The sequence below is a fragment of the Bidens hawaiensis genome, unplaced genomic scaffold (genome assembly GCF_021521415.1).
Source record: "Bidens hawaiensis isolate Kalapana, Puna unplaced genomic scaffold, B.hawaiensis_p1.1 tig00002414_1, whole genome shotgun sequence".
Lineage (NCBI taxonomy): Eukaryota > Viridiplantae > Streptophyta > Magnoliopsida > Asterales > Asteraceae > Bidens > Bidens hawaiensis.
The window spans coordinates 1,639,794-1,711,882 of NW_027491131.1; the positions used below are offsets into that span (position 1 = coordinate 1,639,794).

General features: G+C 34.3%; 5 protein-coding genes and 2 non-coding genes across 7 annotated transcripts; 3 read left to right on the forward strand and 4 right to left on the reverse strand.

Annotated features, from left to right (window-relative positions):
* Positions 1 to 9,269: 9,269 nt before the first annotated feature.
* LOC143619080 (uncharacterized) lies at positions 9,270 to 10,734 on the forward strand. The gene is made up of 3 exons (XM_077091100.1): positions 9,270 to 9,532; positions 10,164 to 10,279; positions 10,372 to 10,734. Exons 1-3 carry the CDS (start codon positions 9,312 to 9,314, stop codon positions 10,488 to 10,490), a joined length of 456 nt encoding a protein of 151 aa, XP_076947215.1. The 5' UTR covers positions 9,270 to 9,311; the 3' UTR covers positions 10,491 to 10,734.
* Positions 10,735 to 11,508: 774 nt separating this feature from the next.
* LOC143619081 (putative 6-phosphogluconolactonase 1) lies at positions 11,509 to 13,118 on the reverse strand. Its single transcript, XM_077091101.1, has 3 exons — positions 12,812 to 13,118; positions 12,100 to 12,235; positions 11,509 to 11,992 (listed from the first exon to the last, which is right to left on the reverse strand). The coding sequence occupies exons 1-3, from the start codon at positions 12,982 to 12,984 to the stop codon at positions 11,510 to 11,512; spliced, it is 792 nt and encodes a 263-aa protein (XP_076947216.1). The 5' UTR covers positions 12,985 to 13,118; the 3' UTR covers position 11,509.
* Positions 13,119 to 19,853: 6,735 nt separating this feature from the next.
* TRNAW-CCA (transfer RNA tryptophan (anticodon CCA)) lies at positions 19,854 to 19,925 on the reverse strand. Its single transcript has one exon. It is a non-coding gene; the product is annotated as a tRNA-Trp (tRNA).
* Positions 19,926 to 26,864: 6,939 nt separating this feature from the next.
* On the forward strand, positions 26,865 to 27,525 carry LOC143619149 (uncharacterized). Its single transcript, XM_077091152.1, has one exon. The coding sequence runs from the start codon at positions 26,890 to 26,892 to the stop codon at positions 27,523 to 27,525; it is 636 nt and encodes a 211-aa protein (XP_076947267.1). The 5' UTR covers positions 26,865 to 26,889.
* A 3,709-nt stretch (positions 27,526 to 31,234) lies between these two features.
* LOC143619083 (cell division control protein 48 homolog B-like) lies at positions 31,235 to 37,151 on the reverse strand. Its single transcript, XM_077091102.1, has 12 exons — positions 36,970 to 37,151; positions 36,841 to 36,885; positions 35,452 to 35,507; positions 35,118 to 35,267; positions 34,869 to 34,973; positions 34,183 to 34,282; positions 33,826 to 34,110; positions 32,823 to 32,992; positions 32,594 to 32,722; positions 32,195 to 32,282; positions 31,793 to 31,870; positions 31,235 to 31,720 (listed from the first exon to the last, which is right to left on the reverse strand). Exons 1-12 carry the CDS (start codon positions 37,117 to 37,119, stop codon positions 31,235 to 31,237), a joined length of 1,842 nt encoding a protein of 613 aa, XP_076947217.1. The 5' UTR covers positions 37,120 to 37,151.
* Positions 37,152 to 40,083: 2,932 nt separating this feature from the next.
* On the reverse strand, positions 40,084 to 48,588 carry LOC143619084 (uncharacterized). Its single transcript, XM_077091103.1, has 14 exons — positions 48,505 to 48,588; positions 47,596 to 47,881; positions 46,820 to 47,004; positions 45,314 to 45,449; positions 45,002 to 45,238; positions 44,822 to 44,898; positions 44,567 to 44,654; positions 44,316 to 44,421; positions 44,162 to 44,255; positions 41,529 to 41,740; positions 41,309 to 41,408; positions 40,944 to 41,060; positions 40,740 to 40,796; positions 40,084 to 40,220 (listed from the first exon to the last, which is right to left on the reverse strand). Exons 1-14 carry the CDS (start codon positions 48,586 to 48,588, stop codon positions 40,119 to 40,121), a joined length of 1,881 nt encoding a protein of 626 aa, XP_076947218.1. The 3' UTR covers positions 40,084 to 40,118.
* A 125-nt stretch (positions 48,589 to 48,713) lies between these two features.
* Positions 48,714 to 48,785, forward strand: TRNAT-CGU (transfer RNA threonine (anticodon CGU)). Its single transcript has one exon. It is a non-coding gene; the product is annotated as a tRNA-Thr (tRNA).
* The last annotated feature ends 23,304 nt before the right edge of the window (positions 48,786 to 72,089 follow it).

A 72,089-nucleotide genomic window follows, 5' to 3' on the forward strand; every position in this document is an offset into this window, starting at 1 on the left:
TAGACAAATTCGTGATTGTCTTTATTGATGATATCCTCATATATTCTAAGTCCAAAACCAAGCATACAAAGCACCTTCATTCCATCCTTAATCTCTTGAGGAATGAACAACTTTACGCGAAGTTCTCGAAGTGTGAATTCTGGTTGAACGAAATTCCGTTCTTGGGGCACATAGTAAACGAAAAGGGAATTCACGTTGACCCCGCCAAGGTCGAAGCCATTAAGAATTGGAAGACTCCAACCTCTCCTACCGAAGTTCGTTCGTTTCTTGGTCTCGCGGGTTATTATCGTCGCTTCATCCTCAATTTTTCCAAGATCGCTTTGCCCCTAATCGCTTTGACTCACAAAGATAAGCCTTTCGTGTGGGGGCCAAAGCAAGATGAAGCATTCCAAACTCTCAAACGTATGCTTTGCGATGCGCCGATCCTTGCTCTCCCCGAGGGCAACGAGGACTTTGTTGTCTATTGCGATGCTTCTAGTCAAGGCCTCGGTTGTGTCCTTATGCAACGAGGTAAAGTCATCGCCTACGCTTCACGGCAACTCAAAGTTCATGAAAGGAATTACACGACGCATGATCTCGAGCTCGGTGCTGTGGTTTTTGCGTTAAAAATTTGGAGACATTACCTTTATGGCACAAAATGTGTGGTATTCACCGACCAAAAGAGTCTTCAACACATTTTTGACCAAAAGGATTTAAACATGCAGCAACGTCGATGGTCCGAATTACTTAGTGATTACGACTGCGAAATTCGCTACCACCCCGGTAAAGCGAATGTTGTAGTCGATGCCCTTAGCCAAAAAACTCATGTGAAATCTATCTTGCTTCATAGTGTGACCGTCCAAACCGATCTCCAATTCCGAGTCTTTGAAGCTCAACATGTCTCGGTCACCGAGGGTAATATGCACGACGAAATGTCTTGTGGCGCTGAGCTTCAACTTGAAACTAAGCGCGATGGTTTGTTGTATTAGCTTAATCGTTTGTGGGTTCCCAATCGTGACGATCTTCGTACTTTCATCATGGACGAAGCTCATAAGTCGCGATATTCTATTCATCCCGGTGCGGATAAGATGTATTTCGACTTACGGTCCACATTTTGGTGGCCCGGTATGAAGAAAGACATTGCATTGTACGTCGCAAGGTGCCTTACTTGCGCTAAAGTTAAGGCCGAGCATCAACGACCATCTGGTTTACTCGTGCAACCGCACATCCCGATTTGGAAACGGGAAGATGTGACCATGGATTTCGTGTTTAAACTTCCAACCATTCTAAACCGCCACGATGGAATTTGGGTTATTGTTGACCGTTTGACTAAGTCCGCGCACTTCATTTCGATCAATGAAAAATTCTCGGTTGATCAAATCGCTCAAATCTATGTTCAACGTATCGTGTGCCGTCATGGTGTACCCTTGCGTATTATTTCCGACCGTGATAGTCGTTTTACTTCTCACTTTTGGTCATCTCTGCAAACCGCGTTGGGAACTCGTTTGGACCTAAGCACCGCCTATCATCCTCAAATCGATGGGCAATCCGAGCGGACGATTCAAACGCTTGAGGATATGCTTAGGTCTTGTGTTTTGGATTTTTGTGGAAACTGGGATTCTCATCTTCATTTGATTGAGTTCTCCTAAAATAACAGTTTTCATACGAGCATCGGTATGGCTCCATTCGAAGCACTCTATGGTCGTAAGTGTCGATCTCCGATTTGTTGGAACGAGATTGGCGAAACCCAAATCACCGGTTCCGAACTTGTCCAAGAGACCACCGATCGAATTGCGCAAATTCGACAAAATCTGTTAGCCGCTCGTAGTCGTCAAAAGAGCTACGCGGATAATCATCGACGACCTCTCGAGTTTAATGTTGGTGATCGTGTTCTTCTCAAGGTATCTCCTTGGAAGGGTTTTGTTCGTTTCGGTAAGAAAGGCAAACTATCTCCTCGATATGTTGGACCCTTCAAAATTCTAAATCGTGTTGAAAGCGTGGACTACACTCTTGAACTTCCGCAAGAACTCACGAATATTCATCCGACGTTCCATGTGTCGAACCTTAAGAAATGCTTAGCCGAGGAAAATCTACACATACCACTTGACGAAGTGCGCATCGATGAAACTATGCACTTTGTTGAGAAGCCGGTGGAAATTATGGACCGCATGGACAAAGAGACCAAACGTAGCCGTATACCTTTGGTAAAGGTTCGTTGGGAATCTAAACGAGGCGCTGAATTTACTTGGGAGCGGGAAGACCAACTGCGAACTAAGTATCCCCATTTGTTTGATACGGATTCTTTAACCTAATTTCGGGACGAAATTTTCAAAAGTAGGGAATGCTGTGACATTCGTCAATTTTCGTTTCGTGTTCGTATTGTAAACCCGACCAGTTGGGTCGTTTCGATGTATTAAATATATTTTAATAAAGTGATTCCAGACATTTAATGTTCATTATTCGTTGTTTGTTGTTTATAAATTTCCGAACCTTAACGTTAATCAAGCCGCGCGAATAAAACGCGTAAATAATCCAAAACCGAAAACTTTATAATTTAAGTATAAAGTTTGGGTTAAAAATGTAAACTTCAAATACTTATTTAAAACTTAAAAGAACTTTAATTATCTTTTAAATGGTTATTGAAACTTGAGGGACCAGAAATGAAAATAATTCAAATTATATTATTAATATACCCAACCCTAGCCGCCCCCCCCCCCTTCTTTGTTCGTTTTTCCGGCGGGGCCTCCGACCACCGGAATCCGGCGCCAGAGGTGGCCGCCACCCCCTTAAAACATATTTTTTTTTCCAAATTAAATATATAAAAACGATTTGCTGTCAACACTAAACAATAACTAACTATTTAATTGCGTTTAACATCCGTAAATCACCCCGTAATCGTTGCCGGAAAATCCGGGTAATCAAATCAAGGCATTTAACGCTTAGACGCTCCTTCCCTTAGTATAAATAGGTGCCTAGACCTCTAACCAACTCTCTCACACTTCTCATCCCCCCTCTAATACACCGATTTGTCTGTAATTGGGAGCTCTCTTTCTGCTTTTCCGGCAAACTTAATCTCGGCCAAACTAAAACGTATTAAGATATTTGTTATATGCATTTGATTAGTTTTGATCCAATAAAAAAACCCTATACTAATTTAAACACACATGAAACAGAAACTGAGATTGAATTATTAGGGTTTATGTTCTTCATGTGAAGAAGATGAACCTGAAGTATTATTTATGTATAATGATTCTTAACTCTTAAACGAATATCCTTCTAGTTCAACTGGTTAAAACTGTTACGTTGTGTCCAACAGACCCGGGTTCGAAACCCGGGTCAAGCGTGTTTGTTTGTTTGTTTTTTTTAACTGTTACTATTATTATTATTATTATTATTATTATTAATACCATATAACCATAAACTTATAATATATATACAATATTAATCAAGTATTAAACAGATGTTCCACCCAAACCAGTTGGTTATCACTCAAAACTCGTAGCATTGAGACCCGGGTTCGAAACCCACCCGGGTCAGACACTTTATTTTTGTAAACCAGTTTTATTAATTTGATAATTTTTATCATTTAAAAACCATAAATAAATCATAAAAGTATTTTTAAATAAAATAAAAATTATGTAAATTTAATATAAAATATAACTCACCATTTCACGCTTAAAAACCAAGTTTCTCGTTTTCATAAGCCGCTATTAAAAATCGTTTAATAAACGTAAAGTAAACTTTAAATTCCTAAAAAAAAAATCGTTTTGTCAAGACAATACTCATATTTTCGACTTGTAATCAATGGTTCAAGCTTTTCGGAAGTATAAACTCCATATTCTCGCCGTTAAGCTATTTATATTTTATTAACAAACAATTACCGTTAAACATAAATAATAATATAATAATCAAATGGCCGTAGAATTGGTAATAAATTATATTAAAATAATAACTATCTTCTAAAACTATTATGCAATTAATCAACTTTAAAATCCCGTTAGAATAGCCGTTAAAATTCGTGTTTATTCTTATTTATAGTTCTTACGGATTGACCGCTTCGGTTTCCTTTGACGCCTTCAAGTTATTCTTATTCCTTTTTCACTTCAATTACTAAGGTGAGTTTTTCACCACCCCTTTTTAATGTTTTAATGTTTTGGGGTAGCATATGTATCCTTATAAAATTTCAAGTATTATTTCTTCTATTACCAAAACTACAATTCGTATATGGACTTGTGTGTTACTTGTATTACTTGCACGATTGGGAAGCCTCATTAAGTATGATCATACGCCCCCCTTTGCACTCCGGTCCATTTGTATCGAGTGGAAAAGGGCCTCATTATCCAAGTACGTTGGTTGTTACCAATTGGAAAGGACCTTACTTGCGTGATTATCCAAGCACGTTGGTTGTACCAACTGGAAAGGACTTACTTGCTTGTTTATCACATGTCTATGAATTGTATGGTTTTTATGTACGTATTTAAACTGTGGAAACTCACCAGCTATATTTATAGCTGACCATATTTTATACATATGTTACAGGTACCGTGATTAGAGGTTGAAGTATTGAAGACACTTAGATTACTTAGGGTATTTCAATAAAAGAACTATTGTTATGGTTATGTTTTGGTTTGAACTTGTATTGTTACTTTCGAACTTGTGTTACTTGGCTTATTAAATGAATTAATGTTATTATGGTCACTTAATAGTGCCACGTGTGTTTAAGCAATCTGTACGTCACACTCGGGCATTTCCGCTTAAGCCGGGTGTTACATAATGTATTGTACAATTAGCTGTGTACAACTAAGGAAGGGCATTACCATTAACGGCGAGAGAAACCGACTCCAGGTGAGTTCTAGCCCCTTTATCTGTGTATGTTTTCGGGGCTGTGTGCATACTCCTATGTGGTAGATAATACACTTACTTGAATGGTAAAGTGTATGATGCCTGTATGATTGTGTATTGAATGTATTGTTACATAATGATTGTACGAACGAGTATGTATATATATTTATAACTAGAAGATAGGTAAAGTATGCACATGTGATAAAGGTATGGTTATTTGAGACAGAAGGGACCAGACCCTCATAATATCTGAGATGATAGGGACCAGACCCTCGTAATATCTGAGATGATAGGGACCAGACCCTCATAATATCTGTGATGTTAGGGACCAGACACTTATAATATCTGTGACGTTTAAGATAGAATAGCTTATGGTATACCATAGGGTTTTATGAAAGAAAGTATTTAAGAACGTATGCATGCATGTAAAGTATGTATGAAAGAAGTAATAGTAAATAAGGTATGAATACGTATCTCCGGACACGTATGAGTATGGTATGAATGTTATGTATGTTAATTGATTAACTAGAACTCACTCAGCGTAGCTGACTTTTAGTATGCACGCAGGCAAATAGGTTGAGGCAGCTGGCTTGAGGAGGGACACATGATATGAACGGAAGAGACTGGCATCTACGAAGAAGTGTCATGAATGTTTTAATTAATGTTTATGGAAAGACAATTTTGTATGTTAAGACAAAAATGAATGTTTTATAATGTGATGTTTGAAGTTTTAAATTATTCCGCGAAAGTTTTAATTAACTCTGATTTTAGAACTGTGTTTATGAGTAAATCCAACACCAAAGTAGGGTTACTAGGAACGGGGCCTTATAGGTTGAATTCGACGAATTCAAGAACAATACCACGATTTGAAGAACAATCATGCAATTTAGTGCAACAATTCTTGAGCAAACATGGAAATGCGGGATATTCGACCTCCTGATGTTGATTTCGACCCACATGGTTGCTACGATATTTTAATCCCTAAAGCTAACTATTATGCATTAATCAAAGAAACGATTTTAGTTTTTTTGGTATAGTTCGGGTTTAGGGAATTACACTGAACATTTTACGAATGAATTCCATCATGGATTGAAGTAGCAAAAAAAAAAAAGAAAAGAAAAACTGAATTAAATTAAACATAAAATTGACAAAATTTCAAACTTTGGACTAAAGTAGCAAAAGTATCAAACCACAGGGACGAAAATGACCATTGACTAAAAATAAACAGGAGAAAGACAAAAATACCCCTTAAACTAACGGCATAGTTGGATGCCGTTAGACGGGGGGATGTAATTGGCCAATGTTTAAAACTATAAGGACTAAATTGACAAAATTTCAAATTTTGGACTGAAGTGGCGAAAGTAGAAAACCACAGGAACGAAAATGACCATCAACTCTTTTCAAAAAGTTAATAAGTTATAAGTTAGTGAAAATAAGCAATCCCAAACACCCTCTTAGTATACATATCTTAGTTATTCACCATCACAAATACTTATATGTTGAAAGTAATCACTTTCCCATTGCTAGTTTAATAGTATTATAAAGTTTTGATAATGTCATCTAAATTTTTTTAAGTATTAAAATTGTTTTTAAGTTAAAATTGGTATTTTTTAAGTATTATAATTGTTTTTAAGTTACCCATATGTATTAATTTCGTTAATTATAAATTTATATATCCAGTATATAATGTATATATGTGTGAACCCTCGGGTGGGCAAAAGTAAAATTGCACTAATTTTGACGTTATTTTACTAATCTCGTGAAAATAACGTTAAAAGTGGCGGAAGGTTAATCAGGCATCATGTGGTGGCGTTGATAGCCGAAAGACAAGGGCACATGCACCGATCAGCCGGTGTCCCGATGATTGAGTGCTATGTGCCTTATGTCCAAGGCTTGATGCAAAACTACTATCGAGCCGGGGGTCTCACCGGAAGCAGTCTCTCTATCCCTATGGGATAGAGGTAAGGCTGTCTACATCTTACCCTCCTCAGACCCTACCATAGCATTGCTATTGGTGGGATATACTGAGTACGATGATGATGATGATGATGACGACTAATTTGTACTGAATTGACAGCCAAATCTTCTGAGCATTTGGAAAAGCACAGTGGTGAATTTAACATTCTAGACAAACCTTCTATTGAAAACTTTACATTTGAAAAGCAGAACGAAAGTGTTCTTTTTACAAGTACAAATATGGATTCAGCTGTACCTGATTTAGAAGATTCAACAAGTGTTGCACCTGATAGTTTTGAGAATGATCAATGCGAAATCATCGATGGTGTTAAAGATGATCAAAGTACTTCCACTATTGATTCATGCACCCGTGAAGTGCGCCATGATGAACGAGAAGTAGATGGTTTGACTTCAGTTTTGCAGGGTCAAAGCATAAGTCAACACGACAAGACTAAAACGGTGCACAATGAGGAAGTTAAAGTGGTGCCTAATGATGAGATAGATAATATATTTGAACTTGTGGGTTGTTATATGCTTCCAACACCAATTTCAATGGCAATGCTGAGAACAAAAGGGGATGAGGTGTTTATATGTATTTTATGTGGCTATTTGATGGAAAATGAAAGGATATTGTTTATTTACAAGACATCAATTGAAGGAGAAACTAGAGGATGCCCTTCTTTTATTGGTCACACAACAATCATCTCACCAACTTCAATGAACGCATCTGGTAAACAAGTAAGTTAAAAACATTCTATTTCTATAAAAGGTGCAATTTAGACCCGTTTTGCATAAAAACGGGTCATTCAAGTCAAGTTGGTAGAACGGAAGATTCACCCAAAGTGTTTGTAAAGGCTTAGACCATCTAAATAGCTTTATAGAATATCTAGATTTTTATATAAATAGTATTGCTTATTTATGAAATTATAAAGGAACGGACTTAAAAAGTATTGGCGAGTTGACTCAATCCGACACAACTCGTTTGACCTGTATTAAACTATTAATCTCTTTTGACTCATTACTTGACCTGGTTATTTCGCCACGTCTAATTAATGGTCTAGATGCTTATGTTACTTATTTTTAAAATTAATTACACAGATGGTCCATGTGGTATGCATGGATAACAGTTTTGGTCCATAAGTTTGAAAACTTACATATTTAGTCCAATTGTTTTCCGGTTCGTAAAAAAGATGGTTCCCAAATTTGATGGACGTTGACCTTTTTCGTTAACTAGGTGCGAAATGACCAGATGTTACAAATCTACAAACTAATGGACTAAATATGTAAATATTCAAATGTGGGGACCGCAACTGTAATGCATGCATACCACAGGTACCATCCGTGTAACTAATTCTTATTTTTATTTTTCACCAGATTATTTTGGATAGTTCTAGTTTACAGTTAATTCCAGATGGAAAATCCCTCGTTTTACTGAACAACATTAAAGTTCCTTACTGCAGGTTTGCTACACGAACATAGATATTAGTCATAAATTTTTAGTTTACTGTATGTGTGACAAATGATAATTAACAAACTATTACTATTTCATGTTATTAGGGAGGGCAGTGTGAACTGTAAATGTTTAGTTAACAGCTCGTGAACCATTCGACGGGAAGCTCTTTTTTTAATAAACGAACAAACATGAACAAAATTTATTATTCATTTAGTTAGAAAAACAAACATGAACAAATTTCTTCGTTTATTTATGTACGTGAACGTTTGCTTATTTATGTTTGTTAAAGTTTGTTTGTTTACATTTGTTAATATTCTTTTAGTTTTTTTTCCTAGTACAACTTAGTCTAGTTTTAATAACCTTTTAGGCACAACACATTGTTACTCACGTTACTTTTAACCGGTTTTAGCTCATGCATGCTCGTTCGTTCATCTATGTTCAGTTATGTTCGTTCGTTTACGTTTGTGAACCATTCGGTTATACTGTTAACAAATGAACATAAACCAGCACGTACATGCTCATTTTTTAACGAACACGAACAAGAAAATTCCGATCGTTTGATTGTTTGTGTTACGATCGTTTGTTTGTTTAAAGTTAAAGCCATTGGGCCTAATCATTTTCACAGTATTTAGACTAGGCCCGGGTTTTTCGGCCCGCTACATACCACAAACATACAATTATCTTGAATTTGACTTGCATCTTTGTTTACAATTTCAGTTCTCCAATAGACCAGTGCCATTTGTCAACATCTGATTGCATGCCTAATTGTATAGTTAAGATGAAAAGAATACCAAAATTTCCATCTCTCATTGTTGGTCACAGTGCATTTGGGGATTTTAGCTTGTGGTAAACATCTTTTTTGAACTTGTTATTTCATACTATCGTTAACTTATACTGAGGGGCATTTTTGTCATTTCTGAACCTTTTGAAATTATACAGGGATTTAACAAGAAGAACACTTGTATCCAAATTTTCAGCTCCAACTTCATTTCCCTCCTTTATTCCAATCAGTTTATTTCGGCATCCTAGTCAACCTTTATCCACCTCAGATGCTTGTAGGAAGAAACAAGTGGAAGACATCATGGAAGAAACACAAAGGTGGTGCTTAGAACCCGACAACCATGATTCTGTTCCAGTAAACGAAGGACGCCTGTCACTTGTTCTTCTTGTCTCATCTGCCTCAAGTCATGATCCTTTTGATGAATATTCACATCAAGATTTGGGAGTCGGCCCAGCTGGATCGTGGCGCCTTGCATTGTTGGCGAAAAATAAACTGGTTGCTGAAAAACCTTTGGATCCAAGGTAGATGTTTATCAATGATTTCTTATTAGCTAGAAATTAATCCTATAATTCCATATACGCCCTTACAAAGTTGAAAATTTATTATATTAATATATGCCCTTACAAAGTGATTAAAGTATCAAATATACCCAATACATTAGAAACAATGTAATAAATGACCATTTTACCCGTTTTTCTAAAATTTTAAAGTTTATACATGCCTATGTTTAACTATATATTTTTTTATTTACCCATTTTTTATCCATAAGTAATAGTTCTCAAATTATAAGATTGCTTATTGTTCTATTATCATGCTATTATACATTGTTTGGTTATCTGATTAGAGTTTGATTATCTAAATAGAACACACATATTCGATTGTTCGATTATCTATCGTTGAGAGAACAAACGACGATAGACGACAGTAAGGTTTGCTTACTTATTGTTGATGTCGATCAAAATCCAAATAACAATTAGAGTTTAAAAAAATATAATGGAAAGGGGTAGAATGGTCAATAAGTTTTGATCGGCCATATTTGAAAATTTTCAATTTTGTTAGGGTATATGTGAAATTAATCCCGTTAAGTAAATCCTTCTTGAATACAGATGTTTGTTTTTGTGTGTTAACCAAGATGTATCCTGTTCTATGCAGTGCCACAGTCGTTGGTGCATTATCGGGTTATGGAATCATAGGTACGTGTGACGGCTCTTTGTACATATGGGAATTATCTACTGGTACCAAGCTCGGTTATCTCAGCCATTGCAGAGGTATGCTTATAAGTGCCAGTATTTTGGAAACTAATGAAATATATATTTAATAAAAATGAATATTTTTTTTGGTGTTATGTTGGTGAAACCAGGAGCCAGGGTGTCATGTCTGGCGGCTGACGACTCAGACTCCGGTGCGTTTGCAGTGGCTGTTGATGGCAACCAGCTGCAGGTATATGCTTCTAAAACATTGGCAAAAAGAAAAACATAAGCAGGCAAGTTATTTTGTTACCTAACAACTATAATGTGTACAGTTTCTGTTTGAAGTGCTAATATTTTGTCTGTACGACCGTGCCTTCGCTCTCACGGTAAAGTGCTAATGATCACACACAAGATAAAAAGATCTACATTGCTTACCTGATGTATCTTAAAGTGGTTATTATGGATGGGTTGTGTTAACGGGTCTGGGTTGAAACGAGTAATTTTATTATTGGGTACACATCGGGTTGGGTTGACTTGCCAACATTTTTCGTGTCCATTATTCTGAATTTCATAAATAATTAGTGTAATACAACTATATAATAGAGTAAGCTGTGGTTTTCGTCCCTGTGGTTTCATTTCACTTGCAATTAAACCTGAATTCACTAATCTCGTTAAGTCTGGTCGTTAAACCCATCAGCGTGTTCTTCACGTGAGGGGCAGTTTTGTGCTTTTCTCCCCAAATAAACCCTAGTCCTAATTCGCAAGCCCCCTCACGTGGGGCTGGGGTGTATTTTGGGAAAAAAGACAAAACAGCCCCTCACGTGAAAGACACGCTGATGTGTTTAATGACCAGACTTAACAGGATTAGTAAATTTGAGTTTAATTGCAAGTGAAATGAAACCGCAGTTTACTTTATATAATATTATGATTACATCTAGGTAGTTAAAGTGCAGCTCGCAAGCGCAAAAAAATAAACTCACTCGCAAAACGAAAAGCACAATAATAAAAAAGCATATAATTTTATTTGTTTGGCTAGTTAGATATAGTATATGACATGGACCAGCAAAGTGACCGGTCGATCTATTTGACCACTTTTTACAATTTATTTTTCTTAAAATTTTATTTGTTTGACCGGTTGGATATAATATATGACCAACCGTTTATGAATAAATGGTTGAAGTTATCATGTCTAGATATTAGCAAGCACTAAAGAGTATATTATGCGCGTATAAATTGTAACTATATTATGTATAAAAGATTTGAGTACACTATTATAGAAGTATTTTATAACTTATATAAAATTGATAACTAAGAAACCCTTATGAGCTTTAAAGCAGCTTCAACATCTAAAAACCACACCAATTTCCCTACACAAGGTTGAATCATCCTAGCTGGCAAAACCGGGCATTCGGGGCCCACGTCATCGATTGTCATGTGCACAACCTCTGCATTCATGTCACCAGGTGCTACTACCACCACGTTGGCGGCAGAGTTGATTACCGGCAGGGTGAATGTGATTCTTTCAGGTGGCGGTTTTGTGGAGTTAGTGATACATGCCACCCATTCGTTTTTTTCTTCAAGGACCGGGTGGTTAGGGAACAGAGATGCCACGTGGCCGTCTGGGCCCACCTCGAGTAGGATCAGGTCAAACTTTGGGCAGTCGTTGATGTCAGAAACGTTGACCACTCGTGTTTTGACTAGCTGGCGAATGACAAACTCGTACTCGTGGGCAGCTTCTTCTGCGGTGAGAGAATCGTTGATGGAATGCACATGGCTCGGGACAATAGGTAGCTGCAAGTGCGAGTTACACTGTGTGACATGATATATAATTTAATCAAAATTTATATAATATCCTTCAAACCATGCACTTCGAACCCAAACTTGTACAAATATATTACCTTTGACAAAAGATGATCCTTGGCAAGCTTATAGTTGCTATCGACATGATTCTTGGCTACGACACGTTCATCTGCCCAAAATACATACCATTTTGACCAATCTATCGTCTTGTTATAGGGAGCTTCGGTGAGTTTCCTGTTTTCATTCAATACAACATGGTAATACTCGCAAGTGTTTGAAGTATGAGTGTTTATACTATATACTCCGATTCAGTCTGCTTTATGGCAACTTTAGCTGAACCGCTAACTAAGGCTTTGGTAAACAAGCAAAATCGGCAGAGTTATTTTGGCTATTTATTCGTTTGACAATTTAACGATTTAAATTGATTTTTTATGCTTTTCTAATCATAGCTTATATTAAAGATTTTAAAAATGATTAAAAAGGGCTCATGATCAACTGAAATGAAATATATAAATAAAATAGGTCAAACGTCTAGTTCAGTGTACGGTCCAAGATTCAAAACGAACCAAATTCATAACTAAGGATGACTTGGGTCAACGTTTTTAGAGGTCTAAAACGAACTCTTAACATAAAACTAGTATCAGATTTTAACTTGCATGTTTTTGTGTGTGCTCAAATTAAGTTTATGGCTATATTCTTATATATTATATTCATACTTTCTAAAATGAAACTAGCTATTGTTATATATGCATGAATCTCAAACTGACCAACTTGCTTCGGTTTAACAAATCTCTAACCTGGAAGGCATACCTCATCAAGCTAATAATCGATCCACCTGACAGAGCAACGGCAAAAACTCCATGATCTTTGATCGATTCCTCGTATATTTCTTCTATATAATCAGCCAAATCCGTGCTAAGTTCTTCCAAACTTTCATGAATTCTCACCTCCATTCTCTCTTTGGTTAATACTTCAGGAGCCATATTTCAAGAAAACAAAAATCTGTGTAAAGATGCTTACAAAGTTAACAAAAATGGCTAATGAAGATGATGATAGATGTAAAAATAGACAAAAAAATGCTCCAGGTTTTGGATGTTTATGATACCATTGTCCAAAACAATTTGTTGTATTTATCAGTTTGTTGGCTTATATCTTCTAATAAAAGGGAGAAGATGTCAAAGTCTTCCCTATTTAATATTTGGTTTGAATATTTGTTTTATATAAACTTATAACTATAAATATATTAACAATAACTATGAATGTGTGTAAATAAAATAATTAAATAGTTGTTAATAATAAATGAGCTAAGCTTAAGTTTGAAAAGCTATTCTTGAGTCGTACTTAAGCTTTAAATAAATTGAATGAACTAAGCTCAAACTTGACTGGTTTAACTTAAAGGTTTAATAATTTCTAATGTTGTGAGTGAACGTTTGAAACTTTTAAAAGAAATTATAAATTTATAAGTTTCATACGTCTACAGCCTGTTCGTCCTTAGGACATGTCCTCAACACATATATTATTAAGTTGTTTGCTATTATAAATTTATACATGATATTATATTATTATTATTATTATTATTGTTGTTGTTGTTGTAACTATTACATAAAATAATAATAATTTTTATTATTTTTATATAATTAACAAGCTCCTTTAATCTCTACATTCTATTTGAGATCGCTAGCTCAGCGTGTGAAGCTCATGCTCGAATTTACATATTTACATCCATGCTTAAAAGTTAAGGTAAACTTGAATAACACACATCGAATACGCCATTAGTTTTAAAAAAACAAGTGACGGAAGCTAAAAGTTTTAAATAAAATAAAACCCACTTTAAAATAAGGAAATCCAAGATTTAGGGTTGGTCTTGTAGGTAAGGTTTGAGATTAAGACATTGTTTGTTATTAGTAAGTATTCATAGTTTTATATCAAAAACGTGTTACATGACTTGGTAATAAATATACTAGATATATCATCATCATAAAACATATAATAGTAAAAATCAAATCCTACAACATGACAAATCTAGACTTCTCTATTTTAGGAATTTGTCGCTATCACAAAAAGGAGATAGACGTTAACCAATTGTGTAGACTTTAATGGTTTTGATACTTTTGGGACGAACATCAATCACTCAAACCATTGATTTGTCCATTATTATTATTATTATTATTATTATTATTATTATTATTATAAATACAAGTTTTTTACCTGCGTGTTGTGGCGCGCAGGTGTGCTAGTGAGTTAAACTAATGGTGGGTGTACGCCTTGTCTTGTAGTTCGTGACATATGATTCGAATCTATAACATAACTATATAAATATAATCGTTTGGTATCATTAACGATAGTCTATTTACAAAAGTTTTGACACCAAACACATATAGTGAATATCAGAAGAAAGTTTTATTTGTTTATAACTTTTGAAAAGTCTTAAGAGATCTTTGAAGAGTTGCATGTTAAAGTACAAACTTTGTGATAATGTATTTAGCAACATGTTTAATATATGGAACAAAAATCACAGCCCTTGCTTAGATATTAAACCTCTCTAAAGTATAAAAAGCTCTATGCATACCAAATAAAACAAAATAAGAAAAAAGTTAGAAACATGTGATATTCACCACGTAAAGCAAAATAAGAAAAAAATTAAAAACATGTGGTTCATATTCAAAGTTGATAAATAGTTGATTTAGTGAGCATGTGAAAAAATGATTTTTAATATAGGTTTATTGGATTTTAATAATCTTTATTTACTGGTATTGGCCGATAATAATCCCTATTCATTTTATCACCACTGGCGGTCTCAAATTTAAAAAAGTTGGCCTCCAATGGTCCTCCGTTAAAAATGACTTAACGACGTTATACTTTTTTCTGAATTTCAAACTAATGTTTTAGGACTTTTGATCGAAAAAAGGATACGAGTCGATTGATGTGAAAATTCGTTCGAAACGGTGCTCCAAAACGATGAAATAATGCTTCAATTCGGGTTTTTGAACTTACAATTAACAAAAATCAATTCGTCTGGATCACCGTTTCGAGCTAAGTTTTACATCAATCGACCCGTATCCTCATTCCGATCAAAAGCCCTAAAACGTTAGTTTGAAATTCGGAAAAAAGTATAACGCTGTTAAGTCATGTTTAACTGGGGGTCAACTTTTTTAAATTTGGGACCGCCAGTGGTGATAAAATGAAAATGGATTATTATCGACCAATACCAGTCAATAGGGATTATTAAAATCAAATAAACCTTTAATATATATATATATATAATTGTTCTTAGCTAAAGTTTAAAATGAAAAGCAGACAAATTGTAAGATTCTAATGCTAGGTTTATAAGATATGCTCTAAAAAAAATTTATTGATCTTTTAATTGAGAAGGGATCAATTTTGTAACTTTTGCAATTCAAACCAGACCTCATCAAGTTTGAAAATTTTTGTGATTTTAGGAGCGATCATAGGGGCTTTCCAAAAGATACAATATTTGAGTGAGGTTGATGAGATCAAAGTTGGAATGTGATGATATAAGCTTTAGTGATTCGAAAACAAGGTCAGCTGATTATTCAATCGAGGGTAGATACAAGGTGTTTGCGAAAAAATCTTTTAGAGAACAAGAGAATGTAACTCCTCAACCCAAAACTAGTGAACGTATCAGCCTATCAAAGACATAGATCTACCTTAGTAGCTCAAAAATCCAATGGCATCGAGCAGTAGCTCACTATACATGCTTGGATGCATTGATTTATCGATTAATTTCTACATACTTGGACAAAAAAATGTCATTATTTGACTAGTTTTCACATGCTCGTTTTTGGCTCACTAACGAAAAGTCATACACCCGCCACTACGTCATAAAGGCCATCAACATGTTTTAAACGCATTGGCTGTGAACAAAATAAGAAGTTTACAGTTACTCGTTTTTTAAATGAAAGCAACTTATAATTGTGATCTTTTAATAATTTCAACTTAAGCTCACGCGCACACATTATAAAAAAGAAAGATATGTCTAAAACTAATTAAAAACAATACAGACAATATTAAATGATAAAATAAAACCCAAAATATGTAAAATTTAATATTCTAGACTTGTGTATATCTAAGTCTTTTCGTTTGGAATATTATATGCCCACTCCAACATAGACGAATGGCTGCCACTATATCTTTATAATTTATTTATTAAAATTTAAAAAAATAAAACTCAATAATTTAGTGTATATATTGGTGTGTATCTTATCCCAACACGTAACATACATCTTTATTAAGAGAATTAGATGCATGTTCTCCATGCATTTATCTTTGGAATCTTACTAAAATATGATATATCAACAAATCTGGAAAAAAAATCGAAATTCCCAAATGTTAAATGTTGATAAATAGGAATCAACAGAAAAACTAATTAAAAAAAATCCAATTGAAGTAACCAATTAAGTCAGAAATCGGTAATTCACACACTTATGCTTTATTTTCATTTTTTATAATTTGGTTATAGTTGTTATCTATCTACCTATTCTAATAAAGTAAAATAAATGTGGACACTTGTCATGTTTTGGTTATTTCTCACAATTTTTTCTCTTCAAAACTAATATGTAATAAATCAATAATTATTCACTTTTCTTTTACACTATATTTATATAATATCTATATATTTTTAAATATAAATATTAACATATTATTTTACTACACATTTCAAAATACTTAATGAATTTCAAAAATCAATAACAAATCATGTTTCTCAAATAAAAATTGTTTCGGGTTTTTTATGGAACTTAAATAGGGTCAAAAGTTGGTAAATAGATTATTTGGTACAAATTAACTACATTTAGGTCAAAATTTGTTATGGGTCAAAAATGAAAATTTTGAGTATTTTTAAAAGCTTGAGAATTCAAAATAGATTTATCGTCAAATTAGTTATGAGTTCAAAGTGTTGACTTTGAATGTCAAAAGTATGAAAGTTAGAATTTTAAACATGATTCGGGTTTAAAATTTATTTTTAAGGGCATCTTTTAAAATAATCAAAAGGTTCGGGATTTGGCAAACTGACTATTTTTCCCTCTACTATTAAAATGTAATAAAAGACTGCGAACACTTTCGACATACCACCCCCATGTCTATTAATGCTTCTAACTTTTATCAATTTTGAAATATTTAACATTAATTTTTCCTTCAATAATGATCAGAACGTTGTATGGGAAGCATGTTATGGAAAACTATGCTCAAATGAAACAAAATATTCACAAAATTGGATGGGTTAACATGTTATTTTTTATGTTGTCATTATGACAAAGTCGAGAAGCCCTCTGAAACTTATCAAAATCTTTTTCATGGTGTAGCTCAGAAAAACATAGCTCTTGAAGAACATCCATTGTTGCAATTTAATGTTCTACCTTCCTTTAATGAGTGGTAAATTGATAAATATATCAATAAAGGTGACGCTCATTTTGTATTTAGACTGAGTGGTTAGAACTACTATCGTATGAGAAGCTTTATTTCCGAGATTGGTTCATAACCAAAAGTCTTTCAATTATACATATATGGCACCGTGAATGAATTTTTCAATAGAAAGAAATATTCTCGAGTACGTTTTTGCACAAGAATTTTTTTATTAAGTTCATTTAAAAAAATAATTTTGTGATATAAATAAAATCAATTTATGTACACATTATATAGATACAAGCATAGATGTAATACATTTTTTTCATATACGCTATGTAATTATTTGTTTTACTTATAATTTTATAATTTGAATTATCCCGTGTGTGACACGGGCTGTAAAACTAATACGTGTATAATTTAAACAAAAAAACTAAAATATACCAAAATTTGTATTCTTTCTAAATATTTAATACATTATATATGCCAAAAAGTTCTGTTATATATATATATATGTAGGCAAGCTTAGAAGATAACAAAATAAAAAGTGAGAAACTGAGAAACCATGTCTTTTACAAGTAAAGAAATAATATAAAATCTGATTTCACATTTAAAAAATTGGTTTTAACATAAACTTCTTTTTTGAAGCTTTTGCATATATTATAGAAGACATTCCAATAAAAAAATTTAATTTTATAAATTTTTGTTTCACCTTTTCTTAAATGACCTTAAATTTTTTTTTTTATTAAAACGAATTCTACATGTGTTTATATATAAATGTTTATATATAAAAGCTTAGAAAAGATTATGTAAAAATGACTTTTTTATTTATTATTTTTTACATGTAAAGACATGGTTACTCAATTCCTCTATTGGCGTGTTTTGCGCCATGTGACGCCACGTCACCATAGGGCTTTACACAACTAAAAGTGTAGTGAATAAAGTCTTTTTCAATCATTACCTTATTATTATTATTATTATTATTTTAACAAAAATAAAACAAATAAAATTCATTAAATAAATAAAATCCACCAATCACTGAGCAAATTATTTCCCCATCCAGCGCTATATGAAAAGCGTCCCAACCTCAAATCAACCAATAGAGCCCCGAGAGTGATGTGTAGGACTTTATGAGAGCTTTATAGGAATGGGAAAGTGCCCGGTACGATTGCTTTTACCCCATATATATTCTTCCCCTTCATATATTGATTTAGCAAACTTGTTACCAAATGTGTTTATCAAATAAGATGTGACTAAATCGAACCGTATGCAATAGTCGAACCATCTTTCCTTGTTTAGCGACCTATTCTCATGCTTGTATGCGAACCGGATAGCCAAGAACCACATTTCCTGATAACCAAATTAACCAAACGGTTTGTAAATGAGCATACCGTTTACAAAAATCAAAACAGTCATTATAGGCTCAATATTTACCAATATTCAAACCGGCACATGCTCACCCCTACTTTACTAAACTGCATTAAACACGTCAAACTCACAATTTTTAAACAAAGATAAATAACAATAACAAAGAAACCCCAATTTGTTATATTCAATCCCTATTAAAAACGACAACTAATTATCAATTGTATATTCCAATGTCGTGTATCAGCTAAACTAGTAACTAAGCTAGGGATATTTGTATACATCACACTAGGGGTGCAAACGAACCGAGCTCGACTAGGCTTGAGCCCGACCCGACTTGTTTAATTTACACGGAGCTCGAGCTCTATTTTCAAAGCTCGAACTCGGCTCGTGAGTAGATTTTCAAGCTCAAGCTCGGCTCGTTTACTATTTATTAATTGATTTTTATATATTTATAATTATATATATATATGTGTATATATATATTTTTTTTTCAATTACAATTCTATGTATAAATTAATATATGTATTTAGTTATTTTTATAACACTATATATATTAATTAATAATTATTAAATATATATTAAAAAATTATATAAATGACATGCTCGTTTAGGTTCGCGAGCGGCTCGAGCTCAATAAGTGAAGCTCGGGCTCGAGGGTTGATTAAGCTCAGCTCGATCGAGCTTTTTCACGAGCCGATCTCGAGTAGTTTGTGAGCAACTCAGCTCGTTTGCACCCCTACTAAATACAATCGGTCAGTAATCAGGGGCGGATCTTTGTGTGGGCCAAGCCGAGCCTCAGCCCACCCAGCTTTTTCGTTCAGTAATATAATATTTTTCTGAAAAAAAATTATATGTATCGAATACGACCCATCTAAATTATTGTTCAAGATCCTTCGACCTAGCCATATTATGTTTTCAAGATCTGCCACTGTTGGTAATTACCGACATATCACCGAAAAATAGTTAAAAACCATAACATTTTCCTTTGATCGGGTAATCTGTCCTCTAGCACGTAGATTAGTGATGACTGATGACTGTGATATTAATATTATTCCTCACACAAAAATATAAGCAGTGTTTTAAAAATAAACAAAAATTAAAAGACATTAATATTTAAGAAATTTGAACCCGACGTGAATCTAACACGCAACCTTCTGATCTGGAGTCAGACGCGCTACCATTGCGCCACGGATCCTTAATGCTTGTTATTTCATTCAAGTTATTAATATTCATGTAGACCACGTTAATATGTGAATATGACATGCGAAAGTTATGTTATCGACATTAAATATATATTTTTTATTACTGAAAGATAGTTTTATCGTATTATTGATCATAGACTACATAATAACATATTTAACAAAATAATCAAAACTGAAACATCTTTTGTTCTTTGTGTTTTGAGTTAAATGTCATTTTGTGGTTTATCCAATTACGCAACTTTAGTACCGTATTTGAATTTATTGCAAATGGCTACCTGACTTTTCTAAAACTTGCAATTTTAGTACTTTTTTCTAACCCCGTCTATTTTTTTCCGTTAAGTCAAGGGTAAATTAGTAATTTTGATTATTTTATTTATTTTCTCTTTTAGCTAAGTGCCATTTTCATACCTATGGTTTGTTCAATTACGCAACTTTAGTACATTTTTTTTGAATTTATTGCAACTTGATACTTTAATTAGTTTTGGATAGATAGATAAACCAAAAGAGACATTACATATTACATATTACAATTAAAAGATAACTAAATACATGATAGAGGATGAAAAATAATGATATGTATAACATATTTTTTAGCCTTTTGTTCTTGATTGCCAATTTAGTTGCTCAAGATCCAAGTTCATTTTAGCCATTTTTCTTGCATTTTTTTTATGTGCGTTGATTTTTTTTCCAAAAGTTTGGGTATGATAACAGTAGCTCTTTAACACATCGGAGGATCAAGCTAAAACACAATCACACAACTTCACACCTCTTAGTATAGCATCAATTAAACTTGTAGATGAATGGCGGTTGACAAATCACATGGACAAAACAATATATCGTAATTTATTGAACTTAAAGATGAACAATGGTTAGGGTTTGAAGGATCAGTGAGCGCGGGAGGGGAGTTGATCTGTTCATTTAGGGTTAGAGATGATCTTTTAATTGTAATATGTAATGCCTCTTTTGGTTTGCCTATATATCCAAAACTAATCAAAGTATCTACTTGCAATAAATTCAAAAAAAGGTACTAAAGTTGCGTAATTGGACAAACCACGGGTACTAAAATGGCACTTAATTTAAACAGAAAATAAATAAAATAATCAAAATTACTAATTTGCCCCTGACTTAACGGACAAAATAAACGGGGTTAGAAAAAAGTACTAAAATTGCAAGTTTTAAAAAAGTGAGGTACCATTTACAATAAATTCAAAAACGATACTAAAGTTGCGTAATTGGACAAACCACGGGTACTAAAATGACACTTTAACTCTTGTGTTTTTTATTCTTCGGTCAGCTCTTATATAAAAAAAAGAAGTGGGCCGTATCAAGTCTAGTGGGCCAAATTTGTTTATGCCCAAGAATAGCTGTGAAGCCCAGTTTTAAGCCCATTCCAAAGATGCTTTAAGTATTATAAACTAAATTAGTTTGGGACCCGTCTATTATACCAAACTAGATAAACTATTAACGAATAAAGTGATGCATGACATAAAGATTATCCATTTGATCTCAACACACATAGCTTGAAACTGATTATATAGAAACCGGTTTGGAACATATTGATATCGTATGTATGAAACTGGTTAGTAATTATCTCTATCAAAACCGGTTAATCGAACCGAAACCGACAATAAACAAGTTTTGACTTTTGCTGACCGAATAAAACCGGTTTAAGGTTTGAAACCGGTTTGTGCACCTCTAACACACACACACATCTTGGCTGTTCAGTTGAATATGCAGAATGTATATTAAAGATTATTTACATGTGCTCTTGTTTAGCAACACTATTATTATTATTATTATTATTATTATTATTATTATTATTATCTGCTTTTGGGAGTTATTACTTATAAGTCTTTGGACATACATATGCACATTTTAGTTGAAACAAATTAAAAAAAATTAATAAAAAAACTTCAAATTTTAAGGAAATCAAAATTCGGTGATACGAGTAATAAATAAAAAACAAATTTCTTGACCAAATGGATAGATATATACATGACAAATGAAATATTCATATAGATAATCAAACTAGATAGATATTTACCATAACCATTTCTTTTTTCTAATAACTCATCACTCTTAACCCTAAAAAAACACCACATAACATCAAATGATCAATCATCAAGATACAGTTCACATGAAGAAGAAAGCAATCCATGTCTGAGTTGTTCATGAGCCTTATCGCTAAAAACTCAAGTAACGTTTGTAAGTTAGTTCCCCATCCACATATGCACCTACTTTGGTTCTCAAACGCTCCATGAAATATGAAAATGTAAAATCTGGAAGCAACTTTATAACACGTTCTACTACATTGTCCCCTTCGTACTCTTGATTCCATCATTTCTCTCCGGTGTAAACTATCATTTCTACATGATGGTAAGATGATAACGGTGGCTATTTAGACATTCTTCCACGCAACGATCTTCTAAGCAAAAAAGTATCAAAAGAATATATTCAAAGCTTTTAACTTATAGGTTAAACCAAAAAAATTAACTTATTGGGTTTTAAACCTAAACCAAGGGGAAATGAGCTTGTGATGAGCCAAGCCAGTTACTTTCGACATGCTTGTTTTATGCCACACAGAAAGATTGTGTTATTTTTGTTTTGACATGCCTATTTTATGCCCCACAAATATATTATGTTATTTTTGACATGTCTATTTTATGCCCCACAAATATATTATGTTATTTTTGACATGCCCATTTTATGTAAGATTTTTACAAGGTTTTTATACTATAAGTATCAAAATATATCTCGCAACTATTTACTTAAAATAAGTTATAATAGATTATCATTTTATATAGCTTAGTGTTATCAATTCAGAAAAAGTATATTGAACCCATGATGGTTCTAATGAGGCATCCCTATGACTGGGCCTAGGTCTAGAATGTCAGCCTAACCTAAGTGGGCCTGATATTGGTAAATCCAAGTAAAGGCTAGCCCGTTAGGGTTAGAGCCCATGCCCCCTCCTATAAGTAAGAAGGGTTATCCTCCTATACAACGAGGTTAATCTTCCTTCTTCAACCTTTTCCTTTCTCTCATGTGCTTTACACACTTGTATGCACTAAGAGCTCATAACGAAGGAAGTGGTGGAAAAAAAGGACCCGAAGCAGCTGAACCAGGTCTAAGAAGATGAAGATCAACATTACCATAACCAAGAAGAGGGACCTAAACTAAAATCCCATCAAGCTCAAGATACAGTGACACCAACCGGTGTGTTTGTCTCCACGCGAAGACACAACGAATATTCAGTCAGTGTCTACTCAGTTCGTTATGGTAACGTCACTCGTTATACCAATACTAACCTTAACAAAACCCAAAGTTATAAAAATTGTATACAAAAATAACAAATCAAGAGCAATGCCTAATCGATTGCAGATGAGGAACAACGACAACCAACAAGTAAATCAATGAGACAATGAAGATAGATAACGAAAGAGAGGTGTGTTATCAATAGTTCATGGATTAGGTCATATATATATATATATATATATGCATATCTATACTCTATATCAAAGAATAACACTTTTGCTGACCTGTTGCGCTCACATTGCTCCTCAACATTTTTAAACCCATTTTTGTTATATGGTATCCCATGGGTTAGGTCTGACCAGTTTCTTTCAAACAAGTTATGCATGCTTTAGTCCATATGACCGGTTATCCCCTCTAATGAGAAACCCTAACCAGTAATTCATCCTTACCATTGCCTCGCTACTTGGATATTTTTCTGCCATTGGACTTGAGCGCATTTGGGAATTCGGTTTTTTTAGTTTTTAAGCCTGTTATTCACTTGATATTTTGTTGTATATTTGATCAGTTTACTTCTTTTGTTTAATGGAAATCCCAAGTTTTTAAAGTTTTAATTTCACGCTTTTCTTAAATTGTGTTTGTAGCATCCCGACTAAGGCGGAATATGTCGGGGTGGACATTGATTCCTCAAAACATCACTAACACTAATTAAAATGACAATATTATTATTTCATATTATTAAAACAACTCATCACATTTACATGATTCAAATAAAAGTAACAAAATTCAGTACATCAAATGATATCTCAAACATGTTTATTAATTGAAATATCCTAAAGGTATCACTAAACGATCTTCAAATCCTGAGTATCTTTAAGCTGTAGCATGTATAAAAAATTTTTGTCTAACACAAGATTATCTTCAAATCATAAGAGTTACTGTATATAATTTAAAGGTTATGATTCATATTTCATAGTAATCCAACATAAAACTAAATGCATGGAATGTAGAATGAAATAGAATATAGACTAAAAGATTAATCCCTTTCTCTTTGGTACAAAGCCAAGTTACCAAGGACGGTAGATTCATCTCAAGGACCATCCCACTCTTGAGGCTTGTATTTGGGTTAGAATATCTACCACCAATAACCAAAAATAAACACATAAGCATTTAGCAAGTAGCATGTAAAGCATGAACAATTATGAAAAGATAACACACATTGACATTAGAATGAATCGTAATTGTATTTGAAAAAATGGAATAAATAGAGTTGCAGTTTATACGTATGCATGCCACACCCCAAAATATTGAGAAAAACGGGTTATGAAATACTCATTTGAATAACGTTCGAGGATGAAATAGAGTAAAAACGAACTTTCAACGAATGAACCGATCTAACACGGTTCAACGAGTAATCCTAGATAGAATAAATAGATTTAATAATAAACTCAAATAGATTAAAACAACGGATAAGGAAAATCATGAGATTGGTTCTTAAATTGGGTTTTTAATTTAAACTAGTTCAAAAAGTTTTAATGAAATAATTAAGTTAAACGAGCATATATGACTAAAGTTGGATTTTTATTATAAAAATTAGGTAAATATATTTAGTAATAAATTTTAGATGGTTTAATTTAATTAAATTGGGCAAAACAAGCAATTTGTAAATTTAAAGTTTGTTAAGCGCGTGTTCGATTTTGTCGGACTCAAACCAAAAACTAGGTAGGATTTGCTTCTGACAATCTCAGAACGTAAAAACGATGCTTATGATATTTAAATTCAGATTTATAACAAGTTAACGATTAATTAAGCAAAAAACCTCTAATTAGCATGAATTAAGCAAATGATGGAAGAAGAGCCTCATGTTTGACTTTTGATGGTCAATAAACAAGAATCACCAATTGAAAGAAGAAAACCATGAATTTAAAGTAAATTGAAGAGGTATGAAGTTAGAGTAGAGGCTAGAGGGTGTTTATATAGTGTTAATTTGCATCATACACGAATCAATTCGTTAATTGGAAAGATTTGGCCAATAGCCTATTCTTAGAAGAAAATAACGCAACTAATTCGTTTATGACAATTCTTGGTGAGAAAGTTTAGGGTTTTAACGTTGGAAAGGGTCTAGAATCATCCTCGGTCGGTTAAACGAGTTAATTAATGATTTTGGAAACTATTTGGCAAATCAGTTGGCTTTTGCCTAATTTTCGCGATACAACACTCTGCATCGCGCATCGCGAAGAGTTTCTTATCGCGTAGCGCGACCCAATTCAGGTTGCGACTGAGCTTATAGTGTGTCGCACGTTGCGAAAGACAGACAAATGCCTCACGTAGCGCAACGGATAAGGTTTTTACAGAAAAGTTTGGTTTTTGACAGTTTTGACCCCTAGACTTTGATTAAATGTAATTTGCGCATAAAATATACAAAATAGAGCTTGCAATCGAATTTGAAGTATTACGACAAAAATTATAAAAAAAACATCAATGGGCATAATTAATCAACCTTATTAACAAACTAAAATTCCAAAAGTTTTAACAGGTTGAGTTTTCAGGTTTAAAAATTGACGAATGTCACAATGTTGAAGCTTTTAATTCAATGTGTGGATGGAGACATCAATTTATTGTTTGACTAACGCCTTACAATTGCGATTCATCCTACGTTATTTTTTTCTTTAAATTCTCTTGAGGAGATCACATTAGATGTGTATGCTTATTAGGAGGTGATTACTCACATGCCAATGAATTAATGAAAGCTTGACCTTAATTATTGAAACTTAAGTGCTTCATACATATGCAGGAACAATTTTAATGTAATCACTTGGTGTTCTGTTTAATCAAAAGTGTTTTCCTCATTTAGCGTAAGTTTTATTGTTCTATTTTATACATAATTTAAAATATAGAATACGAGAAAGAGAATCTATAATCCATTTAACCTATAAAATAATGATATACTAAAAGTTAATATCTGATTAAAAAAAAGATATTATTTATAATTAAGAAACAATTTTATAGTAAAAAATAAGTGGGTCATGGGTCTCGCCAAACCCAGATAACTTTTAAACGGGTTATAACATCTCATTTATTTATGAAATCATTCATCATCAAACCCTAAGTATATTAATAACTTTCTTACAATATATAAAATTAAAATCTAAAAAAATATATAAATATTATAAATAAAAAATATAAAACAGCCCTCGTAATACGGAGATAAAACCTAGTAAACTATAAACTTATATAGTTTTTCGAAAATCATAGGAAAAGGGTCAATGTAATTCTTATTTTAATTTATGTGTGCATGCATATCAAATCAAATATATAGGATTATTAAATAGTGTAAAGTAAAAACATGAAAAAGATTCAAAAGTGTCCCTCGGTATATTATACAACAAAAAAGATAATTTTAAATATTTCAAAATTGTTATTATCAATATTATATCACATAGTTATCATTGTATTCCTATTCTAATTCATATGTGTTGGGTTCATATCCTTTACTAACAAAAAGGATAATTTTAAATATTTCTAAATTATTATTATTATTATTATTATTATTATTATTATTATTATTATTATTATTATTATTATTACATGGTTATAAGCAAGTATATTCCTATTCAAATTCATGTGTTGGGTACCTATCCTTTACCATATAATATAAATCCCATCGAACAACGAATTATAATATTCGAAACAAATTTCTTTGAAACAATGGCGAATCCAAGTCCAAAACCCGAACAAGAAGAAACATTCACTTGCGAGATTTGCATCGAACCATTTACGCTCCCAAACAACAAGTTCAACGAGTACAACAATAAATGTGCTCACCCGTTTTGCACCGAGTGTATGAGCAAATACATCCAGATGAAGCTAGATCACAACCAATCAAAAATAAGAAGTCCTGCTACACAGTGTAACCATTATCTCGAAATCTCATCATGCCGCCCCAATATAACACAACATTTGTTTGACAAATGGTGTGATGTCCTATGTGAATCCAAGGTGCTACGAGTTGAGAGGGTTTATTGCCCTAACAAAGAGTGCTCGGAGTTGATTTTGAACGAGTGTGACGATCAAACTTTGAAGAGATGTGTGTGTCCGACTTGCAAGAAGCCGTTTTGTTACATGTGTAAGGTTTCATGGCATGATGGTTTTACATGTGAAGAGACCGAAAAGAACAAAGATGAAAACAACGTTGCGTTTGATGTTCTTTACAAGACGAACAAGTGGAGGAAGTGTCCTAGGTGTGGCCATTGCGTAGAGCGTGTTTATGGTTGCCGGCATATTCAATGCAGGTATGGTGTGTACTCGTCGGTCTGGATTGGTTTTGGGCTAAACCGAGGTTAAATTATTAAATTATCTATAGTTATTATTTAAGATAGTTTTTTTTAAGAAAAAAAAACAAGAAAAAAAATATAAATTATCTATCCTGGCAACATATCGTCGGGATAGATATTGAGTCAAATTTTGGTTTAGTCAAAGTTGTTTTGGCGAATTACCAATTGACACGTGGGCCTTGCATTCAACAAATTTGAGATTTCTATTCCGAATTGTCAGAATAGGCTTGGCTATACCGACCGCGTCGGGATAGGTGTCGTTGGAAAAGCTACGGTTTGTTGTAGTGATTTGCCATTTGAGCTTGATTATTTTGTTCCAGAATAACGGATTTAGGTCTAAATTATCTTGTTTATTAATAATTAACCGATTAAACAGCTTTTGTTCAATGTAAATAACATGAATCTTCTTTAAATTAGGAGAATGATAAAACAATAAACATGGATTGTGAAATGTTCATATTGTTTTAACATGACTTCCCTAGTGCAACTTCGACGTTATAAACAATAAATAATAATAATAATATATTTACAGTAAGGTGGCATAGAAATACTAAAAAAACATGTCTAGTAAAACACCACTTTTTAAAAGTCGTCGCAAATACCTAAAAAAATTGTCACATTATTATCATCATTAAATATGATAAAATTCATTTTTTTAATTCCTCCCACCCCCAAAAAAAAAAAAAAAAACTTCAACTCATTTTTGGTAGTTTTTGTCAAAGAACTTGCTTTAGAAATGGCCATTAAAAATCACTCAATCAATAAACAAAAATTAATGACATAAAACTCAAAAAAAAAAAAAAACAAAACAAAACCCTGAAAATGGATGCTTCAAGTTATAAATAAATATAAAAAAAAGTCAAAAATTTTAGTAACTTATATCTGTTTATTTATGTTTGTTTGTGCAGATGTGGAACCATGTTTTGCTACACCTGCGGGAAAGAAAGGTGTTCCCTTAGGTCATTCCATCCCTACATTCCACCCTTTGTAATTTTTTGTGTGGTTATTATTATTATTTGTGGTGTTTGCGTATTGGTGTACGTCAAAATATAAGGACCCTGTTTCACGATAGTCGTGGCTAGCTAGTAATCAACAAGCTGACTTGGGGTACAATTTTATTGTTTATTTTTTATATGTGTACTAGTTTTTGTCCCATGAATTACGAATGTTGTTTTATATTCCGCGTTTCTAATATTTATATATATATATTTTTTATTTTTTTTATTGTAAGGAAGTTAATAATATACTTAGAGCGTGTTCGTTTCACAGAATTCGTTGGAATTCAAAGGAATTTGAATTAAAATCCCATGACATAGCGTGTTCGTTTCGTTGGAATTGGAATCTTAATTCCATTTTGGTGCGTTCGGTTGTCAAGGAATTGGAATTGAATTCCTTCAAATTCCTTTAAATAAAGGGATTCGAAATCCTTCCAAAATGTGGAGGATTTCAAGTGAATTCGTTGGAATCTTTTTTCGGTTTTTTTTTTTTTTTTTTTTTTTTTAACGAGAACAACAAATAAAATATTTTAGTTTTTTTACTTTTTTTGTTTTCGATTTATATTTTTGAGTTATGAATTTTTTATTATTATTTTTGAGTATTTTTTAGGGGTTTTTGATCTTAATAGAAAACCCCTAAAAAAATCAAAAAAAAATCATAATGCAAAATATAAATCAAAAAAAAAATCTAAAAAAATTAAAATGTTTTATTCGTTGTTTTCGTTAAAAAAAAACTCGATTCCAATTCGTTTGTCAAATAAACATATCAAGAATGAAATTGAATTTCAATTCCTTCAAATTACAATTCCTATTGAAATGCTCAGATTCCAAATCCAATTCCTTCAAATTTTAAATCCTATGCAAATTCCAATTTCATTCCATTATGTGAAACGAACACGCCCTTAGGGTTTGATGATGAAAGGATTTCACAAATAAATGAGATGTTATAACCTGGTTAAAAAGCTATCTAGGTTTGATGAGACCCATGACCCATGAAAACTATTGTTTGATTATTAAGGAGTTATTTCATAAATAAATGAGATGTTATAACATGTCCGTTTAAAGGCTATCCAGGTTTGGTGAGACCCACGAAAATTATTGTTTATTTTGGAAATATTTCACAAATAAATGGGATGTTATAAGACTATCCGGGATTGGTGAAACATATACCCGTGAATTCGGGCCAAACACATGAGAAACCCCAAATCACAAATCAAGCAATCTTAACGCTTGAGGGGGGGGGGGGTGATGGCAACCAAAGAGTGACACACCGGAGTTTTTTATTTTTTTTTTATTTTTAGTCATTTAGATAGATTTTTTGTATGTCTGAAATAAATAAAAATATATTATTTATAATGAAAATAATATTATTCTTCAAAATAAAATAAACAAAAGTTAGTAGTAACATTTAGTATCATATAATTAGTACCAAAAGCTCTAAAATAGTCAAGATTCAATGTGTATGTTCTTCAAATGGATCTAAACAACATAGTTTGTATCAATCAGTATTCAAGGAGCGTGGAATACAACTTGAATGCTTGGATCGTGAGTGGAACGAGCAAGAACCAGTAGAACAAGTCGAGCCAGGGTAGTTTCGAGCTCGAGCTCAAAATTAAACGAGGCAATTTATGGGTGTTTAGGGATATAAATCATGAATCTAGTCTTTTGGGTGATAAACAAACTATTTGACCGTAAAAAGTTGGGATTTTGTATTAAAAACAGGTTTTTTGAGAATCCATGTCAAAGTGTGACATTTATGAGTGTCCTTGTATCACGTGGTACAACAACACCTATAAGTATCAGCGTAACCATTGATACGACACTTTTAAGGGTCCCTATAAAAGTTGCGACAATACGACACTTTTAGGCGGCGGTTCTCACAACACTGTTTACTTACGACAATTCTCGCGAAACTGGTTTAACAACGACGGCGATGTAACACCATCTAGCAACTTTATTAGCGAGGCTAGCATTATATGAGGAGTTTTCACTTGTTCCCGTTTAGGGAACCTCGTACGTGTAGATTAAAAAATATTGAAAGACTTTATATGAAAGTTTATTAAAGTGATGATGGCTTTTACTTAAATACCCCTTCAACATTTTATGTTTTTCTTTTTCTTATCTCACTCAATTTTTTATTATGGTTTAATCTCAACCACACAATTACTATAATGAATTATTCTTTTCGGTTCTCAAAGTTCTCAGGCTCAATGTAGTTATCAAATTATCCGTTATACATATATACACACGCACACTATTTCAGTATTTTGAATGAAAATTCATACTCATATAAAAACAACGTTTATGTGCAAATAACTTGATGGGTATTTTGTAAATCTGCACACTCAAACGCTGTGAACTTATGTACAATCATTTATCAAAATACCCATCATGTGACTTGCATATAGGGAAAGGTTAACAGTAGGGTCTAACTTAAGCGTCAGAATGAGAATGAAACCAAAACGAAACTAAATGGCTAAAACAAAAGGTTAGCACTAAACCTATGAATCTAAGCAAACCTCAATGACTAAAACAATACTTTAACTCGAAACGTTTTTTTAATATAAAAAATAACCTTTAGATTGAACTACAAACAAGCAATGAACCTTTAAAATAAACTACTAAGTAATAAACTTAATAATCTTTCTTAATATAAAAAGAACCTTTATATAAACTAACAAAGCAATACAAACTTCAAAATCTTAACACACAAAAACTTACATATTATGTGCACACCATTCTTCCATATGTAGGACTCTTCAGCAAGTTCATACTATAACCCCTTGAACCGAAAAACACGATAACGCCCATGACTCCCATCGTAACCGGAACCACCAAACCCGACAACAATTTCTTTGTATACTTAACTTTTTGCCCACCCGAATACACAAGCTGACGTGGCGGTCTCAGGATTGTTTTTTTGTTCATATAAGATGCATATGAATCTATTTCTTGACTAGTCAAAGCCGGGTTTAACGAGCTTTTAACTGTTTCGAAGTGACGGTTATGTATGACAGTGGCGGTTATTTCTTCTCTGAGGGCTACAATGCCAGCTTCTCTACATAAACCTTCTAATTCGGCTCCAGTGAAACGCTCGGTTTCTTGAGCAATTTTTTTGAGGTCAACGTCAGGGTCAATTTTCATGCCACGTGTATGGACACGAAGGATTTCGTATCGGGCTTCTAAGTCTGGTGGGGGCACATATAACACCTGTAAATTTGGAAGTTAATACATAAATAATAATATTGTTTTCACCAAAATGTTAATAAGGAAAAGTATTACGAGATCGAATCGTCCAGGTCGCATTAGAGCAGCATCGATTGCGTGTGGTCGGTTAGTTGCAGCCAATACAAGTATTCCCTAATAAATAAGAATTAAAAATTAGTGCAAGAAGTCAATTCAGGTTTAATCTCTAACAGGTCAAATGGGCCGAACGGGTTGAAACTTGAAAGTCACAGAGTGTATATCTAGTGCATAAAACTTTCCAAATCATTTTATGTAACAAAATTAGAGTTTTTAAAATACAGAGTTTTTTTAATCCTATATACGCATGTATATACTTGTATATATGTGTGTGTGTGTGTGCGCGCGCGTACGCGTGTGCGTGTGCGTGTGCGTGTGCGTGTGCGTGTGCGTGTGCGTGTATGTATATATAATATTTTGGAAGTGTTTCGGTATACGTACTTTCGCCTCTTCTAAGCCATCCATTTCAGTGAGTAGAGTAGATAGAAGTCTTTCTCCAACTGTTGTGCTCCCGCTTGAACCGGTTCCTCTACATATTTTACAACAAAGGTTAAAGATAAGATTTTATTTAAGAGAACCTATTTTGCTGGATCTAAAATGTGTTTGAATTCATTGTGTTTTGAGTTCGTGATTCAGATTATGTTTAATCTCTAACAGGTCCAACGAGTATAATAAAAAACCAAGAAAAATATTTTGTGGTTGCATTTGTCATGCAAAACGTTTATAATAACAAATAAAACCTTGGAGTTTGGACAAAAAGTGTTTGGGCCAGGCCAGCCCAGCTAATACCAAAAAATACCCATTTTGGCCCGTTCAACCCGCTCATTGATGGATAGTTACCGTTTAGCTGCAACGACATCAGCTTCATCAAAGAAGATAATGCTTGGTGCAACAAGGCGAGCTCTATGAAATGTATTACGTAATAAGGCTTCACCTTCTCCAACAAACATTGAAAATAATTCTGCACCGCTGAAACATAACTCATAGATCGCATAATTCATTAACCTTAAACATAACTCATAATATATATAGTTTTTTGAAGTAATGAGGTAAGGTCAAACGGTCAAACCTTAAAGAAAAGAAAGAGGCTTGAGCAGCATGAGCAGCTGCTTTAGCGAGAGTAGTTTTTGAGCATCCTGGTGGGCCATGAAGCAGAATTCCACGCATAGGCGACACACCCAGCCTTGAAAACGCTTCAGAATATTTTAAAGGCCATTCAACTGCTTGCTTCAGTTTTTTCTGGTTCATGCAACAAGTCAACATTAGTGGAGGTGGCTAACCGTTTATTCTTAGATGGGCCAGTTTGGATAATATTCTATCTCTAACAAGTCAAACAGGCAAAATAAAAAAGAAAACAAACACGAACAAAGCATGTTCATGTTCGCTTGTTTAACTTTAACCGAACAAACTTCCAACACGAACAATTAAACAAATGAGAGTTCCTTGTTCGTGCTCGTTTATGTTCAATTGCTAACATTATAAACGAATGGTTAACAAATGAACATAACTGATCTAAAACTAATTAAAAGTGATGTTAACAACAATGTGTTGGGCCTAAAATGTTATTAAAACTAGACTAAGGGCCTAAAATGTTATTAAAACAAGACTAAACTGTAATGACCTAAACAAACATAAACTAGCGAACATAAATCAACGCAAATGAACGAACATAAACAATTTTTTATGAACAAGCGTAAGCGAACATAAGTGAATAAAAAAATTTGTTCATGTTTGCTCGTTTAATGAATAAATGAACTTCACGTCAAACAGTTCACTAAACGTTCGATTCATTTACAGACCTAGTTGTGGAAAGATACTCATTTTACAAACCTTCAAATTGTTAATTCCCCTGACATCACTCCCAAGGTATACTTCTAAAGCATAAGACCTCCTAAACCACTTTATTCAAAAAGCAGATTATTACCGACAATAAATATATTTGTGTAACACATAACATTCAAATGTTGCCATTTTGATCCACTACCAAACCCACTCGACCCACCCATTTTTCCACATTTAACCAATAATAAACAAAAAGATGTCCATTTTGAGAAGATAATCATTTTACAGACCTTTAAGTTGTGTAGTCCCCCAATATCATCCCAAGAAACCTTGGGAATTTCAGCAGTAACACCTCGTGTAATACTTGGGCCCACAATAGACCTCGCAATCTTCCAATCATCCATTAATAAGCTACAAACATTAGCTTCATCGTTTGCATTTGAACATCTTTTCGTTGCACACATTGCAGCCTCCCGACATAAAGCTTCTAAATCAGCCCCAACATAACCATTGCATAATGCTGCTATAACTTCCAAGTTAACACTAGGATCCAGCGGAACCTTCTTTGTATATAGCTGAAGAATGCAGCATGTTGGCAAGTGTTATTTAAATGCTACTGAAATAATTGAAATAAGTTTATCTATTACCTTGAGAATTTGAAGGCGTTCTTCCTCATTTGGAGTTGTGACTTCGATTTCAGCATCGAATCGGCCCGATCTTCTTAGTGCAGGATCGAGTGCGTCTACTCTGGCAAGACAAGATAGCATTTATTTAAAACATGATGCTAACCTTTTTGTATTTTACTCATTTGATTGTTAAAAAAATATAACCCGAATCCACTATATACATGATTCGGACACTATAAATAAAAGCATCACAGTTGATCAACTAGTATGAATTTATATTCTAATAAAGACTAAATTAAAATAAGATAACCTAAGCATATCTATTGTCTATTTATCTGTTTACGTTTATTATCAGGATACAGTTTTGTGTCACATAAAGAACATAAATGAAAGGTGCAGTAGAAAGGGCTCAAGTAATTTTAAGCAGTTTGAACTTAAGAACGATCCATTTTTGAAGCCAAACTTCCTGAGTAAACGTTTAGGTTCTGACATAGTAACATACTGAAAAATTCAAAATTTAAGTGCGCCGCAGTTTGAATTACTTTAACAACAGTTAATCTATCACCTCACTTATTTGTGAGATGCTTACTGTACAGCTTATTACAGCTGTTCATACTTCATATTAACAGAAAGAATACATGTTTTCGACCCACTTTCACATAAATGTAACCACCAAAAGAAATAAAGTGGGTTGATCAAGCTTTCACCTGTTGCTTGATGCCACCACCACAACTTTTGCCCCTGATGTTGATGTTGCACTTGAGTCCATAAGCATGATAAGCTGAGATGCTACACGGATATCTTGCTGTTTCCTGTGATTTGAGACATTTTCAGCAAATAAACATGCAGTGAACACAGATGCTAAGCTAAATGTAGAACAACCATTATTTGCTTAACTTATTCAAAACAAATGAGTATCATGAATGGGACAAAATAGATACAAGATTACTATGTACCTTGAATCACGACGGGGACAGATAGCATCAATTTCATCTATAAATATAACAGAAGGTTTTCCTAAATTGATGTGTAAAGATGCTTCAGAAAAAGCATCCCGCAAAACTTTCTCACTTTCACCAGCATGGGCTCTGTGGACAGAGTGTGGACTGCAGGAAAACACAAAGTTAAATTAACTTAAATCACCAAAAAATATCAAATGGCCTCAACACTGTATTTCTTCTTCTATAAGCATCTTAGAAAACAAAGCGTTTTAATAAAAAAAAATCAATAATTCTATGAATCAAAAACTCAGATTAACAGAAAATAGCATATAAAGTCAAAAGGCAATACCTCAGAACTATTAAGTGTGCATCACATTCACGAACAACTGCACGAACCAAGCTAGTCTAATATTAACAAGAAACAACATCAAAAAAACTCACAACCACAGAAGCATTAAATTTGTTATCGAATATAGCGTTTTTCAAATAAACAATGGCTGAAGTATTTCGAAATTTTATATTCATTCTTTAATATTTTGGACATTGTAATTATATAATTCTCGTCTTCCAAGGTATCTCCATGAAAAACAGCAAAAATCAGAGAAAAACATGAAAGTCGGTGATAAACACGTGAAGACAGCAAAAATCCGTTTTTACTGAGTTTGAATGACTAGCTCTGAGTTTCAATGATTACGAGTAACTCATGAGCCTGTTATAATGTTATTTATATAATTTATATTTAATACATATTTACAAAATAATTAATGTTATGCATAAAAAGCCTGAGCTTCACTTATCAAGCTTGAACTAGATCATGAGCCTGTTATAATGTTATTTATATAACTTTTATTTAATACATATTTACAAAATAATTAATGTTATGCATAAAAACCGAGCTTCACTTATCAAGCTCGAACTAGCTCATGAGCCTGTTATAATGTTATTTATATAACTTTTATTTAATATATATTTATAAGATAATTAATTTTATGCATAAAAGAGTATGCAAATAATATACTTATGTTGCATATAAATAACTACAAATACATAAAAACAATTGCAAATATATATAAATTAACTAAAATTAACAAATAACCGACAAGCCCATTCTGAACTGAGCTTGAGCTTTAAAAATAGACCTCGAAAACAAGCCAAGCTCAACCTCTCTATAAGTTAAACGAACCGCCTAGACCGAATTATACAGCACCGATTAAGCTACGGCTAATAATGAATTACTTTCGCCAAATAACCTATAATCTCATATCACTAATGTTATGTATAAAATTATGATAAAACTAAGTAAATAATATGTTATATATATAATAAACAAGTCAAGTCCGAGCTGAACTCGAGCTTGAAAAACTACTCACGAGCTCGAGCTCTCCGTATGTTAATTAATAAATAATCAACAGCTGAGTCTTGCCGAGCTCGAGCTTAATATATTCGATATATATTTTTATATAACAACTATGTTATGCATAAAATTATGATAAACATAAGTAAATAATATACTTATTTTGTATATAAAATCATACACACACACACACGCATATATAAATAATTATAAATACATAAAAATTATATATATATATATATATATATAAAAACTAATTAATAAATAATCAACAGCTGAGTCGGAGCCGAGCTCGAGCTCTGTAAGTTAAACGAGCTTCCGAGACCGATTTTTACAACAATATAATTAAGACAGGGCTAATCATGAATCAATTTCATCAAATACCTTTCCAGTACCAGGAGGACCGTACAGCAGCAATCCACGAGGCCACTACACAATAATAATAATAATAATAATAATAATAACACGAACTGTAATTACAACAAATACGGTGTGTGTGTATTGTGTGTGTACCTTAAGGCCTAGTTTTCTGGCTTGTTGAGAGTAGAGCAGAGGATACGTTATGAGTTCTCGTAGAGCTTGAAGAGCTTCAGCGTTGCCAGCTATGGCGTGTTCTGCACGCCACTTTACGACGTCGTTTGTGCTGCAACTGCTGCTCTCCATTCGCCGGCGGTGTGGCGGACACTGAAGTTTGTTATTTTGACGGAGTGCGAGTGAGGGTTTTTTTGTTTTACGATATTTTTTAATTTGACGTATTAAGACCTCTGTCTTGTAAAAGTTTTATTATAAGAAGTGTTTGTGGAAAGCGAGCGATCGGCTTCAGTGAGTGGCGCGAGTCACGTCAGCCACGAACGCCACAACACCCTCGCTTAATCACTTGTTGCGAGCGTGCTCGCTTGGGCTAAAGGAAGAAAATTGATGGTTTGGCTCGCGAATGGATGAATTCAGCTGGCGCGAACGATATTGGGGTGAATTCAACGGTGGCGCGACCGTCGAGGGTTGAAGGATTGGGTCCAGTCAGCGCCACGTGACATAATATGATTGGATGAATTCATACGTCGACTTCAATAACAACACATGATCTTACTTTGTGTTCCCGAGTTCATTTATGAAAAGAAATTAAAGGGAAAAAAAAGTTTCTTTTTTCTTTTGGCATCTCATCTTTCTCTTCAATTTTTATTTCTTTTCAAATTTTTTCAATTTATAAAGATATAAATTCTCTTATTTTACTCATCATTTTCTTTCTTTTAATGTAACTCAGGAATACCCTTTTTATTTTTTCCTTCATTTTTCTTCTTTAAATGAAACTCGGGAACAAAATGATGTGTATGGTTCAATTCAGTTATTAGCCTAGACCGAAACTAGAGTCATTGGTGATCTATTTTATTAACAAATCGGTTTTCGGTTAATCGGTTTAGTTTATTCAGTTAGTTTGTTGGTTTTCAGTTTGGTTAATAACCAAAACCAAACTTTGGCTAAATTTTTTGCTTAGAATTACATGAAATGATGAAACTGAGGTATAAATAAAAGAAATCTAACTATACTATTAAAACAACACAAGTTGTCTGAATGACATTTAACTAGGCACTCCACATAGGATGCCAAGTGGATGTCATGTCACTATTTCTTATTATATTATGACCCATGACCTGTTTTCCTACTATAACCCATGACCCGTAAGACTTTATAAAATATTAAAAAATATATTATTGTGTGATACGGGTTTCAAACCCAAGTACTCATATTTTAAACCAAATGTACTTACCAACTCCACTAAAATGGTAATTATGTTTGATTTCTTGACTTAACATATATAATATGATTTCTCTTCAACTATAAAGCCAAAATTATATTTAATTGTTAACATTTTCATAATTCGCAATATAACATTGTCCTCCCATATCTCTTTAACACAATCATTTAAGATTGTTTATCGTTTCTCTCTTTATTTTTAAATCTAACTATTTACATTTTCCTATTATAACCCATGACCCGTAAGGCTTTTTAAAATAAAAAAAAAAATATTATTGTGCGATATGGGTTTCAAACCCCAAGACTTCATGTTTCAAACCAAATGTGCTTACCAACTCCACTAAATTGGTAATTTTGTTTGATTTCTTGACTTAATATATATAATGTGATTTCTCTTCAACTATAAAACAAAAATTATATTTAATTGTTAACTTTTTCATAATTCACAATATGACATTGTCCTCTCATATTTCTTTAACACAACTATTTAAGATTGTTCATCGTTTCTCTCTTTATTTTAAAATATAATGCATTTTTATTTATTTTCTTTTACAACAAAACCTTAGTCTTTGTAAATTTAATTTTTAAATCTGTGACAACATTTTATTATAAATATTATTTTTATAAACACAATATGTAATATAACAATACGGTATGAATGCTTTATTTGAAATAAATCAAACATCAAGATTTGGTTTTCAACTTAAAATTATTGTGCATAATATATCAAAAACTTAATAAAAAAAGTCATAAATAAAAGTTATTATATGAAACAATTGAATTTACGTATTACATATAATAATTTTTTATTTTTATTATATTTTTTCACCCGTGTGGAACACGGGCTCTAACCTAGTACATGAAATAAAGATATAAAAGCTAGAAGTATATAAAAATGTGAAATGTTTTGTTTGGTTAACCGTGGCTATAAAAATAAACTAATAACCTATTTTTGGTTAATACGTGAGTTCTGCTTGAACTTAATCAACCTAACTCGTTTACACCGCTAGATCTAACATGCAACTAGAAAATTTATATTCGTAGCCACAAAATAGCCTATCACCCAGAATTAAAAAAAAAAAAAAACTTTTCTACCGACATACTTAAAAATAATTAGTGGCGTAACTATTAATCAATAAACACAACTAAAAGGCAATGTTATAAAAGTCATAATAGTCCTCGATATAATTTTTGTTTTGTCTAGTGAATAGTGATTAGGCATAACTTTTCAATCCAAAATGGAAACCAGCAAACACGAATAAGAGAGGCAACATACAAAATCGGAGGCAATCAGGCAAACAATAGAGAGAAACCGGTTAGTGATAAAGATGTATGAAGATAGAGAAAAAAATCATTGTGATTGTATTTTTTGTTTATTTTCATTATTGATTTAGTCTTTTTCCTTTGACATTATGTCTTTTTTTTATATCGTATTATATTATTACTCAACATTGTGTAATACTTTGTTCAACATTGTGTTATATTTTGCAATCTATTGTGTCTATTTTTCTCGGCATTGTGTCTTTTCGTCGGTTTTTTTGGAACGAGAACGACAGGAGAAACATTTTAGGTATTTTAAATTTTTTCGTTTTCTACTTATATTTTGAGTTATGATTTTTTTTTCGACAAATCCTTCTCAGACTTCTCATTTTTATCTCCTTTTGCATTTTAACTTTTTCCAACAAAACAGCATTCAAACATGTTTAAAACCTCTTAAATTAGTACTTAGTACATAGGTACATGACATGTTCTGATGTTCAATAATAAAATAAATAACATATGGAGTCCCTGGGATTATACCAAAATTATGAATAAAGTGCAAAATTTTTAATTGCATAATCAAATGACAATCTCATCTATAAGTTACTGTCTAAACTCCGTTTCGTTTCAATGTCCGGCATCGTTGAAAATCAGAGTGGGTGAAAGAGTGCACTTCCAGCAGAAGCTTGATTTGCAGCTCGATTACTTCCAAAATTCTTGCGGTTTGATTCCCTAGCGATTCGTGAACCAAACTGTAAACATAACAGGTGAGAACAGATTTAAAGACGGGTCAATCATACACGACACACCCATTCTAAACCATACGATAATAGGGCGTTTGGTTCATTGGAACTCAATGAAATTGATATCTGAATTTTATTCCTAATCTGTTTGGCTCGGTCAGTTATATACAATGGGCCCATTCTAATTCCATACTGTATGAGGGTGTTTAGTTCGTTGAAATTCAATGAATGCATCTCATTCCTACCGTGTTTGGGTTGCAGGGCTAGTCGAATTGGAATCTAACTCAAATTCCTTCCAAGTACGGAAATTCAGCATTCCAATTTCTTTTTAACAAACAAAACATGATTATTTTTTCAACCAAATGTATCACAATTCCAAATCCCATACCTTCAAATTCCGATTTCTTTAAAAAAAATTGTAAACAAAACACCCCCTAGGTTCCGTTGACCCACCCAATTTGCAGATATCATCACAACCAAATCGTGTATATTAGGTAGTTATTAGTAAAGGGAAAGGCGTATGCATGCCTGAATGGCTCTTTTAGGTAGAACAGCTGCTTCTTGCAAGTTGAGCATTCTTGCAACCTTCAGAAAAACCGACAAAAGTAGTTGGTGGTTAATCGAGGGTGCACGAGATACAGTTTTGAGCATACTTTTTTTATTTGTTATTGTCATTATTACAATGCAAAAATCAAAAAAAGAACAATTAAATAAGAAACACCAAACACGTACCTCACGCAATATTTTCTTATCTCCAACTCCACTTGGTTGTCGAAGGTCTGCAATTTCCCATAGTGGAATATCCAGCAGTAGCTTGATTACATCCTCGTCTAGAAAAGGAAATCTAGCCTAAATGCAGAAATAAATGTCCTTAACGTAAATCAACAGCCAATAACTACCAATTACAAAAATGAAAATTTTGGCCCGTTTACTTGTGTATTTTAATTCTTTAAAACCTCTGAAATCATATAATTTTGTTAATCATATTTGGCACAGTAATTGCTAATAGAAAAGATATGAAGAAAGTGTTTTGAGCCAAACCAACCTGACAGCCCGCTCATTTTATCACCTTTAAATGTCATAAAATAACGGTGTACCTCTTTGCCATTATCAGCAATGCATCTATCATCTCTACCTAAGTTTCTCTTCCATATTCTCTGCATATCTAACTTCATTTCTTCGTTTAGCCCGGTCCAACTGATGACAAATAATGAACTCACATTAGTAAACCTACTTTATTTGTTTTGTTTTTTTTATTAAATTTACGTAATGAGAACGACTATACAAAACTTATCACCAAAAATCATCTTTTCTAACCCGCTTTGTCTGAATTTAGTTCTATGGCGGCCGTAACCAGCACATTGCTCATCTGCACCAGAACCAACCAATAAAATTCTGGATTCGGACTTGTACTTAAAACGCTGGCATTCTGAATTGCTAGTATTACTGTTATTATTTCCGCCAGTTTCTTCACTCACCCATCCGTCACCGCCAGCTGCCAACCACAATGCAATTCCAATATTAAGGTCCTGTAACATTAGATATTATTATTAAGAGTAGATGTGGAATAATAAGTGGCAAGCAGGTTGTGTTATATGTCAAAACAGACTATTTTATTATGCATCATCAGTGATTATTAGGAAACTTGGAATATTTCAATATTATTCGATATTTATCTAATAAAATGATTTATAGATTATCTTATCGATTTAAATTAACTTCATGTATATCCTTCTATACTTCATAATACCATTACTATTATTTCAAACACAAATATCACATTTATCCATTTTATAGTAAATAAAATCAGTTACTTTATAGTAATCTGTTGCAGTCAATGAAAGCAAAAACGTCACGAAAAAGCCATTGGTTGATGAGATTAACTTAAAGAAGCCACACAACTTTGACCCGTATGCATAATTGTATTAGCCATAATATTTGATGCAAGCTCGGTCAAATTTACCCCCATCTAGACAATAGCTCCAAAAACCGCAGCCAAAGGTCAAGGCGATGGACCGAGTCGGCCGTCGCTCCACGTTTGAAGACCCACGATGATCCGTTTTCATTGTGGGTCGACGGGCAACCCAGTTCACGGACTTGACCTTTAGCTACTGGTTTTTGGAGTTATCATTTGGGTCGATTAATTGACTTGGGTCTGCATTAGATAATACTGCCAAAACAAGTATGATGGCCGGCTCTAGGGTGGTGCAAGCCGGACTCCCGGCCGGGGCATGGCTTTTTCGGGGGCACGTTGGAACCACCGGAGAGTTGACATCGTTATGGTAGTTTGACCTTTCAATCTATTGTTGACATAGTAGTAGAACTAAGAGAAAAAAAATGAAAAAGACAAGTCGGAAAAGTTTCCGGTGACCGAAGAGCAATGTTTTAAAAACCGGTACGTACCGGCCGGTTGAACCGGTTATACCGTGAAAAGGATAAGGTATATTGTGAAGATGAAGTAATAATGGAAATGATTCTCTCACTAATAAGGTTATAAGCTATAAGCTACTATTCTTTACGTATTAACATAATATTTTAATGAAAAAAGGAATGAGTAGGATTGTAATAAATTTAAAATAAAAATTCTATTTGATTTTTATAAAGTATTTTTATCCTTTAAACATAATATAAAATAAGAAATTTTTATACTATTCATATTCGATTTTACTTTAACCATTATCCATACTTTTAACAAAATATATAATTGAATTATTAGTTAACAATAACTTTCTCTTCAAAAGATTTCTCAGTTTTATTAACACGCATACATATTGTTATCATTTCTTAATAGATTTGGAGTTCTAGTAACATGGTAAACAACTTGGCCGACCCTAGGGTAGTGCGAGCCAGACGTTTAGCAGAGGCCCATAATTTTCACGGGCCAAATTTATTATATATATTTGAAAACAAAATTATAAAATATGTATGAATCTTAATCATCTTAAATATATTGGGCCCAAACTTTTTTTTATTCATAACATTAATTGTCAATAAAAAAACTAGCTTATAATATTTCGTTATTTCTTATAAGGGCATATGGGCCTTTTTATTTCGGCTCGGCCGAGGCATTTAAATTCTCGAAGCCGGCCCTGCAAGTATGCATGGTGGGTCAAAATCTATGCAGTCAATCTCGGTGGTATCTCGGTTATCGGTCCTCATGTGAAATATCAGTCAAAATATCGGTACCGATAGTGACATTGACCGATATTAACCGATATATCACCGATATTCCCGATATCAGCATTTTAAGTCTTAATTTTCAACTTTTAGTGTTTAATGTTGGTGTTTCGAGTATTAATTAGTTCCTACTTGTTACAATTCTTAGTGTTGCAAAAGGTTAATCTGTTAATAGGAGGAAAATATACTGAATTGTTAGTGTTAAAGTGCTATATATATAAATTTTGCATGATATTAAATTTACCGATATCTCACCGCGATAACAGACATCTCAAATATCGGTCCTCGGCCGATATCTGATATTTTTTCGCATTAACTGCTTAGGTCAAAATTGTACGGCGACTCACAGTTTATCTCATTAGCCATTTGCTTTTCGTTACATTGTTTCCCATAGAACTTGTGTACGTTTCTAACGACTTGATGCCATTATGTTATCATACCCAACCTAATATACATAAAGTAAAAATCAAGTATTTCGTGAGTGGGTGAAACACGTAGGGTCAAGTACCATTTAATCACAAATCGGGTAGCAGGCACTAACCCTCCATCTATTCAGCTGATTCATATCATGACAAAATTTCAACTTCTTGAATTACCTTAGGTGAGCTTAAATGAATAATTTGGCTTCTTTTTTCTATATCCTCTAGCAACAACAATGGTATACCATGTATGCATTTGAGGGATTAATAGTAATATAAGATTGACCAATCATATTGCTATATATAACAATAATAATTATAATAATAATCAAATTAAGATGAACTAATAAGTACCATGTATGTATTGGAGGGATTAATAAGTGACATGACATGTGGCGTCTCCAAAGTCAATTTTGACAATTCTGCATCTATCTCAACCAGATTCCATCTGCATTCAAAAACAGATAATCAAATAAAAAAAGATAACAATAAAATATTTGATATTCACCTTCTCGTGATGGCAATTTTTCTGAGCTCATTCACACCTGCCCTGGCAGATATTCTATCAGGAGCTAACTGACCATCAAAACTCACATTCAACAGATCAATTTCATCTGTCAGTAAAAGTGTGATAATTAGCTTAGAGAATTAATGCCATGGATTTGGTAGTTCAGGAACCATAATAGCAAAAGCCTCAAAGTTGAAGGACAAGTTTTTCACTTATAATTATACTAGAAAAGGAAAGGATAAATCACCTACATTTTGGATCTAAGCACTGATCCAGCAATGCTGCAAGTATCATTGAATCCAATCCACCAGAAAAAAGCACTGCCACTGGAGACTTTCCCTGCAAGAAACAAGTTGGAAAACATAAAATAACAAGTAACGATATATTCTTATTTTAAAACTCAAAATGCAAAAGAAATAACAGTTTTGCATAGTTTATGCATGTATATATATATATCCAATGTGTGTGTGTGTAGTTATGTGTATATAATTATATTATTTACAAACCAGGTGAATTCCGGAAAATACTGTGCGTCGTCTCACAGATTCTTTTAGCGCGGCCAGAACTTCCTGATGCAAATGCCCTGTAGCAATTGATAAAAAAAAAAGCGGCTGCAAAGGTAAATGAGGATGTATGGTATAAGCTAAAGTTTATAAGCATTTTAGGTGATGATATCTATTTTTTACCACGTTGCTCATTAGAATACGTTTTATGAACTTCAATTAAATTATCAGGTGTGGGCTCCACAAGAATTCTATCCCACTTTAGCAATTCTTGCAGCAAAGGATCAAACCAATCATGTCTTTTGACATTACACACTAGATTTCCATCCATTTCAGAAGCATTCATGGACAAGCTGTAAACTCCACAAGGGAGCTCTTCCCAAAAGTTTGGTTCACCAGACCCACTTTCGTATCCAGAATCTGTAAAGATGATTAAATAAACTGCATATTTAATAAAAGAAAGGTAAAGTAAGTTTGAATAAAAAATGTGCATACCAAAATTTTTATTAATAGTGTAAAGTGGTGATACAGAAGAAAGCAGGAGTCGGGAGTCTTTTGCATTTGGCCAATGAACAAGAAGGCTTCGCCTTCCAAGTGCATCTCTACCAAACCATATTGTCTTTGAGCTCTCCTGAAATTTATAAAAAAGAATCAAGAAACAATTCTATAAACGAGTAGTCAGATTATACTACTTCTAAAGGTGACCAAGTGTTGAGTTGACCAGAAAAATTTTGTCCAAAAACATACAACTTTATAATCAAGTAATCACTATGATCATAAAAATATAGGGCCAACCTCTAGCTACATATACTGGTACTAGGCCTGTAAACGAACCGACCATTCAGAGAACCATTCAGCGGGCAGTTCGTTTATTTAAATACCAAAACAACATGAACAAACTTTTCTGTTCATTTAGTTAAACGAACAGCCATAAACACATGTCTGGTTCGTTTATTTATGTTTGTGAACGTTCATTTATGTTTGTTAATGTTCATTTATGTTTGTTGGGCTATGTTTGTTTAAGTTCATTTGGTTTAGATTTGTTTATATATTCACTTCAAATAATTAAGCACATTACAATTTAGTCTAGTTTTATGAAATTAAAATATCACATCTTACAATTTAGTCTAGTTTTGTTAATTTTATAGGCTCAACAGATTGATGTTCACGCTTACTTTTAATCGGTGTTCGCTCGGTTTTGCTCGTCCATCTATGTTCAATTATGTATGCTCGTTTGTTTATGTTTGTTGGGCTATGTTTGTTTAAGTGCATTCGGTTTAGATTTGTTTATATATTCACTTAAATAATTAAGCAAATTACAATTTAGTCTAGTTTTATGAAATTAAAATATCACATCTTACAATTTAGTCTAGTTTTATTAATTTTATCATAGGCTCAACAGATTGATGTTCACGCTTACTTTTAATCGGTGTTCGCTCGGTTTTGCTCGTCCATCTATGTTCAATTATGTATGCTCGTTTGTTTATGTTTGTTGGGCTATGTTTGTTTAAGTGCATTCGGTTTAAATTTGTTTATATATTCACTTAAATAATTAAGCACATTACAATTTAGTCTAGTTTTATGAAATTAAAATATCACATCTTACAATTTAGTCTAGTTTTATTAATTTTATAGGCTCAACAGATTGATGTTCACGCTTACTTTTAATCGGTGTTCGCTCGGTTTTGCTCGTCCATCTATGTTCAATTATGTACGCTCGTTTGTGTTCGTTTACACTTGCAAACCGTTCGCTTATACTATTAAGTATTAACGAACGAACATAACCGAACACGAACACAATCATTAAAAAGACGAATGAACACAAACAAGAAAACCTAGTTCGTTTAATTGTTCATGTTTGACCATTTGTTCGGTTACAGTTAAACGAATGAACACGAACATGCTATGTTTGTGTCCGTTCAATTCGTTTACAGGCCTACTCTACCTACATATAACGGTACCCTTCAAATGAATGGGACTTACTTACCATTCAAAAGTTACCTGCCAGTAGATTAAAGCCCATGGCCCCTTGATTTTTGAGAGAGATTCAGGAACAGAGTATTTCCCAGAAGTGCATGTGCCATCATGTTCATGAGACAGACAGTTACAACATTTACTCAAAGACTCGATGAGAACTTCACCATCGTTGCTATTGTTACTGATCTCAATTCCTCCAAACACTTCACCTATTAAAAACAAGAACACATGTATCATACTCATTCCAATCTTATACTAAAATTTCAAAAAATTTAAACAATGCCTAAAGAAGAAATTGTGAGCTTTGTGATAGTGACTGTGTGAAGTTGATGAATCATAAGCAAATATTCAGTTGTAACATAACAGACAGTAGCAAATAATGTTTAAAAGTTTTTTTGTTTGAAATGGTAATAACCAGAAAATCAGATGAATGAGTGTTTGGCAAATTTTGATTATTTAAGGCATATGTCAGTTAAAACCGAGAAAGACATTTAGTGAATAAGTTTTTTGATCAATAATGTTTAGATTACATCAAAACATAAGGCAAGCGGGCAACAAGCTGCGCCGCTACCCCTTTTTGAATTGCAAAACCCAATCTTTTAAAAACATCATTAGCTGATCTTGGAGTCATAACATTACTATGCATGACCCGCTGAACATGGGTAAGTAACTCCACAGCTTCAGGCGCGAGGAAACCAAAAGTGTCAAAAGCAAAAGGAATAAATAAATACACATTGGTTAAACAGGCAACTGAATAATCAAGCAATGAGATGCTAAGTTAAACAGGCAAGTAATCATACCATTATACACGAGGATATTCCCAGATTTGTCCACGAAAGGCTGTATGATTGGGCATACTCCTCTTAATTGCAATGTAGCACCAAGAAACAAAACTTTTCCATCCAAAGTATTATTATTCAAATCAAAATCATCTTTTAAGTTGGATATATCGGTTGATTCTTCTTCCTCCGCTGAAGACCGAATAATATGTCCCTCATGAACATGAAGGGATACAGACTTGCTTCCTAAACTGTCAGGGCCTCTTTTCCTCAGAGCTGCTTTGATATCATCTACAGAAAATAAAATCTGAAACTCCACCAGTGAATCCAAATAATTTCAATTTACATAATCTAATGCATTTTAAAAACTTAAAATTAGGGCTGTAAATGAACCGAGCGTTCAGCGAACTGTCTGGCGAGAACCTCGGTTAAGTTCGTTCGACTAACAAAATGAACAAACACAAGCAGAGGCCATGTTCACTCAATTGTGTTCATGAACGTTCGATAATGTGTTCGTTTACATTCGTATATGTCCATTTATACTCGTTAATATTTGTGTGTTTTATGTTTGTTCATCAAAGGTTTTTAATACTTTGCAATGACTTACCGAATACTATCATATAGATTTAAGTAAATTATATTAACTATAAAACAAATATGTGTGTGTGTGTGTGTGTGAAATTAGCAATATAGATTTAAGCAAATTATTAACCATTTTCGGTTAGCCAAACCAAATTAAGCATTGTATGTTCGTGAACCGTTCACCTGTCAGATATCGGACGAACATGAACAACGCCTTGTTCGGTTAGGTTAGGTTCATTTACAGCCCTATGAACGAGTATGAATCAAATAATATTATTTCATAAAAGTTCATTTTGCATAATCTACAGCACTTTCAATAGATAAACAAATGCTTAACAGATTGCTTACAGTTTCAGAATCATGAGAAATATGTGAATAATCGGTTGATAGATCGATACGAACACCGGAGATGATTAAGGCGATTCCGCACATATCTTCTTCTTCTTCGTGTTGTTTGAGTGTCTGTGTAAACCCTAGGGTTTTGAAGGAGCGAATGGCATGGTTCTGTTACAGAAATGAATGAATAAGTGGTTTATATGTTGATATTTCAGCATCTGGCCTCCGTAGCATAGTGGTATTGCGTTCGCTTCGTAAGCGAAAGGCCGCGAGTTCGATCCTCGCCGGGGGCTTTATATGTATGGTAACAATTTTTGCAACAAGCTCAGCAAGATTTTTTATAACTTTTTATTATAAAATAAATATGAATGTAATTAAATAAATTGGTTTCCAAGTGGCAGTTGGCAGTATTGTTTTCCGAGGAACGCCTAAGCCAAACTCTGAAGTCAGCGTGGGTCCGGTTAAGACAAGATAGTCTGGCCAGAGTGGGACATCGGGACTCTCCAAATTTAAAGAGTGCGATAGCGTAAATACAGAAAGTCATCGTTTTAAAAAAAAATAAAGTCTGCTTTAAGGGCATGGTTTAACTACTCAACTCAAATCACTAGTCGTTATTTTGCTAGACTCGTATACATAGAACAAATTTTATTTTTAAAGTTTTAAGGTGAGTATATGTGGTATTCAGGGCCGGCCTAGGTTCAATTATGGGCTCGGTGATCGTTTTGGGTACGGTTTTGATGAAGGACACAAAATTTGTTTTTTTTTTTAATATGTATATTTATCAGTTATTTTGCACATTAACGAATGATATTGAGCCGATTGCTTGTGAAATAATGAGAAAAGAGTAGGAAAAATATATACCAAAGAAAAACAAAATTTTTCAACGGGTGTATGGAGTGTCACACCCCAAATCTGGGCCTAGAAGTGTGACAAATAGTTGGTACCTATTTTGAAATATATCAGAGTTTGCGGGTTATTAGCGGAAGTCTCTGATTATAATAGAATAATAATTCATTTTGAAAATTTCTTGGATAATAAATATCCGGGTATTTGGTTTACAAAACTTGTTTATTTTTGTTACAATATTTTATTTATTTAAAACTGAACCATCACCATCTGCGAACATCTAACTCCATAAGATCGTTTTGGGTACGGTTTTGATGAAGGACACAAAATTTTGTTATTTTTTTTAATATGTATATTTATCAATTATTTTGCACATTAACGAATGATATTGAGCCGATTGCTTGTGAAATAATGAGAAAAGAGTAGGAAAAAGATATACCAAAGAAAAACAAAATTTTTCAACGGGTAGAGATGTTCAAAACGGTTTGGGACTAGGAACCGGAACCGGTTCCTAACCGGTTCCTATATTCAAAACCTCCTTTGAAACCGGTTCCAGACTCGAACCGGTTAGGGAACCGAACCGGTTCTCCCACCCTCGGACCCCTAACCTATGGAACTGGTTCTTACCGGTTCCTAACCCGGTTCCTGTACCGTAACCGGTCAAAAAACGGCTATTTTTGACCCCAACGGTCAAAAAAAGGCCAAAAATGCAAGAACCGGTTCCGGTTCGGTTCCAGAACCAGTTCCGGTTCGGTTCCGGTTCCTACCCGCCCCCACTCAGAAATGCAAGAACCGGTCACGGATCATCGGGTTGAATCAGATAGGGTCCGGTTCCTACAAAAAACGAGTAGGAACCGGTTCGGTTCCAGGAACCGGTTTTTTTGATCATCTCTATCAACGGGTGTATGGAGTGTCACACCCCAAATCTGAGCCTAGAAATATGACCAATAGTTGGTACCTATTTTGAAATATATCAGAGTTTGCGGGTTATTAGCGGAAGTCTTTGATTATAATAAAATAATAATTCATTTTGAAAATTTCTTGGATAATAAATATCCGGGTATTTGGTTTACAAAACTTGTTTATTTTTGTTACAATATTTTATTTATTTAAAACTGAACCATCACCATCTGCGAGCATCTAACTCCATAAATGTCTCTTATGCCTTGCTATCTGTACTATTCTTGCTTTCCTGTAATGTGGGGAAAAATATGTCAGCGGTATGCTGGTGAATCGTTGACTCTAAAAGCATTTAATTAACAATTATAATACAAATATAGATTGCTCAACATATCCCAGCAGATATATTGCTATACCTGGTATTTGTAACACTGCCCTACACACATACAAGTCTCCGAGCCACGTAGCCTATTCCGGAGGATAAGATATGACCGTTGGCCCGCGACCACGTAGCCTTTGATTGTTTACGCTGAACAGTTATGTTTGGATCCAGACACATGCGTATTCAGTCTGAGTTGTTTTGTTCTCTAATTTGTAATACAATGTTTTAGAGATCACATAATCTCATGCAAATGTTTGACCGACCCTATAAGACAAACAACCTGTCTATCTTATAGAGTATAAATATGTTTGACTGTTCATAAAGGTTTAATGTATTCGCGTTATAAAAAGGTTGAACGTATTCACCTGTACGGTCGGTGTGATTGTCAGATAAACCTTATTGATTGTAAATGATTGTCAACCTATAACAAATAGGTTTGAATGATCACCCTATTGGTGTGGTTTGTTTAGACTGCAGACCATAAGTCCGGGTTTAACCTTGATCAGGTTTGTGAATGTATTTTGAAATCATGATTGTATTTGTGTGACGTTTGATATATCATGCTTTGGCCTAACAGGGTTGGTAAACTTCTCCAGGTAAGTAAACGGGTCCCGCGGTTGATTGGGATTTGTACGAATTACTTACCTTAGGCAAGAAGAGTCTACTAATGATATCCCCCTTCTAGCTACTACATGCCCGTCAAAATATAGTTTGTATAACATTACTTCTTATTGAAGTAACGTTTATTGAAAACTGTTTGTGAATGCATTTGAAAATCATTTCAAGGTTAAAGGCCATAGCCTTGACTGAGTCTAAGCTATCTATAATATGCTTGAAATAGTTTAACTTAGATCCTACCTTAGTGAATGCACGGAATACTAGTAATAAAGCAGAGTGATTGTTAGATTGGCAGAACTTTGCTTCTAGCTCGCTTATCTGCTCTACAGCTCGTTAATTCCTCAATACTTGCACGAACTTCAAGAGAACGGACCTCGGAACTTCTCGGCAAAGCTGGCACGCTTCCCAATACTAAGTGTGTGTTTTTGAGTGTGAAAATGGGATGAAATGGACTGAACCCGTAGCTGCCCTTTTATAGGCGAGTTTTAGGGACCGTCGCGTAGCGCGACGTCCTTTTTCCTTAGGCCGTCGCGTAGCGCGACACCGCAATTTGTAAGGTGATGCCACGTGTGGACACGTGGTTGGCCACGTGGCACTGGTTACTTAACCGGGTCATCGCATAGCGCGATGCCCCTTTGTTTCTGCCTCATCGCGTAGCGCGGCGCCCCCTTTTTTCTGTTTTCTTGGGAAGCTGCATTGCGTAGCACGACGGTAAACTCCATTCCTTCATCGCGTTGCGCGATGGGTATGAGAAATCAAAATTTTCATTTTTACCCCTTTGAGTTTCAGAATTGACATTTTTGGCCTAAAATTGAACAGGGTATTCCCGAGATGTTACATGGAGTTACAGGAAGTGTTGCAAAAATCACGACTAGGCGCGGATTAATCGCTAGTCCCCACTTCACTGATTAATTTTGGGTTAATCACCCAATTAATCGGTCAATGATCAAATCCTGTCAAAATTGGCGGTTTCTGGTGAGATTCCGACCAAATCAGCAGCTTCCGACGAGATTCCGTCCATAATCAGCGGTTTCCGGTGAGAATCTAGCAAAAACCAGCGCGATTCCAGCCAATTTCCGGCTAAAATGTATTTGTGTATGTATAAAACTGAAAATTACATATAAAAATGTGTGTGCGTATATATAAAACTGAAAATTATACATTAAAGTTCGATCCGATTAATCTCGATTAGTCGCTAGTCCCCACCCCACCGCCCAACTAGCGAATTTTAAAACACTGGTTATAGTGTATGGAGTTAGGAGCTTTTGGTGTTAAAGAGATGATAAGAATAATAATATTTTATTATATGTACTTGTACTTTTGTGACAACCTTTTGTCGTATCTTTACAAGAACTTTATGTCATTTTCTATATTATTTCATATAAATAACTAGTTCTACTACTCGGCGCGTTGCCCGGGGCAGCTGAGAAAACTTTAGCGTTGAAACTTGAGCGTTGTTAAACCTGTCACACCCCGACCAAAGGCGGCGGAACATGCTGAGGTGTGACGATTGTCCATAAGCACATGACACTAATTAAAGTGACAGTATTTAATAAACTCATTTCATTTCACAACATCGAAAATGTCACATAACAATTATCCATAAAATAACCATAAACAAGATATCATAAAATATGGCAAATTTGATATTGTTCATTTTTACTAATATCCTAAGGTCTTTGATGTCGTTTTCTTCACAATCATAAATCAACCAATACGCAAACTTGCAACATTTCATAAAATAAAGTTTGTCAACACAAAGGTTGGTGAGCAATTCATAAGTTTAATCATATTAGTATATAATAAAGATAGCCACAAAACTTGCATACGAAACGATAAATAAAAGTGGTAATTTGGATAAATAGATATCGCTAAACACATTAGCGACACCTAGCTATAAGGGGATGCCAAATAGTCTAGGATTTTATAGTTATCGTTAATTGCATTATGTTAACGACACCTTGCTATAAGGGGATGCCAAATAGTTTAGGATTTTATATTTCCACCAACCAAAAGCGATAAACACATAGGCATATAAGCATAGAACACCAAATCGAGCAATTATTTAGGTAAAGTATACAACTACGTTTGTGGTTTAAGATTCAAATATAAAGCATTTTGTTGAATATGTATGAAATGTCACCCCCAAAATAAAATATGGAAAATGGGGTATGAAGTACTCACCTTCAAGTAGTAAACTTGAAAGATGATAATTTGGATATTTGTCGGAACGACGAGTTTAACGCACAATGCCTAAAAAGAAAAGAAGTCTTGAATTTAGAAATGTTGTCTTGAAGGTCTTTAAACAAAATAAATGTTGAGAAATTTAAATAATTAAAGTTCAAGGTTTAAAATGTAACTATTTAAGAATTTATAATAATAACCCTTTAAAAATGTAAGTTTGCTCGAAACCAGGTTAAAGTATCTAACCTTAATATTTATTCAACCTATGTTAAGTAATAAGGTGGGTAAAATGCAATAATGCAAATCCCTTTGGAATAAAGATACTAAAACGGTTTTTTTATCGAGTGTTCGAGTTGTCGGTTCGGGTCTTGATAATTGGTCAAACCCAAAGTCAACTTTCCAAAATATTGAATGTTATGAGATAACTCAATAAAATTTAATAAGACTTAACCAAGTATGTAGTTCCATTGTTTTAGAACTAACAACGCACGTTAAGCGAGTGCTCGGTTTTGTCGGTCCAAACTTTGTTATGAGATCAAGTTGGATCCAACATTTCCAAGTACTTAAGAAAATATTTAAAAATCAATTTGTAACTATTTTTAAAGAAATATACAAGTCTTGATGGCTAAAAAAAACACTTGTGTTTCTTAAGCGAGTAAGAATCGGTTTGGTTCGGTTTCCATCTCACAACAAGTTCATAGATGGTTTCCACATGTCCAAACACTAAAGAACTTGTATAATAATGTACAAATAAAAATACTTTAAGTTTTACAACCAAAAGTTAACAATAAAGTCTTTAAACAAAAGTTAGGTTTTCGGTTCGGATCGTGTTTCGGGTTAAGACCGAGGTAAGATTCTACAAACCCATAACCATAGAATTTGTAAAAATGATTTTAGAAACTTAGATCTAACAATAAGTATGTTTAAACAATTATTTAACAAAACTAGTAACAAAGTTCGGTTTACGGTTTAGAGCTATTTACGGTTAAACCGAAGCATAGACTCTTAAAAACCCATAACCATGGAACTTGTAAACATGACCAACAAACTAAAATAAGCAAGATTAATATGTATGAACAAGTTATATAGATGTATATATATCAAGGATATGAAGTCATCCATGAAGCCTTGCCTTATGAGGTCCGAAACCTCACCGACCGGAATCGGAGAAGTAACTACCAAAGGTAAACAAGGGGTGTATATTATATATATGTTGCACAACCATAAACAAGTATTAATAAGGCTACATAATCTAATTAATATGAAAGACTAAAACCTTCAAGAACACATAAAAAGATAACCTTGAATCTTTGATGTTTGAGAGAGTTTTTTTTTTTTTTGGAGTTGTAGCAAGGGAAAATGAAGAGGAAATGTGGTATATATATAGGGTAATGTTGGTGGTCAAATATGGGTGTGAGACACAGGAGTTTTCATGCAAAATGGATTAAGACAAAAACACAAAATAACAAAAAAATAAATAAATAAATAAATAAAAATAAAAATAGGATGTTTTCAAGACCCAACAAGTGTGAAACAATATTGTAACATAAATCCATCATTTTGATTATAGCATAAGCTTCGGTTTACAAATCGGGTCGGTTTACATAATAAACAAATACAAAAACGAATACAAACAAGACCCGAAATTGACGAATGTCACAGTATCTCCTACTTTAGGAAATTTCGTCCCGAAATTAAGACGAAGACGATGCTGCGAACAAATGTGGATACTTCTCTTTCATTTTTTCTTCTCGTTCCCAAGTGAATTCCGCGCCGCGCCGTGATTCTCATCGAACTTTGACTAACCGAATACGGCTACGCTTGGTTCTCTTCTCGTTGCGATCCATGATCTCAACGGGTCGTTCAACCAAGACCATCGACTCATTGACATGTACTTCGTCGAGAGGTATATGAATATTACCCTCGTCTAAGCACTTTTTAAGATTTGAAACATGAAAAGTCGGATGAACACCGGTAAGTTCTTCCGGTAGTTCGAGTCGATAAGCTACTTTTCCAACACGCTCAAGGATTTTAAAAGGACCAATGAAACGAGGAGCTAGTTTACCCTTCTTTCCGAAACGGGCTACCCCCTTCCAAGGAGATACTTTTAGAAGGACAAGATCGCCAACATTAAATTCGATCGGTTTTCGCCGTTTTCCGGCGTAACTCTTTTGACGAATTCTAGCGGCTAGGAGGTTCTTACTGTCACACCCCGACCAAAGGCGGCGGAACATGCCGAGGTGTAACGATTGTCCATAAGCACATGACACTAATTAAAGTGACAGTATTTAATAAACTCATTTCATTTCACAACATCGAAAATGTCACATAACAATTATCCATAAAATAACCATAAACAAGATATCACAAAATTGGCAAATTGATATTGTTCATTTTTAGTAATATCCTAAGGTCTTTGATGTCATTTTCTTCACAATCATAAATCAACCAAGATGCAAACCTACAACATTTCATAAAATAAAGTTTGTCAACACAAAGGTCGGTGAGCAATTCATGAGTTTAATCATATTATTATATAATAAAGATAGCCACAAAACTTGCATACGAAACGATAAATAAAAGTGGTAATTTGGATAAATAGATATCGCTAAACACATTAGCGACACCTAGCTATAAGGGGATGCCAAATAGTCTAGGATTTTATAGTTATCGTTAATTGCATTACGTTAACGACACCTTGCTATAAGGGGATGCCAAATAGTCTAGGATTTTATAGTTCCACCAACCAAAAGCGATAAACACATAGGCATATAAGCATAGAACACCAAATCGAGCAATTATTTAGGTAAAGTATACAACTACGTTTGTGGTTTAAGATTCAAATATAAAGTATTTTGTTGAATAAGTATGAAATGTCACCCCCAAAATAAAAGATGGAAAATGGGGTATGAAGTACTCACCTTCAAGTGGTAAACTTGAAAGATAATAATTTGGAGATTTGTCGGAACGACGAGTTTAACGCACAATGCCTAAAAAGAAAAGAAGTCTTGAATTTAGAAAGGTTGTCTTGAAGGTCTTTAAACAAAATAAATGTTGAGAAATGTAAATAATTAAAATTCAAGGTTTAAAATGTGACTATTTAAGAATTTATAATAATAACCCTTTAAAAATGTAAGTTTGCTCGAAACCGGGTTAAAGTATCTAACCTTAATATTTACTCAACCTATGTTAAGTAATAAGGTGGGTAAAATGCAAGAATGCAAATCCCTTTGGAATAAAGATACTAAAACGGGTTTTTTATCGAGTGTTCGGGTTGTCGGTTCGGGTCTTGATAATTGGTCAAACACAAAGTCAACTATCCAAAATATTGAATGTTATGAGATAACTCAATAAAATTTAATAAGACTTAACCAAGTATGTAGTTCCATTGTTTTAGAACTAACAACGCACGTTAAGCGAGTGTTCGGTTTTGTCGGTCCAAACTTTGTTATGAGATCAAGTTGGATCCAACATTTCCAAGTACTTAAGAAAATATTTAAAAATCAATTTGTAACTATTTTTAAAGAAATATACAAGTCTTGATGGCTAAAAAAACACACTTGTGTGTCTTAAGCGAGCAAGAATCGGTTTGGTTAGGTTTCCATCTTACAACAAGTTCATAGATATTTTCCACATGTCCAAACACTAAAGAACTTGTATAATAATGTACAAATAAAAAAATACCAAAAGTTAACAATAAAGTCTTTAAACAAAAGTTCGGTTTTCGGTTCGGATCGTGTTTCGGGTTAAGACCGAGGTAAGATTCTACAAACCCATAACCATAGAATTTGTAAAAATGATTTTAGAAACTTAGATCTAACACTAAGTATGTTTAAACAAACAAAACTAGTAACAAAGTTCGGTTTACGGTTTAGAGCTATTTACAGTTAAACCGAAGCATAGACTTTTAAAAACCCATAACCATGGAACTTGTAAACATGACCGACAAATTAAAATAAGCAAGATTAATATGTATGAACAAGTTATATATATGTATATATATCAAGGACACGGAGTCCTACATGAAGCCTTGCCTTATGGGGTCCGAAAGCTCACCGACCGGAATCGGAGAAGTAACTACCAAAGATAAACAAGGGGTGTATATTATATATATGTTGCACAACCATAAACAAGTATTAATAAGGCTACATAAATTAATTAAGATGAAAGAGCAAAATCCTTCAAGAACACTTAAGAAGATAACCTTGAATCTTTGATGTTTGAGAGAGTTTTTTTTTTTTTGAGTTGTAGCAAGGGAAAATGAAGAGGAAAGGTGGTGTATATATAGGGTAATGTTGGTGGTCAAATATGGGTGTGAGACACAAGAGTTTTCATGCAAAATGGATCAAGACAAAAACACAAAACAACAAAAAAAAAAAAAATAAAATAAATAAATAAATAAAAATAAAAATAGGATGTTTTCAAGACCCAACAAGTGTGAAACAATATTGTAACATAAATCCATCATTTTGATTATAACATAAGCTTCGGTTTACAAATCGGGTCGGTTTACATAATAAACAAATACAAAAACGAATACAAACAAGACCCGAAATTGACGAATGTCACACTTACAGATTCGATCAATAACGTCGGTGGCTTCTTGAACCATTTCGGGTCCCGTGATTTGAGCTTCACCGACTTCGTTCCAACTAATCGGAGAACGACATTTATGACAGTAAAGAGCTTCGAAAGAAGCCATCTCAATGCTTGAATGGTAGCTATTGTTATAAGAAAACTCAATGAACGGAATGTGAGAATCCCAATTTCCACTGAAATCAAGAACACATGCTCGTAGCATATCCTCGAGAGTTTGTATTGTACGTTCGGATTGACCGTCCGTTTGAGGATGATAACCGGTGCTAAGATCGAGACATGTTCCCAAAGCTTCTTGAAGTGAACGCCAAAAATGAGAGGTATAACGAGCATCATGGTCAGAGATAATAGTCAATGGTAAACCGTGTCGGCACACGATTTCTCGAACATAGATTTGAGCAAGCTGCTCGACAGAATACTTCTCGCGGATCGAAATGAAATGAGCAGATATGGTCAAACGATCGATGATCACCCAAATGCTATCGTTGCCCTTTTGGGTGTTGGGTAATTTAGTTATAAAGTCCATAGCAATGTCTTCCCATTTTCAAACGGGAATCGATGGTTGCTCTAGTAGACCAAAAGGTCTTTGATGTTCGGCTTTAACTATTGAGCAAGTAAGACATTTAGATACAAATAACGCTATTTTCTTTTTCATACCCGGCCACCAAAAGGTAGCACGAAGATCGAAATACATCTTATCCGCACCAGGATGAACGGAATACCGCGAATTGTGAGCTTCGTCAAGTATACAAGTACGAAGGTCATCGCGATTTGGAACCCACAAACGATTGAGAAAGTACAAAAGACCATCGGGTTTGGTTTCGAATTGAAGTTCGGCTCCACATGGCATTTCGTCGTACATGTTACCTTCTTCAACAGAGGTACGTTGAGCTTGGAAGATTCGAATTTGAAGATCTGTTTGAACGACAACGCTTAGAAGCAAAACGGATTTAACATTAACCCTTCGACTTAGGGCGTCGGAGACAACATTCGCTTTACCGGGATGGTAACGAATTTCGCAATCGTAATCACTAAGTAATTCGGCCCATCGTCGTTGTCTCATATTGAGATCTTTTTAGTCAAAAATGTGTTGAAGGCTTTTATGATCGGTAAAAACCACACATTTCGTACCATAAAGGTAATGTCTCCAGATTTTGAGAGCGAAAACAACGGCACCAAGTTCGAGATCATGAGTCGTGTAGTTAATCTCGTTGACCTTAAGTTGCCTTGATGCGTAAGGGATGACTTGACCTCGTTGCATGAGGACACAACCAAGACCTTGATGAGAGGCATTGCAAAATACCACGAAATCGTCGTTTCCATTGGGAAGGGTTAAAATGGAAGCATTGCAAAGCATGTCCTTGAGAGTACAAAGGCTTTTTCTTGCTTCGAACCCCAATCAAATGGTTTTCCTTTATGAGTGAGGGAGGTAAGAGGCAAAGAGATCTTGGAAAATTTTCGAATGAAACGTCGATAATATCCGGCTAAACCGAGGAAGGATCGAATTTCCGTGGGAGTCGTTGGAGTTTTCCAATCCTTAACGGCCTCAATTTTAGCGGGATCAACATGAATACCTTTGTTGTTTACGATATGTCCCAAAAATTGAACTTGCTCGAGCCAAAATTCGCATTTGGAGAACTTGGCATAAAGTCGTTCGTTTCTAAGAAGTTCGAGAATGGAACGCAAATGATGCTCATGTTCGGCTTTGGATTTGGAAAAGATGAGAATGTCATCAATAAAGACAATAACAAATTTATCGAGGAATGGTTTGTAAACGCAGTTCATGAGGTCCATAAACACCGCGGGTGCATTTGTTAACCCGAAGGGCATAACCAAAAATTCGAAATGTCCATATCGAGTACGGAAAGCGGTTTTTGGAATGTCTTCTTCGCGAACACGCAATTGATGATAACCTGATCGAAGATCGATTTTGGAGAAGCAAGTTGCACCTTGAAGTTGGTCGAATAGGTCGCCGATTCGTGGCAAGGGATAACGATTTTTAATGGTGAGTTTGTTAAGTTCCCTATAATCGATGCACATACGAAACGAACCATCCTTCTTTTTCACGAAGAGAACAGGAGCGCCCCAAGGAGAAGAGCTAGGACGAATGAAACCTTTATTGGAAAGTTCTTCGAGTTGGTTCGATAATTCTTGCATTTCTGATGGGGCTAAACGGTAAGGAGCCTTGGCCACGGGCATCGCGCCGGGCACAAGATCGATTCGAAATTCAATCGGACGAACGGGTGGAAGACCGGTGACATCGTCGGGAAAGACATCGAGGAAATCACGAACAATAGAAATATCTTGGATTTTCCTCTCATTTTTGTCTTTTGTCGCCAAGAGAGCTAGGAGCGGAGCATTCTTTTGGCGTAAGTATTTTTGCGATTGAGAGCACGACATGAGATTAAGCCTTCTCGAAGTAGCTTTTCCGAAGACCTTAATGATTTTACCGTTGACAAGCGGAATGCGAATGAATTTATCGAAGCAAACAACTTCGGCACAGTGCAAAGATAACCAATCCATGCCTACTATGACATCGAAACTTCCCATTTGCATCGGGATGAGATCGATGGAGAATTTATGGTTAGCAAGAACGAGAGTACAATCACGGATGAAGGAATTTATTGTGATGGAGTTCCCATTAGCGACTTCAACAGAAAACGATCGGGAAAGCTTGGTTCGAGACACGGCAATTTTCGACTCAAATTTCAAAGAAATAAAACTTCTATCGGCACCCGTATCAAATAAAATGGAAGCCAAATGTTGGTTCACTAAAAACATAGCGTTCCCAACATCGTTTGCCGTTTGAGCTTGATTAACATTCATCATGAAAGCTCGTCCTTGATTGCCTTGTCTGACTTGAGTTGCTTGCGGTGGTGAAGGGGGTGGTGTGTGTATGGCTTGGATGGGTTGGATGAGTGGTGCATTGAGTTGGGAAAGTTGAGGTTGGTAGGTTTGAACTTGATAAGCTTGAGTTTGGGAGTAAGGTGCGGTCATGGTTTGGTTAGTAAGGATGAGGCGAGGACAATTGTTGCGGAAATGGTTAAGGTCACCGCAATTGTAGCAAGCTCGGGGTTGTTGTAGGGTGCATATCGGTGTTGAGTATTTTGGGGAAAAGTTCTTGGTTGGTTTGGTTGGTTAGGTTGGGTTCGTTGTGCGGATCGGCATGTGGTGTTGAGATGACCAAGTCTGTTACAAATGGTACAATGGCGACAAGGCATGTTTGGTGGGTGATGGAGTTGGCAAATGTTGCATAGTGGGGCGGTACCGGTATAGGGTTTTCGGGTTTGGGGTGGAATTTTGGTTTGTTGTTGAGGTTGGGGTTAGGTAACGGCATAGTTTCGGTAGTTGGTTTTGGGTTTCTTTTTGTTGTTGTTGTTATTGTTGTGACGGGAAGAGTAGGAGTAGTTAATGGCTTGTGGTGCAGGTTCAACCTTGGCTTCTGGTGCGGGCTCGGGTTTGGCCTTTTCATTTGGTTTCTTGAGGGTTAGGGTACCCGCTTTCACATGATTCTCCGATAGCGCACCGGCTAGAGTAATGGCATCCTCAAGATTCACGGGTTTGCTACTCATGACTGAGTCCCGGATTTGCATAGGTAAACCCCCAATATATTTGTCAAGCTCACGCTCAGCCGGGGTAACCAAATGAGGGACGAGAATGCTCAACTCGTGGAAACGGAGTGAGTAAGCGGCGTTATCACCACTATCTTGCTTGATTTTCCAAAATTCCTCCTCAAGCTTTTGAAGTTTGTGTTTGGGACAAAACTTCTTCATCATGAGTGCCTTGACGACCATGGAAGAGCCATAGCCGTTTCCGACCCTTGGAGATGCATGACACTACCCCACCATGTTAGAGCGGTTTTTCTAAACATGTTTGAAGCGAAATTTGTCTTTTTCGCTTCGGGGCACTCGCTATATCTAAACACGTTCTCCATAGACTCGAACCATTGCAACAAGGTAGTCGCACAGTTCGTACCCCAGAATTCGGTTGGGTTGGCACTAGTAAATTGCTTATATGGGTAGGATACGGGTTTGGGTTCAACGGGTACAACAACGGGTGGAGGAGGTTGGGTAGCTTGGATTTGAGTTACAAGTTCGGGAATCACAGCGGCCATTTGCTTGACAATAAAAGCAGCCATACGTCGGTTGGTGTTCTTGCGCGGTCTTAGTGGAGGCATGCTAAAAGATTATAAAGAAATGGAATAAGTTTTAGGTAAAAAGAAATGGATATGAGAGTGTATAAAATAAGAATAAGGTGAAGTTAAATTTTTCTTTTTGATTGTGAATCCTAGAGTTAGTGAGGAGTAGATGTTAGTGTTAGATAAAATATAAATCTTTGTATATAAACAACAAACCGGAAACAATCGTAAATGATTTTGAGATTTTGAGGGGTTAAAGCTTAAAAATTTGAGATTTTGAGCTTTATAGAGTCGGAAAATCGTACATGAACCACCATGATTTGATATTCCAACTCAAAAAAAAAATTTATAAAACACAACGTTGGAGTCTAAACATGTGCACGAATCACCGCAACTTTTTCATGTTTTCGACTCAAATAACGATAATAACACCATAAATCGGGATACAACGTCATGTCAAAGCACTAGTCCACGAATCACCGTAGTTCTATTGTTTTGACACCGAAAAATTTGGATGGCGACCAGAACGCTCGCATTCGACTACTTAAAGTATTGACATGTATAACATTGTTTGTGGCCTAGAAAATGAGCACTATAATCCCACCATTCCAGGTAAGTAAATCACCTTCGATTCTTGGAATCTTTTTATCAAATGGTCGTTTTATAATGTCTCGCTTCCTATGAGGGCTACGAACCCGATATAAATGCAACATTTAAGGGATTATAAACAACGGGATGCAAGTTAATCTTGTAATCCATAAAACACAACGAAAATCTACTTTTTGCGTTTTAAGGTAAGGATACCTTGGAAATACTATGGAAGTGTGTGTATGTGAACATTTGGGATATTGGTGAATTTTAAACAAGTTTATAAATAATATGCGATATGAACAATCAAAATAGAGTAAACACGTATGAGCACACGTATAGGACCCTAAGCATAACAATACTAGGTCGTTACGTCTAACCACCTATCCTATTGTCAGGGCTCTGATACCAATCTGTCACACCCCAACCAAAGGCGGCGGAACATGCCGATGTGTAACGATTGTCCATAAGCACATGACACTAATTAAAGTGACAGTATTTAATAAACTCATTTCATTTCACAACATCGAAAATGTCACATAACAATTATCCATAAAATAACCATAAACAAGATATCACAAAATATGGCAAATTTGATATTGTTCATTTTTACTAATATCCTAAGGTCTTTGATGTCGTTTTCTTCACAATCATAAATCAACCAAGACGCAAACCTACAACATTTCATAAAATAAAGTTTGTCAACACAAAGGTTGGTGAGCAATTCATAAGTTTAATCATATTAGTATATAATAAAGATAGCCACAAAACTTGCATACGAAACGATAAATAAAAGTGGTAATTTGGATAAATAGATATCGCTAAACACATTAGCGACACCTAGCTATAAGGGGATGCCAAATAGTCTAGGATTTTATAGTTATCGTTAATTGCATTATGTTAACGACACCTTGCTATAAGGGGATGCCAAATAGTTTAGGATTTTATATTTCCACCAACCAAAAGCGATAAACACATAGGCATATAAGCATAGAACACCAAATCGAGCAATTATTTAGGTAAAGTATACAACTACGTTTGTGGTTTAAGATTCAAATATAAAGCATTTTGTTGAATATGTATGAAATGTCACCCCCAAAATAAAAGATGGAAATGGGGTATGAAGTACTCACCTTCAAGTAGTAAACTTGAAAGATGATAATTTGGAGATTTGTCGGAACGACGAGTTTAACGCACAATGCCTAAAAAGAAAAGAAGTCTTGAATTTAGAAAGGTTGTCTTGAAGGTCTTTAAACAAAATAAATGTTGAGAAATGTAAATAATTAAAGTTCAAGGTTTAAAATGTAACTATTTAAGAATTTATAATAATAACCCTTTAAAAATGTAAGTTTGCTCGAAACCGGGTTAAAGTATTTAACCTTAATATTTATTCAACCTATGTTAAGTAATAAGGTGGGTAAAATGCAATAATGCAAATCCCTTTGGAATAAAGATACTAAAACGGTTTTTTTTATCGAGTGTTCGAGTTGTCGGTTCGGGTCTTGATAATTGGTCAAACCCAAAGTCAACTTTCCAAAATATTGAATGTTATGAGATAACTCAATAAAATTTAATAAGACTTAACAAAGTATGTAGTTCCATTGTTTTAGAACTAACAACGCACGTTAAGCGAGTGCTCGATTTTGTTGGTCCAAACTTTGTTATGAGATCAAGTTGGATCCAACATTTCCAGGTACTTAAGAAAATATTTAAAAATCAATTTGTAACTATTTTTAAAGAAATATACAAGTCTTGATGGCTAAAAAAAACACTTGTGTGTCTTAAGCGAGTAAGAATCGGTTTGGTTCGGTTTCCATCTCACAACAAGTTCATAGATGGTTTCCACATGTCCAAACACTAAAGAACTTGTATAATAATGTACAAATAAAAATACTTTAAATTTTACAACCAAAAGTTAACAATAAAGTCTTTAAACAAAAGTTCGGTTTTCGGTTCGAATCGTGTTTCGGGTTAAGACCGAGGTAAGATTCTACAAACCCATAACCATAGAATTTGTAAAAATGATTTTAGAAACTTAGATCTAACAATAAGTATGTTTAAACAAACAAAACTAGTAACAAAGTTCGGTTTACGGTTTAGAGCTATTTACGGTTAAACCGAAGCATAGACTCTTAAAAACCCATAACCATGGAACTTGTAAACATGACCAACAAACTATAATAAGCAAGATTAATATGTATGAACAAGTTATATAGATGTATATATATCAAGGACACGAAGTCCTCCATGAAGCCTTGCCTTATGAGGTCCGAAACCTCACCGACCGGAATCGGAGAAGTAACTACCAAAGGTAAACAAGGGGTGTATATTATATATATGTTGCACAACCATAAACAAGTATTAATAAGGCTACATAATCTAATTAAGATGAAAGACTAAAACCTTCAAGAACACATAAAAAGATAACCTTGAATCTTTGATGTTTGAGAGAGTTTTTTTTTTTTTTTTGGAGTTGTAGCAAGGGAAAATGAAGAGGAAATGTGGTGTATATATAGGGTAATGTTGGTGGTCAAATATGGGTGTGAGACACAGGAGTTTTCATGCAAAATGGATCAAGACAAAAACACAAAATAACAAAAAAATAAATAAATAAATAAATAAAAATAAAAATAGGATGTTTTCAAGACCCAACAAGTGTGAAACAATATTGTAACATAAATCCATCATTTTGATTATAACATAAGCTTCGGTTTACAAACGGGTCGGTTTACATAATAAACAAATACAAAAACGAATACAAACAAGACCCGAAATTGACGAATGTCACAAAACCTGAGCGTTACGATGATGAGTCGACACGAATTCGGTTATTATCAGTTATGTTCTTAGGGTATAGACGTAATTGGTAAAGTTTGAGCATTAAAGCCCAAAAAATTAATTCGTCAATTTAACTTATAAAAATATTAACATATAAAAAAACAAAATATTTAAAACGATCTTTATTTGGTCGGCAAACATCGGCGGTGGAAAATACAAGCGTTGTCGGTCTCGGTAATTGTGGCAGTAATTCGACACGAATTCGGTCGGTTTTGATTACGCTCGTTACCGTACTGGAGCTAAAAATGAAAAAAATAAATAAATATGAAGGCGAACTGATAGCCAGGGGGCGTCGGACGATAGCTTGCGCGTTGGTAAAACCCGAGCGTTGTCAGTCGCAGGCATTGGCAAGTCTACTCGAATTTGGTCGGTTTCCGCTAGCTTCGTTATGGTACCGGAACCAAAAATAAAAAATGACATTTAGTCGGTTTCCCTTACGTTCATTATGATAATAAAGTAAATAAAACAAAATAAATATTAAGAACTAATACGGTGCCGCCAAGTGGCCCAATAGGGCACTTGCGGCACCAAAGTTCTATTATGTATATATTAGTAGTAGTAATAGTAACAGTAATAGTAATACACACTTTAAAGTTTAAATATGCAGGTCCCAGTAATTGAAATGAGTTCATGTCTTCCTAAAGCAATTTAGCAATCAATCCATTTATAATTGTGTTTATTATTTATATAAGGCTTACTTTTCTTACCTTTCTTTGGCACTTGAAATCTGGAAGACTACCGGGGTGACTGGTTGTATTATAAAGTAAATGTGTTTATGTGGTTGCTCGAGGATCAGATGAGTTTTATAAAGATGACCAATTGTGTTTTAACTGTGTTTACTTGATGTATCACAACCAACCTACATCACCTACAAACCAACATGACAATGAAGGTCATCATAGGGGCATGAAGAGTGGTAGATATATATAGGGTGCGTACGTGATTAATTCGGTTGTGAACCTCAATCCTAAAGCCGGGGTGTGTGGTATGGTGATCGGGACCTTCTTGATTCGGCCATGCGGTCCAAGATAAAAGATGAAAAGATGTGGAAACGAATAAGAAAGTGAATTCGATGAGTAGAAAGAGATTTGGGTATGACTGGACACGTAGTTTATGTTTGAAAAAGGATTTGGGTAGGTTGGACTAACTTGAAACTTCACCATTATTTGAGATCATTATTTGTGTTTGTTGATGACAATGTCCAAAAGTGTTACAATATGATGAATTGTAAGTTACCACTGGACGGTGGTTTGAAACTTTCTTGGCAAGTACCTATTATTTATATATATACATTTACGGGTGAGTGGGTGCATATGGTGTTCCTGTCTGTAGCCCATAGATAGATTATTGTTCACTCTACCATTTGATCTTCACCTACTCCAGAATTTCATCTCACAAAACACAGCGACATAAAAGTTGTGTTCGATCTTTTAATCGTCTTTTTCTCTGGTTTCTTTTGTATGATGTTTTTATTTCAGTTTTCCTTATTTGCTTATTCGACATTATATGTATGCTTTGCAAGTGCTAGCGGTCGGAAATGGGGTTGTGTCGCTGCGATATGAGTTTGTCATTGGTAGGTACGTCTGTTGTCTCTCATTCTTTGTCTTTCTTTTGTTGCATTTAGACTTTAGGATCGTTATGTTTGTTGGTTTTTGCTTAAATCTTCAATATATGTACGCTATGACAGCTCCGCTATTTGGCGTGGCAACCAATGTTGCAGCTATGGCAGAGACCTGAGTGTCGGGGTAACTGCACATCGATTATGATTTAACTTATTCACTAAATCAGTGTTTCTTACAATAGTGCTTAGTTTTATGCATTTGGCTTTTGATGTTGTGCATTTTCCATTCATGTTAGGATGCTCCATGTGTGATGTAGACTTTACACATGCCTCAGCATTTGCTTATTATGCTACTTTTTGGATTTGTTGAGAACATACACCTGAATTAACAGCCAATTGCTCTCCGATGATTACTCGCAAGCGGTGTAACATGGCGAGCTGCATTTTTTGTGCTGGTCTATTGTGACTTTTTTTTTACAAATTGAATTTCAATTTGTGTTGCTATGTTGTGACTTTGAAAGAATTTCATTGTCATTTAACTGTAGCTTCTTGAATAGTTTGAAGGAATTTACTTTGACTCGGCAATGATGTGTATCTGAGCCTGTGCTTTCTTGAATTGGCAACTGGTATGGCTTTGTTGTCGATATGAAAGAAAGACCGCCTCATTACAAATCTCATGGTGTTCATTTATGGTTGCGATAATTTTTCGCTCACAGGCATAACAACCTATGTTGCAGGCATGGTGTGGAGCTGATCCTGTTGTGAATTGCTATGGTGATGTTCGATTTTTGGCATAGCATGTATGTTGCCGCCGTGATACCGACATGAGCCTTGAGTTGACTTAACCTTTACTTTTTAATTGCGAAGTGGCGCTTTAGACTGAAACTATGAAAAAACCTCACATCTGCATATGGGCTGCTTTGCATATATGTTTGGGATTTGTTCATCTTCATCTGTAAGTTTTAGCATTAAACAATTTTGCTCAACCGTTATCAAAACTTTTGGTTTGTTAATCTATTTTTCAAAGGCTTGAAGTAATGATTTCTATGTGTGCAATAATGTCTCAAGCCAGTTTAATATTATGATCCATTTGACTCTTGAAATCAAAGGAGTTGCCACACACCTACATCTGTGAAGAATAATCTACAAAGTACCTACACCTGTGAAGAATTATCCACAAGGTGCTGCAAATGTAGTTTGTTTCCTAATTACTAGATATTATTAGTTCCTTAGATTAGCAAGTTGTTTCCTAATTACTAATATGTGTATATGTTTTTAACTTTCTGCAGTAAAAGTAGGAATGGTGACATTGCTAAGTGGATTCAACAACAAAGTCAAAAAAATGAAGCCATGGTTGTCATTTTTTGTTTAAATCAGAATCGGTAGGCACAACTTTTGGTAGGACAATGTCGTATTTTTGTGTAAAATGTACTTGCTCTTACTATGCAAACCCAAAAAATACCCAACTAAATTGAGCAACCTGGGTATCAAAATGTCTTTCGATATTATGTAGCACACATTAGCATGTACAACTCTAACGTATATCTATGCAACATACATTAGAAAAAACAGTATGGACTATGCCTAACATGTTTGCATCCGTCACCAAAACACACACAACATCTTGCGGGCAACCTCACTCCACCGCATCGCGACGGGTGAGCCCACTAGTTAATGTATAAATCACAACTCGATTTGTCACTGCTAGTACCCGTCGGTAATAACGACAACAAATGTTTAAATAATAAATCAACCCATCATGTCAACTTTTGACTTAATCACAACAAACCTTTATCAATAACAACAAAACCATAATGATTAACATTTTATTATCTCCCCAACACACACGCATTGTTACTTTTTTTTCATGCTACCTCTCTCTTAATAATAAGTGGTTTTCGATTGACATCAACTCAGTTAGCGGCAACTCTTCTTGCTAAGTTTCTATTTGTGATTTCTTCATCAGTCGCCATCTGCCTCTCTTTGGTACGAAGGTGCATTGCATTGGTGGCGGTAACTTAGTTCTTCATTCTTGATTGATATTACACTAGGATTCCTTATGTCTTCATACCTGATTCAAATCTTCAATGTCAAAGTCCCCATTGTGGACAATGCCAGCATCGATGCTGATGATGGTGTTAAAAATAGGATCAATAACGAATGAGGCTCATGTTAAAGGATAATAACTAATGAGAACCACTCACGCGCTAGCAAACATATATAATATACAATTCAGTAAATGGTTGATCTAGTAGTAACTACTTTCGCTCCTACTCATAACTATGCTATTGTGTCGTGCTTGCTTCGTGTTTCGAAGCAACCCATTTAATGTTCATTTGCAAATATGAGTAATGCATAGTGACTGATTAAACAATCAATTACTCCAATTCAAATGAAACGTTTTGTAGATGGTGCATTCGTAATTGTTTTTGTCTCGTTCTCTATCCTTTATTCCTGATTAACAAGCTATATTTTAAATAATTAGCTAGATATTACAAGAAATGAATATCAAGTATTAGAGAATGAGTAGTTAGAACTAATGAATAAAGTTGTTGAATACGCTATCAAGATTTCATGATATTAAATTAATTTGAAAAGCTATAGTTATAGGAGATACTAAAATATCAAACTTTAGATTTTAACACTTCATAATAGTCTCATCTAAATCTAAGCATGAACTTTTTTAAAACCACATAACCGAGTTAATAGGTTAACTCATATATTTAATAATTTGTGTCTGCATTAACCACGTTTATAAACAGATAGTGTTCGAGTTACCTCTTTAATGAAACGAGTTATATTAGTTTATTAACTTTTTTTCGTGCCATGTAAGTTTATTTTACATATATCAATGGAACCCATATGATATTGGTGGAGAATAGAACTATTACAAAAATCTCACATATGTGATTGACATCTCATTGATTTGAATATATAAACATTTATGATATCGAAATTAGAGGCGCTTAAAGGTTCTGTACGGCTGAGTTAAGCCAACTAGCGGTGGTCTTTTACCATTGAGTCATCTTGTATGAGATATCTAGACAATTCTTTTGTTTGTTGGCCACTAAAAACATAAAAAAGAAAGAAAGAAAGAAATGCAACATACTTTCTTATTACCACAACTTTCAACACTCAACGACCTAAGTATTAATTAGATATATTCATATTTAGATGTCTCAACTTAAATATATGGTTGACTTTTGACAAAAGTTTGTTGAGTGTGGAGCTTGCAACGTGTATAACAAAGTCTTGATAAGCCTCACCGTATATATTTTACCAAATGTAGCTTAAATGCATCATATCTGTTAACTGAACCATATTTTTCCAATAGTCGAGTTAACTAAAACGTTAAAACCAAACCAACTAATTATTTAAACACAGTTGAAACAATCAAACAAAAACTGAAATAATTGGACCAGTTGAGTAACTAGTAATTTGTATGTCCGGTTATAGTTGTAAGTGTAAATAATGTAGGAACCGACAATAAACCCAACATTCAAAATTTACCATAAATAGTACATATACAACGGAAAAATTTGTTAATTTTGTTTATTTTATAAATAACACGCTAATTAACACTCATTTGTGTATAAAAGAAAAAAAAACATGCTAAAACTTTATTTGACCAAATATATTATTCAAATTTACTAATTTAAATTAGCTTGAATCATCATGCTCAAAGTCGATGGCTAACCAAATTCACTAGAACCTTAAAATCAAAACCGTTCAACTGATAAGCAATAAAAGCCTAAAAATTAATTGCGTATGTGAGTTAGCCCATAACCGAGATGGCCCATGCTAACCCTTCATATATATTAAAATTTAAAGATAGCCTTATTTTACATTTTTGTTATTAGAATGACGACTTTTTTTATATTTAGGCTACTACACTCTCTAGATTTAGAGAGTCCTGATGCTCATTATGGCCAGACTACGTTGTCTTAACCGGACCCATGCTGGTTTCAGAGTTTGCCTTGGGCGTTCCCCCGAGAAATTATACCGCCGACTCAGTGGCGGATCCAGGAATTTTTTTAGGTGGTTCCCTCTTAATTTATAAGGTGGTTCCTACGCGTCTTCTATATATCCGTACACTATTATTTCGAAACTCGGGTGGTTCCGGGGAACCACCCGTTTGTATGCTGGATCCGCCAATGCGCCGACTGCCACTTGGCAGTCGTTGTGTCACCACAAGAGCGTAACATACGGTGGGACAAAAACCCGGGTGGACCCAGGGTTCGAACTGACAACCTTTGCATAAGGTTTAGCTCAAATCCTTATTCATCCAAAAGTGACACAAATGAGATTCGAACTTAAGTCTCTACTGAATAACTCAAGTCTCTTACCACTAGACCACAAGTGAGGGATGATAACTTAATTTACTAATATAATTTATTAATTTACATTATTATAAAATATAAAACATTTTATTATTTTCGTTACATCAATTTTCTTACTTTTTTAAAATAATAATAATAATAATAATAATAATAATAATAATAATAAGTTAAGAAAATTAATAGACAAAGACCCACCCTTTACGAGGAAGATTGACTCCACCCTGGAACCGGAACAGTCAACATCATTCCATTTCTACAGAAGTCAAACCCACGGTCAACACCCATCTCACCCCACGTGTCACTAATCAACAGCCACCTCCATCTCCCCACCCATGCTCCTCCCCACACACAATCACAACCAAAATCCTAAACAAATCCACACCGTCCATCTCTTAAATCGTCAAAGTCAAACCCACCCAACCTTCATACCGTGGGGTGAACAAACACCGAATCACACACTCCAATTCGATGTATATATAAATAGTGAGAATATATAGACTTTGTGTTCGTAAGCCGTAAATATCTCCGTGGAGTTCAGTCGGTGGTGTTAGGGTTCGCCGGAGGTATATTCCGTTACGGTTACGCTAACTCCGTTAACCGATTGTT

Coding starts and splice junctions, on each gene's coding strand:
- LOC143619080 (XM_077091100.1), top strand. CDS start 9,312: ATGGAAGAAACACAAAGGTGGTGCTTAGAACCCGACAACCATGATTCT. Junction 9,533..10,163: donor GAAAAACCTTTGGATCCAAG/GTAGATGTTTAT, acceptor TGTTCTATGCAG/TGCCACAGTCGTTGGTGCAT. Junction 10,280..10,371: donor TTATCTCAGCCATTGCAGAG/GTATGCTTATAA, acceptor TGGTGAAACCAG/GAGCCAGGGTGTCATGTCTG.
- LOC143619149 (XM_077091152.1), top strand. CDS start 26,890: ATGGCGAATCCAAGTCCAAAACCCGAACAAGAAGAAACATTCACTTGC.
- LOC143619084 (XM_077091103.1), bottom strand. CDS start 48,588: ATGTGCGGAATCGCCTTAATCATCTCCGGTGTTCGTATCGATCTATCA. Junction 44,655..44,821: donor TATTTTCCGGAATTCACCTG/GTTTGTAAATAA, acceptor TGTTTCTTGCAG/GGAAAGTCTCCAGTGGCAGT. Junction 44,422..44,566: donor TCAGTGCTTAGATCCAAAAT/GTAGGTGATTTA, acceptor TTTTACTGACAG/ATGAAATTGATCTGTTGAAT.
- LOC143619081 (XM_077091101.1), bottom strand. CDS start 12,984: ATGGCTCCTGAAGTATTAACCAAAGAGAGAATGGAGGTGAGAATTCAT. Junction 12,236..12,811: donor TCGATTATTAGCTTGATGAG/GTATGCCTTCCA, acceptor GAATGAAAACAG/GAAACTCACCGAAGCTCCCT. Junction 11,993..12,099: donor AGGATCATCTTTTGTCAAAG/GTAATATATTTG, acceptor TCGCACTTGCAG/CTACCTATTGTCCCGAGCCA.
- LOC143619083 (XM_077091102.1), bottom strand. CDS start 37,119: ATGGAGAGCAGCAGTTGCAGCACAAACGACGTCGTAAAGTGGCGTGCA. Junction 35,508..36,840: donor GTCCTCCTGGTACTGGAAAG/GTATTTGATGAA, acceptor TGTTAATATTAG/ACTAGCTTGGTTCGTGCAGT. Junction 32,283..32,593: donor GATGTCGTTGCAGCTAAACG/GTAACTATCCAT, acceptor TAAAATATGTAG/AGGAACCGGTTCAAGCGGGA.